Source organism: Tamandua tetradactyla, chromosome 12 (assembly GCF_023851605.1).
Source record: "Tamandua tetradactyla isolate mTamTet1 chromosome 12, mTamTet1.pri, whole genome shotgun sequence".
Lineage (NCBI taxonomy): Eukaryota > Metazoa > Chordata > Mammalia > Pilosa > Myrmecophagidae > Tamandua > Tamandua tetradactyla.
Genome location: NC_135338.1, coordinates 90,545,885 through 90,617,973, shown reverse-complemented (window position 1 = coordinate 90,617,973; position 72,089 = coordinate 90,545,885). Strand labels below are relative to the sequence as shown.

Genomic DNA, 72,089 nt, shown 5'->3' with positions numbered 1-72,089 from the left:
TAAAGTAATTTAGTTAGTCTATTTATTGTTCTGGAGAAGACATCTAATGCCAACAAAATTAAAACCAATTTCTGTCTTTGCTCAGAGGGAAATTTAAGCAAATGAGCCTTTTTGAGAGAGAAGCAAGGTTCTCTACAACCTCACCATTATAGTGGGGCTGCATTGCCAGGTCCTGGTTTAAATTTGAAGGTCAAATAGTTAACTTATGATAAATGATACTATACTGAGGTTTGAGCCAAGGCAAAGAGTGTGGGAAAGCTTATAAGAAAAGCATTAAGCCTCCAAATGTGCTGACCTGTGAGAACTCGATGAAAAAGTATAGATTTTTGCAATAAATACTTGTGAAGAAGCCAGACAAGGTATTATTGGCTTAGCAGAGGTCAGAGGAAAGCATATCATAAGCCCACAATAAACCCATTTGTGTTTGTATTTACAAACCTGTCTCTTGAAATTTCAAATTTGTCTTTTTTTCCTTTGCTTCTCTCATTGGTCAGAAGAATTGGACTATAAATCTCATATTGATTGAGCATTTGGAAAGCACTTTCTAATATTGCTTTTTCTGTATGATACTTTCTTTGATAGGGATTGGCAGCTAAGCCTATTCTGGTAGAGTCTACAACTGGCCTCCAATGCAACCAGTCTCAGCTCTAATATTATTACTGTGGTTTTGCTTTAAAAATTTTGGGGCTCATGAATAAGCACAGTTTATGCTAGAGATAACTGTGGGTAATTTAAGATGGATCCATTGTAAATTTGAGCAATTTGCATGACTCCTCAAGATCTCAGATTCCTAGCCTGTAAATTGAAGGTATAGCAACCCATTCCCCTAATTTTTTTTTCTAATGACAGCTACTTACTAAATAGTAAATGCTTGCCATGTGCCTGGAGTGACCATTATACTCTATATCCATCAAGACATTGTCTCATTCAATCTCAGAATCATCTCATGATCCTGTTCCTAAAATTATTCCTACATTTTTAGAAGAGAATGCCAATGATCAGAGATGATAATGAGAATTCAGAGCCCTTTCTGCATCATGCTATAATTTTAAGTACCTTCTAACTTTAATGTTCTATGACTCCATTGTCAATATAAAATTCTAATTAGCTTAGCCATGCTAAAATATTAACTGATATGAAATTATCTGGATGACATGTGAATATCTAATTTCTTCTGAAAGTTAATGTGGCTCATATGTTGATGATGGCTGCCAAATATATTGCCCTATATATTAAGAGCTTCTGTCAAAGAGAAAGGCTGAGTAGAGACATCTCAAGTAGCCTGAGATTCCTTTCCAAGAAAGATACTCAGTGGTAATAGTGGAGGTCATTTTATAGCTTCCTCACATAAGCCCAGAAGGAGCAGGGACAGGAAATAAAAAAGAACATTTAAAAGTGCACCCAGCTTGTTTTGAATCTTAATCCACCAATGGTTTCTTCTTACTTCTATACAACCAACAAGTAACATTTTTTGCCAAGGAGAAGATTGCTGCTTTCAGTCTGTATAGATTTTATTTGGGGGTGAGGGGACAAATTCTTTGCGCCTCTTAACTAAGGTATGATGGGTGGAGGTGAAGCTGGGAAGGATATCAGTCACATTTTATAAAGAACATCATGAAAAATGAGTAAGGAGGTGACTGGCTTGGAAAGAGATATTGTCACTTTGCTATCATCCATCCTCCACTAATTTAGTCCTTTAATAAATATTTGTTGAGTATCTGGTATGTGCTGGGCCTAAGGCAAGCTTCAGTAATGCCAAGATGAATTAACAAAGGCTTGACCATTGGTCTAGTTAGGCAGACAGATAAGTGAAAAGGAAAAAAAAAATGACTGTAAAGTGTAAACAGAATAATGAAAAAAGGTAGTACCAAATCAGGGATAAATCTAATCCTTGAGGACTAGGACATGCTATCCGTGCCAGAGCCTTCAAAGATGGGAAGTCGTTTCTCAGTGATGAAGTGGACAAAGTGTTGCAAGCATAAGTGAAGAGATGAGGATTCACCTAATAGCAACAAATTGACTCTGATGAGGCCACAGCATAGGGCGTGCAGGAGATAATAGTGAGAGATGAGATGGATGAACTCTTAAGATCTGAGTCAAGACTGCCAAAGGGCTAGAAGCTTTTTTTAAAACTAGTAAAGAATATTTAGGCAATGGGTGGCATGATCATATATATATATATATATATTCACACACACACACACACATATATATTTTTTTGCATGGGCAGGCACCGGGAATTGAACCTGGGTCTCTGGTGTGGCAGGTGAGAACTCTGCAACTGAGTCATCACCACACGGCCCATGATCATATTTTTAAAAAGACAACACTGGTGGGTAGAACGGAGCAAGAATTGCCTTATTATCCAGCTCAAATCACTGGACTCTTGCCCATCAGCAGGCCTTTTGAGGGACTTCTAGAAACTGTTGCCCCTCAATTGTGAGGCTAGCCCTAGCCAATCTGGAGTAATGCAGGAGGCAGAAAATGAGCAACTGGCTCTCACACATCTGTTTGTCTAATTTTCATATGAAATATATAAGACACAGGACCATAATAGAAGTAAGATAAATCAATTTGCGGGCAATAAAAAATCGGTGGGAACCAGGATTTGGCTTAACTTTGCTAATGTTCATCCTGCACTTATCACATTAATTACGGGTGCTTTTTAAACCGGTAGCATAAGATGGAAGAACCAAGAAGCTAAGGTGTTCATCACCAACAGCACCTAAATGACCCTTATTTTCATCCATGTTTTGAACTGGGGAATAGGGGAAAGGCATCTGATAAATTGCTTTAATTTAGAATGTAGTGTTAAAAATGGAAATAAATCTGCTAATGCTTTATTATTTATGAAACGTAGCTATTTGTACAGTTACTGGTGTTAATTATATGTTTGTCTACACTGTTGATTCAGTTTAGACTGTTATCCTAAAGGAAGGGAGCAGGATAAATTCAACTTCTCTTTAGCCTAATAATGGATGGATGCAAATAGATACTATTTAAATAAGTACTAACGGATGTTGACATATATTAATAGGTTTATTTTCCAAACATATTAAATACTAATGATTGAATAGTAAGCTAAACAATGAGTAAATATTTTAAACCATCGCATGAAATTAAAACCCTTTTGAATTATTTAGTGAGTCATTATTTACGAAATATTCATACATCCATTGCTTTATGTGATTCTCTGAAAACTCTGCTATATCTGTTGAACGGGTATGAGCTCTATATTTGATGTAGCAAAACATGGGGTAAGTCCTCTGTGGAGCTCTCCTGGCTCAACCTCTGCTTCAAAGTACTTTGTGCATTTTATTTTTTTTTTTTTATTTTTATTTATTTATTTTTTTTTTTTTAAGGAAAGACAGAGAGAAGGAAGGAAGGATAGAAGGAAGGAAGGGAAACATCTTTAAACATTTTCTTGTTTTATTGTATTTTGTTTTTTTGTTTTTGTTACATGGGCTGGGGCCGGGAATCGAACCGAGGTCCTCCGGCATAGCAGGCAAGCACTTTGCCCGCTGAGCCACCGCGGCCCGCCCTGTGCATTTTATTTTTTCTGTCATAGTGAAAAAATGATGTATGCTTATTTTGAGAACATTGGTTCTGTAGCCATAAAAACTGCACTTGCAAACCTATCTTTTATTCTTTGACTTGTAGATTACTCTACTCATGCATGAAATGCCATCTTGAATTTTTTCAGATGCCGGGAGAAATCTGGCCAATTAGAATCCTTACATCAGTTCTTTTCAACTTGCTTGAGTGGTACTAGGCAATATTCTCCTACTGATCTGTTGCATATGAGCTAATACTTCCCATCATTTGCCCTTCCTGGTCCCAAGTTCTCCATTCCCATTAAAAAAAAATCTCATTTATGATTAGAGTTGATTTATCCCAAAGTAGTACAGTGGTCATAATTTAAAATGGAAGAGAGAGAGAGAGAAAAAAAAATAAAGCCAATGTTAGCAAGTTTCTCAGTTTTTTTCCTATGGTGGTGGAGATGGAAGAGAAAACTAAGTTAATCTGGAATCAATTATCTGGCATGATAGATGACAAGCAAGGAACTGAACAGATGGAAAGAGGGATGAATAAAGAGACAACCCACCTGATCCTAATTACACACACCTACACTTGGAAATCTTTTTTCCAAACATCTTGAATAGCTTAGGTGGAAGAAAGGTCCCAAGGACTCAATGTAAAAATGCGAACTTCAGTGATGAACAAGGGGTTGTGTGGAAAGAACTGGGGAAATCATTGTTTGACAAAGACACCTGGAATGGAACTTTTAAATCTTTGCCTTTTATGCTCATATATTAATCTATAGCCTTGGCACCTTTTAAGGGCTTAATATATTTTAGGTACCAAATTAGAAAGTGAATGTTGGAATGCTTTAAAAGCAAGTTTCCATTATTTAAAAAAGAAATTCATACGACATAATGTATTTAAGAATTATTCTATTAGAGCATTTAGCCAGATTCTCTATTTCCAGTAGGGTCGCTGGTAGAGACTGCAGTTGGTGATACATGGCCAAAGACTGAGTATCAGCTTCCAAAGCAAAAAATGTGGAGGAGAAGAAAGTGAGGAAAAAAGGTGGGGCAATATTTGTTGAATATCATCTGTGTACCAGGAACTTTTGCTCCTGATTTCTCATGTGACCTTTGTCATTCTTTGAGACACAATCTATTATTCTGCATTTTCTAGAATGTACCCAAGGAAACTGAGTGTCATCAAGGTTAAATAACTTACCCAGATGTCAAAGATTCAGTCTCAGCATCTGTTTGCCTCTAGAGCCATCAGAATCCACTAGAGTAGCATGTTTTGATACAGATGAGAAGCATCTTCATGTAGAGGCCATGAGTTTCCCCTTGGTTTTCCCCAAACATGGCTCCTCAGCTCCTTCTTGTCTCCCTCATTTTTCCTGCTATTGTGTGTTATCTGTACCTCTGTGCTAGCACTCCCTCTATCTGGTTGTGTTGCATTTTTTATTGTCAATTTAGTTACAGTGGGATCTGCATTTCCCAGAAGGTCCTTCTCTGTTTTGTTCCAAGGTACAGTTGGCCAACAGAAGAACTTATATGGATTTAGGAGGAAGAAAGCAGGTACTATTATTCTCTATACATCTTTATGTATTAAAAATGATGACTAGAATGATTTTGAGACCCACAGTTTCCAGCTCACACCTTGTTCCAGTCACCCAGTTAGTTGACTGCTAACCTTGCTGGCCAACAGGGTCCCAGACTCACCACCAGATGCCTGATAGTGGATCCACAGAGGCAGTGGCTACTCAGAGCTTCCCAAAAAACTCCAAGGAGCTCTCCCTTCATCATCCTACATATGCCACTGCACATTCTGATTTGTCAGTCACACTGGAGTGTCAGGACTTTTTGTCTGATCCTTCAACTCCCCCTTCCACACCTCCATTTCCCCAGCCAAGCTCTCACAACTGTAAACACCAATTTCTATAACAAATCCCTTATCCCCTAATACTCATAGTGGCTCCACTTCCCTGCCTGAATCCTGGCAGGTGCACTTATATTGGAGTGAACTTGCATTTCTTTATCTCTTGTACTTCCTTGTGGGGGAAGGAACTGCTGCTATTCCACACAATGTCCAGCATCATCCTTTACGTGTAACTCAATAAACATGTGTTCAGCTTTCGGAATGTCCTCTTCTAAGAGCTATTTAACATGCATCCACAGAACCTAGGGCTTTGGTTCCCATATTTCCTAAGGCAGTGTGACCTTAAGCAAGGCAGTCTCAGCCTTGGCATATTCAAATTTAATTTGGGGATTAAAATACCTAGTTTAAAATGAGTGTAGGGACATGAATGGACATTTGCACACTGATGTTTGTGATGGCAGTGTTTGGTGATCCATAATGGATGGAGATAGCCTAAGGGTACAACGACTGAGGAATGGAAGGGGGAACTATGGTATATACATAGCAAGAAGGAATGAAAATTGTGAGGCGTGCAACTTGGTGTATGAACCTTAAGGATGGTGTGTTGAATGAAAGATAAAGAACAAAAAGATAAATATTATCATGCTCAATCATATGGACTACCTGTATTATAAAAACTGGTGAACTGAAGTCCAAAACATGGCTTATCAGGTTGGGGCCTACCGTAAAAGACCCTAGATTGTAAACTCTTACAGCAGTCACATATATTCAGGAGATGTAATTGCTTTTTCTAAATTCTGAGACACTGAGCTATTTGTTTATAACCTGTTCATTCCCAGAAACTTTGGGTATCTATGTCACACCTGAGACTCAGAGTCAGAGCTCTGAAGTTGTGAAAGTGAGCAGCACCCCATACAGGAGCTATTGAAAAAGTAATCAGACTTCGAGTAGAGATTTGAATGAGGCTATCTGGATGGGATGAAGGTAAATCAGAATACAGGGTGCAGGATGATAATGCCCGTATTTTAAAATTTCAACTTCTGCATGAGATCAAAGGGTGAGATGTTTATTTGGTGCAAAATTTACATTTTGGGTAGTGCATTTCTAAATTTAAATTGTAAGGTCAGTTTAATTGAATACCATACATGGAATCTTGAATATGGTGTGAGTTTTATTGGTTTTTCCAGGTTGGTGTGATGCCCTCATATATCCCAGAGTAATCTGGGCAGTGAATAAAGAAATATTTGCAAAGTCCCCTTGGAGGGCTGGGGAGAAAGCCCCACTTGGAGAATTTCTGATATTTTCGCAAGTAGTAAAGACAACCAAATCAATATGCCAAGCACTCGATCTTGGGGTTCATACCTATGAAATTATTCCTGCAAAGGATAAGCTATGATTACTTAAAATTAGGCTTAAGAGTCACCCCCAGGGAACCTCTTTTGTTGCTCAGATGTTGTGGCAGTTAGATTCAGTTGTCAACTTGGCCAGGTGAAGGCACCTAGTTCTGTTGCTGTAGACTTGAGTTAATGGTACATGAACCTCATCTGTTGCTAATTATATCTGCAGTCAGTTGGGAGGTATGTCTGCTGCAATGAATGACGTTTGACTTAATTGGCTGGTGCATAAATGAGAGAGCACAACGTAGCACACCTAAGCAGCTCAGCATTCCTCATCTCAGCACTCACAGGTCAGCCCAGGCCTTTGGAGATGCAGAAAGAAGTCACCCCAGGGAAAGTTGTTGGAACCCAGGGGCCTGGAGAGAAGGCTGGCAGAGACCATCCTGTGCCTTCCCACGTAAGAAAGAACCTCAATGGAAAGTTAGCTGCCTTTCCTCTGAAGAACTAACAAAATAAATCCCCTTTATTAAAAGCCAATCCGTTTCTGGTGTGTTGTATTCCAGCAGCTAGCAAACTAGAACAGATGTGGTCTCTCTCTCTAAGCTGACTAGGCAGGTGAACTCACTGACCTCCCCACTATGTGGGACATGACTCCCAGGGATGTAAATCTCCCTGACAACATGGGACCAAAATCCTGAAATGAGCTGGGCCCCAGCATCAAGTGGTTGAGAAAGCCTTCTTGACCAGAAGGAGGAAGAGAGAAATGAGACCAAATAAAGTTATTGTGGCTGAGAGATTTCAAACAGAGTTGAGGAGTTATCCTGGAGGTTATTCTTATGCATTATATAGATATCCCTTTTTAGTTTATCACATATTGGAGTGGCTGGAGGGAAGTACCTGAAATTGTTGAGCTGGGTTCTAGTAGCCTTGATTCTTGAAGATGATTGTATAATGATAAGACTTTTACAATGTTACTATATGATTGTGAAAATCTTCTGTCTGATGCTCCTTTTATCCAGGGTATGGACGGATGAGTAAAAAAAATATGGAGAAAAATAAATAAATAAATAACAGGATGGATAAAGTGTAAAATAAATTGAGTAGGTGGAAATACTAGTGGTCAATGAGAGGGAGGGGTAAGGCATATGGTATGTATGGAGTTTTTTTTTTCCTTTTATTTCTTTTTCTGGAGTGATGCAAATGTTACAAAAAATGATTATGGTGATGAATCCACAACTATGTGATGATATTATGAACCATTGATTGTACACCATGTATGGAAAGTATATGTGTGAAGATTTTTCAATAAAAATATTAAGGAAAAAAATACCTAGCTTGTAGTTTTGATGTGAGGCTCAAAAAAGGAAACATAGGAAAGGATTATACGCTTATACATGTTTATAAATATTAGTATCTGATTTACCTATATAAATGCTGGGTAAGTATGCAAACCACTAGGAAGTTAGTGAGTGGACTGTATAAAGTCAATTACTTAGATACTATTTATATAACCAAAATACAGTTATTAACAATTAATAACGTGATACCTATCCATAGGTTTTCACAAAGTAGGCTATATCACCATAATCCCATCTAATTCCCTCCTCCCTTTCCCTGCTGAGTTGACCTGACATGCAATTATTTTGTCACCAAGTTTTTGCTCAGGATCTTCTGTTCAGTTCATTAGTTTCACAATCCACTTCTTCTTTTGGGAAATTGGAATAGTGGCTCCCAGTGTCAGGCTTCCACTGTCAGGCTTCAGATAGTCCCAGCTCTCCAAGGTAAACCCAGACATCACTGGCAGTAATTAAGGGCTGATACTTGCAATTTCCTTATGTCGAACTGAAGTAGAAACATCACTTATCAACTTTTTCATGCTATACAGGAGCACCAAATTCAAATTTACATTCACTACCACCTCAATTAATTATTAAAATTAAGCTCCGTATTTGCATTATAATAGTATTCTTCCATGGACTCTTGGTAGAAGACCCATTTGTAAATTTATAGATAACTTTGAAGGATGACCTCATCTCTTACAATTAGGGGTTTATCAGTATGAATTGCTTCATATATTAGAAATATTCTGTAAAAAATAACAAGTTTTTTTTTTATTAAAATGACTTTTCAATTAGCAGATATGAAAAAGACTGATAATGTCCAATGTTGGCACAGGTGAGGACAGGCATAAATATATACTAGTGACAAGAAGGTAAATTAGTAAACTTTCTGAAAGGTAATTCAGCAATGGGCAGTAACAAAACTATGCTATTTTGAAGCAGAAATTCCACCCTTTAGGGGAAAAAGTGTTCAACAATATTTCTAAAAAGATATCCACTACAATGTTTCATTTTCATGTACAGCTGGGAATGGACCTACATATCAACAAATAAGACTATTGGCTAATTCATTGTCTACGTGTTCCACAAATGTCTGCTACTTTGAAAATCTTGCAAGCTTTCTTTGAGAAGACTTAATGACTTTCTCATCATGTTTTTGTATCCATGATTTTGTGTGTGATGAAAGATCTTCTAATTATGTGGTTTCACAACAAAAGCTAACTAATATAGAAATCTCTCATTTACCTACTGATGAACCTGTTATTTGAGTTAGATAACTGTTCATGTCTGATATTTATTTTGAAATATAGATAAACATTGTAGATATAATTTGAAGTGAAATTTTTTGTTTTATGTTTTAAAATTATATAATTCCATGCAAATATGTTTATTTGCATATTTATTATTGAAAATATAAAATATTGAAATAATGATATTTGTAAATCTATTACTTTATAAAGACTAATTATTAAGAACATTCCACTTTCAATGTGTTTAAATAGTTTGAGAGATAATATGAATAATGAGAGTACTTCTTTAATGAGAAAAGCATAGTAACTTAACATAGTAACCTTATATAGTAATTTTAGATACATAGATAATTTTAGTAAAAAACTTTCTGAATCAAGAAGTGGCTACAGAAATTTTAAAAATACAAAATTGAGTAATAGAGAATAGTTTATAATGATTCTAGCCTTTGAACATTTGTCATGTTGCTATTCATTCTGTTAAACAAAGTAATAGTTTATCAAAATGATTATTATATACCCTGACCATATTAATAATTGAATAAAGAACTTTGAGATGTGTCCAAGAAATTAATCCTAGTTATGAAGTTTTTAGAACATAGATTATTGAAAATATTTTTTCCAAATTATGTTCTCTGAGCATAAAGAGGAAAATGATATTAATTGTCCCATTTGAAATTGAGCATTTATTTAGTTTCATGTATATGTAATATAGTAAGCACAGGACTTATTTAACAGTTGAGAAATAATTTCTCCTGTACTATGATATCAAATTATAAGAATAAACAATAAATATAATTAATAATTAGTAAAGAAGCTATCGTCATAAATATTTTTACATAACATCAGATTTATTCTTATATTCAGTCAGTTCATTCTATGATAGTGATATTTAGCTTTGACTGTTGATTTTAACATTTGGCCATTCTGCATTTATATTCCCTTCAGCAATGTATTTGTCTGTTTTTGGTGCCTGGGTAACAGTGGTCTCATAGAATGAGTTGGGAAGTGATCCCTTCCCTTTTATTGTCTAGAAGAGATTGTGCAAGATTGGCCTTTAAATGTTTGCTAAAAGTCTCCAGTGAAAACATCCGGGCTTGGAGATTTCTTTTTTTGGCAGGGTTTTCATTGCAAATTCAAGTTCTTTAATGGTTATGGGGCTATTTAAGTTATTTATTTGACTTTGGCCTTTGACGGTTTTCAAGAAATTAGTCTGTTTCTTCTAAGTTGATGAAATCACGAGCATAAAATTGTTCATAGATTCCCCTCATTACCCTTTTAACAGCTCAAGGATCAATTGGAATACCCACTGTTTCATTTATGATATTGGTGATGTGTGTTTTCTCTCTTCTTCCCCTTGCAAATCTTGCTAGGATTTCTCAGTTATACTGATTTTTTTTCAAAGAATCAGTTTTTGTTGCATTAATTTTCTCTATGGTTATCCTGTTTGCAATTTTGTTGGTTTTTGCTCTTATCCTTATTACTTTCTTCCTTCTCTAGTGTTGGGTTTATTTTGCTCTAATTTTTAAAAATATTTTTAGGCAGGAACTTAGATTTTTCATATATCTTTCTTTTTGTTAATGTAAATAGTGAATTTCCCTCTCACACTCCTTTTGCAGCATTCCACATATTCTGATATATTGTATTTTCAGTTTCTTTCACATTTACATATTTCTCATTTCCTTTGAGACTCTGACTTATGGGTGATTCAGTAGTATGTGGCTTAATTTCTAGGTGTTTGAAAATCTTCATGTTATCTTTTCATTCTTGATTTTTAGTTGGATTCCATTGTGATCTGCATGATTTCATCCTTTTAAATGTGTTAATATTGATCTATCTTGAGTGCTTGAAAAGAATGCATATTCTGTTCATGGTTTGTTTGTTGGGGTGCACAGTACGGAATTTATTTTATTATTCTGTCTGGAGCTCCCTAGACACCACATTTTCTGGATGGAAGTGAGCCTGACCCACCTTCCCACATTGTGGTCGCGTGGTCCTGCTTAGATTGTTTCCCAGTTTCAAAGTGCACTGAGAAAGCTTCACAGATGTTAAACCGAGGCAAAGTGACACAAGGTCCCCAAACCCTGCCTGCCAAAAACAGAAATCCCCAATTCCTGGTAGCCGCTGCTGTAGCTGTATGAAAAGATACTACAAATTATTTAAAAAAAGGAAAAAAAGATTACACACAAAGAACTTAGAGGAGGGAGCAGGGTGAGGAAGGGGCTTCTCCAGACCGGAGTGGGGCCTCCAGGAGAGGCCAGAGGGGGGCTGAGGGGTTGGGGCACCTCCTCCCACCGGGCAGGTCACAGATACAGCCTAGCGGCCATCTCCCGGCCCTCCTTTTCTATCCTGTGCAGGTATTTCAATATGTTTCCATTCCTCACCCTCGAGGAGACCTTAGGTCTTATGGAACCTTAACCCTGACCTGAAACCAGGAGCAAGTAGTTCCGGCTGCTTTCCCGGGCTGGAACGCTGCGCACAGGCTGCTTGAAGCCTCCATGGGAGGGTGCCCTGCCCTGGGGTCTTTGTAGCACACATTCGCCTCTCATTCCCCATGCAGACCCACCCTCCACCCAGCCCACCCAGCAGCTGGCCCGCCAGGGAGACCGGCCAGGATGGGATCTCTTCTCCTTCTCTTTTGGACCCTCTGTGCTGTGTAAGTAAAAAGCAGTCATTTCCTGAAAGTTTCTTTTGGGCCGGAGACTGTTTCCAGGGCAGGACACACCCTGTAGCAACTCGCTCCAAACCTCCCCAACATTCTGGCCCAGGGAACATAGCCCCCTCTCCCTTAAGGGACTCTGTCTGCCCCCTAAGATCTGGAACCTGCTTCTCAAGGCTGAAGCAGGAGAAGGGTGACCTCTTGGCCCATGGCGACTTGTAATCCTCAGGGGCAAACCCTTCTGTGCTTTGGGAGTTTGGAGAATTATCAATACCTGCTGCTACCTGGGCAGCCCCCGGGGAGTAACGGGCCCCAGAGGCCCCGTGTGGGTCCTGGGATTGGACTGGCCCCTGACACACCCCTCCTAGGTCCCAGCCTTCAGAGGGCACGCTTTGGACTGCCTTCCAGCCCAGCCTCCCCTGCTCAGATTGAGTGAGTCAATTCTCCCTGCCCTTCTTCAAATGCAGCGACTCTCTGTCATCTTCGCTCCTATGGAGTCCACCCAGCGTGATTTTAACTTTTGCTTTTTTGTTTTTTAGTTCTATAATTTCCATTTAGTTCTTTATTTCTTATAATGCCTATTCTTTGCTTGGACTCCTCTATTTTTGCATTTGTTCCATGAGAATTTGTAACTGACTGTTGAAAAACTTTTATGCCAGCTGTTTTAAAACCTTCAATAGATAATCCCACATCTAATTCATCGCTGCCATAGTGTCAGTTGTTCGTCTTTTTCTAATTTAAATTATGGTTTTCCTGGTTTTGGGTATGATGGGTGATTTTTTTCCCTTTATATCCTGAACATTTTGGTTATTGTGCTAGGAGATGCTTGGTTCTACTGAAATCTTCCATTTTATCTGGTTTGGGTTCCTTTGTTTTGTTTAATTGTGGAAGGTCCGGCCTGCCTTTGTGAACTTGAACTCCAATGATACCATGGTTTTCAGAGTCCTGACAAGGCTAATCCAGCCCGTTTCATTTTTTGGGTCTTCTGCTCCATCCCTGCGGGTGTCACTGCCTACACAATAGGGCCACTTTCTGTGGGGCTGAGCGGAGGGACAGACGCCCCTGAGTCTGCATCTCCTTCTGTCCCCGCACGGCCTGGCGCTAGTGCTGCGGTCAGGGGGGCTGCCCTGCCACCGATGTTGGGGTGCAGCGCGGCAGCCGGGGGTCCGTCCGCCCGCGAGTGGTGGGGCAGGGCCTCCGCTCCCCTTCTGCGTTCCTGTGGCCAGAGGCAGCAGGCTTTTCTTGTTGAATTTTTAAAAATTTTATTTTCCTCTGTGTCCGCGGACGGTTCTGAGTCTTGAGGCTTTCTGGCTCCCAGTATGTGAGAGACAAAAAAGAAAACCCAGATGGGGTGCATGGGGGGCACGGTGGGAGAATGCCCACCTGCCGTGCCGGAGCCTGGGCTCGATTCTGGGTGCATGCACCCCGCCCCCCGTCCCCCCCAAAAAGGGATGCGTAAATGGAAAAAGAAAACCCAGGGAACTCAAGATGCTGTTCCCAAACCGTGCCCTCTCATGTTCCTTCCAGCTCTCAGAGTACTTTTGTCCGTCTGTCGAATTTGGTAGTGTTTACAGTGGAGGAGAAACAATGTGAGTCTGGAGCATTTTTTCTGGGATTGGAATTCTATTCGATGTAGCACTTTGATGAGGAAGAATATTCATTATAAATTAAGTAGATATCTACGTTTTAGAATAGTATGTGTAATATGGTCACATTTAAAATGTATAATTACATTTATATATGCATAGAAAATAGTTCAAAGAAATATACATAAGAATATTCACAATGTTTTTCTTTTTTCCTGATGACTTTTGTTTGTCTTCATTTTGTCTGGATTTTAAAATTATTTTTACAGTGAACACATTGATTTGATAATGTAAAAATAAAGGTTCTGCCTTGTTATTTAACTGATCTTTTAGAAATGGATAATGCAATGGAAAATTAAATGTAATCACAGGGGATAAAGACCTAATTTTGATAAGGAAAGGCTTGGACGTGTGTAATATGCTCATGGTTTTAAAACCTTTTAAGCGGTATCAAAGTAAAGAGGGATTAGACTTGTTATTTGCTTCTCCCCATGGCAAAATTTAGAATTAGGACAAAATTTGTAGGGAGGGATATTTTAGCTTAATTGAATGAAGAATCTATGTGAAACAAATTTTGTTCACTAGTGAGTTGATTATTGTCACGTATATTATAGAGAGTTTAGTGTGTTGTAAAGCCCCCCTTATGGCTTTCCTATTTATCTTTACTTTGAAAGGGACTGGTGCTTCTTTGATTCTCTCCTGATGCCATTGATGGGGATCTAGTCTCCATCTGAGAGGGGAAGGAGGGTAGAAAAAATGACTCGTATTTTACTTTCTACCTATAAAAAAGGGGAAAAATATCCGTCACCATGTCATCTGGCTTACTTGTGTCAAATCTTTATCCTCTCGGCAACTAGACAAGGATCCTTTCCCTGAACCTTTCTTCTGTACTTAACCAATTTCAGAATTATATAGGGGAAGAAGTATGTGAGGCTGGAAACAGTGATTAATGTACTGGAGGGCCTAAGCTCCGAGTTCAAATCTTAACTCTGTAGCCAGTGCATTGCATGGCACTGATTTACCCAAATGTCTTTCTTCAGCTATATGCCAGTAAATACCACTGTCTAATGCATTCAGTAAATGTTTACTGTAGTAGCAAAGAAGTGCCTGGATCTGTAAAAGACCACAGTTGGTTGATCTTTGTCGGTGCTTTTTAAGCTGTGCCTGGAGTGAGCCTAGGGGTCCAGTGGATTGCTTCAGGGCCTTTTGTAGTGAAGACTTTGAAGTTGGTGCTTTGCATAAACCAACATACAGGCAAAACCATGCTGCACAGGTGCAGCTTTGGAGAAGAACTCAGTGTGGAATAGAGAATCAGCTCCTTTGGTTCATTCCAAATAGAGATTTAACAGCTCACCTGTAGAGCTTCCCATTTTGTGTCCCAGCAATTTAAAACATCTCCTTCCAGAGGGAGACAAAGCCAAGGTCACATTTCCATATCATTGAATGTAGCCAAGTCTAAGTCATTAAAATACATGAGAGGAGGTTTGACTGTATAGACCTTGTGGCATCCAATAAAAATAGTGAGTTTCTTTAAGAACTCATGGACTTTAAAATCTTTTAGGTCTCAAGATGAGCTTAAAGCCTTTCTGTCTGCTGGGAGTGCGGAGGGAACAGGCCAGCATGCAAGGGTGCATACGAGGTCTGCAGGAGAAATGTGCAAGGGCCCTGGGCTTCCTCCCTGCACCACTGGCCCTTTCTCTTTGCTTCAGTTCTTACCAGAGGCAGATTGTATCTTTACCTTTGGTTCTATGGGTTTTATCCTTTGCTTTGTTTTTCTGAAGGTTTTCAACTTTTTATTGACATATAATAGGCTTAAAAATTTTTCACGAAGTGAGCTCATCTGTGTAATCCACACCCAGGCCAGGAGAAAGAGCACTGCCAGACCCCAACGAGCATCCTATGGGCACCCGCCTGCCTCCCACCAATTGTGAACACTTCCCCCAAGGTATGGAGCTGCCTGCTAGCAGTACAGGTTGGTTTTGCTTCTTTTTGAACTTTATGGAATAGTAATCATATATTAGATAAGGTTTTGCATCCTACTTCTTTTGCTTATCATTGATTGTGAGATGCACCTAACTAGTTCTGTGTAGCAATAGTTGGTTCTTGCTCATTGCCGTATAGAACTCCATTGTATGACTACACTATACTTTACTGATGCACATTTGGGTTGTTTCCAGTCTTTGGCTATTATGAATAAAGAAATGAACATATCTGTGTGTTTCTGTTACGTATATAACTAGGAGTGGAATTGCTGGGTTCTAGGTTATATTCAGCTTTTAATAGATCCTGCTAAATAGTTTTCAAAGTGGTTGGACTTTATAGTTCCATCAGTAGCGTATATGTGTTTCTGCTGCCACACATCTCTGGCAACACTTGGTATAGTCTGTTTTCCATTTTAGCCATTCTGACATGTATGACATAATATCACATTATGGTTTTAACTTGGGTTGGCCTGATTAACAAATTTAAGCCCTTTCTATATATTTATCAGCGACTTGAACTGTTTTGTGAGTTCAAGTCTAGTGTCCATTTTTTTTCCTTTATAGACTCTCTGTCTTTTTTTTATTGTCTCATTGAAGTTCTTTACATTTTCTGGATGTGTCCTTTGCCAGATACATGCATTTTAATTATCATCTCTGTTTTTTTGGCTTGGCTTTTCACCTTTTCACTCTCTAAACCATGTCTTTCTTCCCCCATATACACTGTATATACACACACATGTTACAATATATGTGGTTAAATGGTGTCTTTTGATGAAAATAAATTCTTAATCCAATTTACTTTTTTATATGACTGAAGGTTTTTTTTTGTTTCAAGTGTAGATACTCTATGTTATAAATATGTCCTCCTATGCCTTCCTCTTAAATATTGATTGTTCTTGTTCTCATATTAGAACCCACACTCTATCTGGAATTGATTTCTGTTTCCAGTATTAGGGAGAATACTTTGGCTATCCAGTCCACCCAGCACCACACAGAGAAATGGCAGCCCTTTCCCATAGCACTGCAGTGTCTCTTTTGTACCAAACTATGTGCCTATGTGTTGTGTGTAAGTGTGTGTGTGTATGTGTGTGTTGGTTTCTGGGACCTCTGTACTGTTCCATTATTCTGTTTCTCTTCCTCCAATTTTCTATAGACACATACTATCACAGATACAGTTGAAATCTCACGTTCCCATTTGAACCTGTTCCTTACCCAACCTTTTCAAAGGTGTTCATGATTCTGAATTTCATCCCCACGGATGTTTTTATTTTTACCAAACACGTATATATCCATAAACAACATATAAAATTGTTTCATGTATTTTTATATTCTTTTAAGTTTGACTCATATGCATACTGCAGCGAATGAATATAGCACTTTATTTTTTATTTATTTTTATTCCACTTAATGACCAATCAGTGGGCCTTAACAATGCTTTATTGAAAATGCTCTTATGCATTTCCTCATACTCATTGGGAACTTTGGTCTAGGATTAATATAGAAACGTGGAGATGGCTGGGTGAGGGGTATCTGTATCTGTACCTTTACTAGATATTGCAAAATGCAATAGAGATAGTGCGATATTCCAAGCTAGATGTACCAATTTAGATTTCATCAGCATGGCATGGTACTTCCCGTGGCCCATCTTCATCAACACTGCTGTTGTATGATGCTTTAATTTGTTCTCACCTGATGTGCTTGAAATGAACTGTATTAATTGCTTTAAATTCATTCCCTTGTTGAATAGTCAGTTTAAGGAAATTTTCATATATTTTCTGAGGATTTCTCTTTGAATTATCAGTGCATATATGTTTCCTACTTTCTTGTTAGGTTGTCTGTTTCCTATTCCTGTGGAAGTGCTGAAGAATAAACATAAGCTTGTGTTGAGTTGTCGATTTAAAAATTTTCAGAAGCACTTTTGTTTAAAACGGTAAAGTGGAGAAAACAGGAAAGGCTCCTCTTTCAGACCTGATTATGTTCACTATAGTAGTTATCTTGTCTATCAAGTTTTGCTTTTTTAGTATAATTACTATATCTTATATATTAATTACTGTATTAACTCCACATGCATGCCTTCTTTACCAATGTCAACGCATGTTGGATGATTCTATTAATTTCTCTAGGTATTCTCATCTCAAAAAGTGGGAATAATTGCTAATGACATTTGTCTGTCAAGGTACATGAAATTACCAAGGCTGTGGATGTACTGTGCAAACCAAAAAATGCTTCAAATATAAAAGAAACGTTCCCTTATGAAAGCATGAGTGTTACTCTATGCTCCCACTCTCCATTATTTTTTCATAGTATATTTCACTACTGAAATTGCATTATATATTCTTTTATTGTCTTTCTCCAGCAGGGAAGAAGCTTTTGTTTATTTACTGCTGTATCCCCAGAGTCTCTTGGCGCATAGTTGGTATTCAACAAAAATTTACAGAATAATTGAATGGTAAGTGGTCTTGTTGTTATTGTTGTTATTTTACAAACCAAATTATTTCCACTATTTTGCTTTTTAACTGATGACTTCAAATCTAATTAACTCCTTCATAAATTTAATAGGCATTGAGGGTATGTTTGAAGAGTCTTCTCAGTTCTCCATAACTCTCATGATGTTGGCATTTTGGGGATATTTTCTTAGCATTAAGCAGTCACAAAGGCATGGAAACTCAGACTTCTCATCATGGCTGACGACACCCCTGCAAGATGAACTTGACTGGAGAATTAACTATGGCAACTTGATTATTTAACTGCACAAGAAAGGCACCGTTATCTACTTATTTGAATTGATATATTTACTCTTTAATCTGTTCCAAATACTTTAGTTATCAGTTCCAAGCCATTTCCAATTCTAGTCTTTTAATTATTTGCAGTGCCTTCTGTTGGCTCAGTAACTGTTGTGATAATTATATCAAATGTTATTAAGCATTGCAACCAACGAGCTTTTCAATCACCATTATAATTCTAATACTGAATATTACTTAAACCAAATTTTATCTTTTGTCTACTTAAAATGCAACCTCGTAAATATTTGACTCCTTGGGAAAGTTACCCATGTTAAACAAGATAATGCGGAAATGCTTACTGTGGAATCTGCGTTCAGTTTTTCCTTGAGAAGGAAAAAAAAAAAAACAAAAGTTTCCATTAAAATCAAGATTACTTTCTGCTCTCCAAGCACCGTATGACATTTCCTACTTCTATAATGATGCCTGGGTTTCTTATTTGTTCAAGCTATTTATCTTAATGCTCTTTTTCTTTATCTTACTGTAGATTGTCTTCTGGTCATTCATAGTTCAATTCAAATGTCACCTCTGCCATAAAATTTTCTTCAGTGCCTCAACTAAAATAACTCTTTCCTGCTTTTACGATTCTATAAAACGTGTAGGAAATTCATGCTTGCTAAACATATCACACATTTCAACTGTAGCATTATGTGTTTCCAAGGCAACCATGATGGCACTATGTGGAAGACGAACCCTTGTCAGCAGCATGGCTGATGGCAGTGGGACTTTGTCTTTGAAGCACTTTGCTAATCATGGGGTGACCAGATGTTCCTGTTGATTTCCTTTCACTCTCAAAAGTGTCCTGCATTGGAATTGTACCATCTTGCCACCTTTCTGATACATGAGCTATAAGAATTATGGCCCTTGTTTAATTATGGGTCGTCTCATTGGATAGCTGATTATCTCAGGGAGTTAAATCATTCTATATGTTCAGTGTAAGATTTTCCTAACTAACCTATTGTAGATTATTTATATGCCTAGAGACTATAAGCAGAGGAAAATCAGATGTGGTCAGTGAGCAAATGCCTGCAGTCAGAGGAAGCCAGAGAATGTTCTAGTTTGCCATGGAACAGAAGCAGAGAAGCAAGCCAAGGAACTCCAAGGATAACCATCAAGCTACAGGCTAGCTACAGGCTCCAGGGGAAAGCATGGCATGTCGAAAATCTTGATTTGTACGACTAGTCTCTAAAACCCTTTAGACAATAAAGTCCTGTTTGTTGAACTAACCCATTCTGTGGTTTTTGTCATGGCAACCCTGGCAAATTAAGATCTAACCACTCTGAACTGTCCAGCCGAACCCCTTATTCAGTTTTGTCAGTGACAGAGTCCACAACTATTCAGCTGAATATGTCAGCACCCTTGGGGTGAAGTTTGACACTTGCTTCTCTCCAGTCTTTGAACACCCATCCTGACCTCCTGTAATAGTTCCTCTACCCCACAGAGAGAGAAGAGCATTTTGAATTGTTAATCATGTTCCCCACCTATTGTCGACTGGACCACTGTTCCCAATTTTTTAAATCCCCTTCTATTACAGAATGACACAGTCATATGTTTTGCTTTGAAGAACCTTCTACTAGAGTAGGCAGATCCATTTCTCTGTCCCATGGATGCTGTGTTTCTCTTTCTAACTTCCTCTGGCTTATGCAAACTTAGTAGCCTGATGCAAGTAAGGGTTTTTGATGTGCTTATGTGACTTGGCTTGCCCTGTGTGCTCCTGTGAAACACCATGAGAAACATCTATCCACCCCTTCAGCCCGAACCCAGAAAGAAAACACAGGAGCTGACCTGACCCAACTGCAACCTTAAGTCCAGGCTGGCCCAGCCTGGCCAAAGTCAACTGTAGCCAACGTGAAGGCTTGTGAGCATGAAAATCCATAGTTTAAAACTCAGTGAGATTTGGAGGTCTTTGTTACATGCACAAAATATCAATGAATGCATTTCTCCACCGTGCACCCTGCTTAAAATTGTTCATTAGCTTCTCCTCACTTGAGGGGTTGAGGAAACTCTTTAATGGGACTGTAGTGCATGCAGGGTCTGGCCCAACCTCTCTCTTTACTTGTGAACTCCTGGTCTCCTTCTAATCCCTATACCTTCACCCCACCTCCCATCCTCTGACTTTTGAATTTGTGCCACCAGGCCTTTGCATATCCATCCCCTCTACTGAGAGCATTATCCCTGCCCATATTTTCCCAATTTATTCTTTTTTTATCCTCTTGTTATTAGGTTCAGAGTCATTTACTTGAGAATCTTTTCTGGACCCACAAAAAAGTAAAATTCTCCTCTTGTTGGTGCTCCTGGTTCCAAACATCCTTCTTTTGTAGACTTGTTATGGGTGCCACAATCTTTGCCAGTGTCCCACTAGTCTGTAGCTCACTGAGGGCAGGGGTCTGGGTGGATTTTTGCTTCTTCATGCTGAGCACAGGACCTGACGTAGACAAAGAGTTCAGTTAATGTTTGCTGAATGAATCAAATCAATGGGCACCATGTCTTATCTATGTTTGCAAACAACCTCTTGGCAGAAAGCTAAGACAGGATGAATTTGTCACTGCTCATTCTGAATAGTCATAAAATCTTTCCACTAGCTGATTTCAGATGTCCAATTTTCTACTGTTCATCAAATTGCTACTATATCCTGTAGATCTATTCTACCCTAAATAACCAGTTATTCCGTAGAACTTTTGAAAAGTAAAGATCTTAGATTAAAAATATATGGTTTTTAAAGCCCAGCCCTTTCATTTGTTTGCAAGGACACCTTTAGACAAGTCACTTAACACCCCCATCCCCACCCTCAGTTTCTTCATCTGTAAAAAGAAAACAATGAAACCTGTTTCTCAAGGCTATTGGGAGTATTTAATGGTACAAAATGTCAGTGAGGCAACACACTGAACTGTGAAATTCTCTCCAAGCTAAGCTCCCTGGAGTTGTAGAGGGAGTCCAAGGGAGAGTGTGCCTCTTCCTAACCTCAGTTAAGCTTTCAGTTCACTTTGCAGGTTTTAAACAATTCAGCCTTACTTTTTTTTTTTTTTTTTTTGCATGGGGGTGCACTGGGAACTGAACCCAGGTCTCCGGCATGGCAAGTTAGAACTTTGCCAGCTGAGCCACTATGGCCCCCTGAGCCTCACTTTCGGTACCTGTCCCTTGAAAGAAAAATGAGCAGCTTCAGCACAGCCATCTGAGAAAAGATGGTTTGGGATGAAGAAAATATTTGAGGGAAATGAGAAGGTTCTGGAACAAAGCCAGTTCTGTGTTGCCACCTTACCTGGAGGGAGAGAGCCTGAGTGTCTGTGTGATGCCAAACAGCTCAGTCACCTTGTCTGACTCCGGCTCCCCTGACCAGGTGGAGGTGCAGGTGGGCTGCTATTGTTCGTGTGCATTGGTACCACAGGGTGGCTAAAACTTGGTTACAGCTTAAACTGTTCCCTCCCCCGCCACACACACACACCAGTTTGCTGTTTAAGAAATCCTGACTTGGTACCTAGGATAGACTTGGTACCTAGGACAAAAGTTGCAGCTAAGCCTTTAATTCCTGATGGTTTTTTCCTCTCTGATGGAAATAAAGCCCAGAACACCAAGTTTAATCATCTCTTTGACATTGTAGTACCCAAGCTTCCCTGTTAATTAATCTTTAATGCTATTAATTCGCTGTCTGTAAGATAACAGGAAAGGAGGCAAATATGATCTCAAATCAATTGAATTCTCATCTGAACCAGCATTGAGTTTTCAGGGTGGATAAAAACAATTACAGTCCTTTCTCTGTCTGAATGTCCAGTGCCTGGCTGATAAGATTATTGTATCAAGAAATATCCAGGCTAGGGTCTCAGGTTGCAGGTGTGCTAACTCAGGGTTCTCTTGCCACCAGTATTCCCTCTGAAATTGACTCATTTGTTTGGGATGGATTAGGAATGAGATCAGAAAGCCAATATCACAGGGTCATGTTTCCAAACCCTGCCCCTCTCCATTTATTTCTATTCATATTGATTTTTGCCCCCACAGTCCATTGACTCAAAGCCTCTAAGATGATGTCTGGTCTTAAATCTGATCCAGAGCTTGTCTCTCTCTAAACTCACACCCCAAGCCAATTTAATGATGACCCATTCAGTTGGTGTCACCTGCTCTGCTTCCGCCCACGGTGGGGACTAAGAGAGTAGCTGTCCACAGTATCTCTGAGACCAGTGGCATCAGCTTCACCAGGGAGCTAATTAGAAATGCAAAATCTTAGGCCCAGCCCCAAATTACTAAATCAGAAACCCAGGAGGTGCGGCTCAGGCAGTGTGTTTTAACCAGCTTTGCAAGGGATTCTAATATAGGCTCAAGTTTGGGAACCACTGGAGTAGAACATGGTTGTTTAATGTGAAGAGGGAAACATTGCCCCTACTCACTGAGATTGATTCAATGAGGAAGTGTGAGGGGTGACTTGTTTTAATGGGTTGAATCTGGTTGCTTCTCTGATTAAATGTTGTGAGAAGTAAATTGCTTTTTCTAGGCTACAAAAGCCCCTCTAACATTTGGCCTTGAGCAGCTTCTGACCTCGCGTAGTGAAAATGGTCACTTCAATCTCTTCAATTTCTGATGTCATGTCTCGTTTGCTGAGGAAAATAATTAGGGCTAGGGAGCTAGTCTTTAATGAAGAAGCAGTGGGCAAGTGGAACCCTTTGGAGGAGAAAATTCTCCCAGATTAAAAATGGTACTCTGCAGAAGAAAGAGGAAAGAGTCAGTACTGATCTTGGAGAAAATGGGAAACTTACTGGTCCATGTGAGAAGCCTCAAAGATGCCGTCAATGTGGGTTTTTTGTGGTTCATGGTAGAAAATGGGAGGGAACAGACTATGCATCTCTATGGGGGAGCTGTGGACACCTTGGCTTCCTCTATCTGCAGCAGTACCAGGGAACTCTGGGGAGGTCCTTCTGGAAGTTGGCCAACAGAAAGTTCAGGAGAACCAACCCTTCTTTCAGATGAGGAAGCGAAGGCCCAGAGTGTATCTCCATGCTCTGATAATTTTCCTTCAAATCTTTTTCTAGGTTTGCTGAACTGAATTAATGTTAAAGACTTTGCAAATGTCCCAGGATTTAAAGTCAGAGTTGCAGTTGCGATTGAGAGCAGCGATCCTTAACCAACTAGGACTTGCATTTCAGGCTCCCATCAGGCAGAACAGTCCCACATAGCTCTTTATTGCAGGTTGATGATGGAGATGCTTGGGCATAGGGATCCATGTCAGCATTTACCTAATCCTGGTTATTTATTAGAAAGTCAAGGAGTGTTGGGGATTGCACGACAAGTTGTTGGAATGGGAGAAGTTAATTTGTACATAGGCCATACTATGCTACTGAATTTGGAATCTTGAAATTGATCTGATTCTTACCCCCCTCCTCCTCTCCTTATTCTACCTTGTCTCCCTTCTCTTTCCTCCCCTTCGTATTCCTTCTCTTTCTTCTTCCTTCAATTCCAAAAGCAATGCATGGATGCAAATGCATAAGGATGATGCTTTTACGTAATCACCTTCCACAAAAAATATCATTTTTGCCCTACATTTGTATAACTTATAAATATTTCTTCATAGAACATGAAAGCCTGTTCAAAGGCATGAATCCAAAGGCAGATTCTTTCATTAAAAATAAAGGAGAAACCAATTAACTTTATGATAGTCCAGGATACTCTTCCTTTGCACAGTAGCATGTTAACTGCAATTTGCATATATAAGAATGTGTCTTGTTTTACACGGTTCTATAAGTAAGTGGTCAATGGCAGCTCTGAAGCTGGAATGGTCCTTCATACTTATCCAGAACTGAAGCAGAAAAGTGAGGTCTTTGCACTCCTGTATTGACCAATTGTTGGATATAAGCTACAGTCAATAAGGGGCATAATTTTTCTTCGGCTGAGAGACATTCCTCGAGAATGCATACATGACCTCTCAGCAGGGAAAATACCTACCTCAGTCAGCATGGAGTAACTCAGTTGTAACTGGGGAATCTGAGTGCTGCACCCTAGAATCCATTTCTCTCTCCTCAACTCCAGCCTGCAAAAGCCACTGACAATTCCTCTCATCCTTTGCTCACACCACTTCTGGCATGGCTCACCTGAGAAGATGACCCAAACTCTTTTCCTTGAGAGCTTTGGATCCATGGTCACGAAGTCCTTCTGAGGTTCACAGGTTAAGGGCACAGTCTTCTACCAGACTCAGGTTGGGGGTGTTCCCAGGGCAACCTTCGATTCTGATAAACTGTCTACAACTTGGGGGTTCTCACTATCCCTTCAGGTTTGATAACTTGCCAAGATGACACAACGAACATGGGAAAGCTCTTTATTATATGATTACAGATGTATTATAGCAAAAGGATGTAAGTCAGAACCAGCTAAAAGCAGAGTTTATGGGAGAGGTCTGGGAGGGTCCCCAGTAGGAACCTCAGGGATGTGCTACTCTTAGGACACATCTTTATTTGACAATATTGCCAACCAGGATAACTCATTCAAGCTTCAGTGTCCAGAATTGTTGTTGGGGTTTCATTAGATAGGCATGACTGAATCAGTCACCATCTGGTTGGATGGCTGAACTCATTCTCTAATACCCTCCCATCCTCACAGGTCAGACTGATATGGCCTGGCTCAAAACACACCCTTCTAATCACCTAGTCAGTCTTTGTGGCATCTCTATCCCCATTCTGAGTCATCTTATTTGCCTAAACTATTTAGGTGTCCACCATGAGTTACCTGGTTAGCATAAACTATCTAGTGTGATAAAGACCCACCTTGAATGGCAAAGACACTTTAATCACAAGTATTTGGAGGTTATCTCCATGAAGCTAGAAACAAGGACTAGCTAAATCCTTTTTACACACTTATTTACTATCAAAATTGGGCAGGAGAGTGTCACAAAATACATTGTAAAACCCCAGTGGTCACCTAGGTTCCTGGCACATTCCTCCTACCCCCATTGTGTGATAGCCCTGTGACCTCTAGATGATCAGAGTCAATTATGCCTTCCAGCATGGTGACACTTCCCTTGCCATCTGGTCTCTTGGTACAAGGAAGACAAAGTGAATAGAATGGAAGCCACTGCTCATAGTTTAATGGGATTCTTGATAGATCCCCTGGTAGAAGCATCCTTTCCAACAACTACAGTCTCTAGACCCAAAAGCCTATAATTGTGTGGATGGAAGGAAAATCTCCACAAGTGGCTCACTGGGAATGATGGTAAGCAGGTCACTCCTATTTCTACTCCCTTATTCCCAGACAGATGTATTCTTCCTGTAGGTACATACTAGGTCCTGGAAGGCTGTGCTCCATCTTTGCCAGTATAATCTTTAAGCTAGTATATCAGCTGTGCCTTCAAAAGGCTGTTCTTTGGATCTGGCATGCCATAAGTTTCCAGGTGGAGTGGTATCTGAGAAGATGGGTAGATCCTGTTATTATTTGTACACTGCCTCACCTCCTTTGCTATAAAGTAAGGCCCTTGTCCAATGAAATGTTGAGAAGGATCCTGTGTCAGTAGATCAAACACTTGATATGTTCTTACATATTGGTGTTGCTGAGACCTTGAAGTCAAGAAGGGTAAATCCATGCTTATAGCATGTATCAATTGCATGCATTGTTGCCTTTTCCAGAGTGAAAGTGGTCCAATGTAATCATCTTGCCACTAAGTGGCCAGTTAATCTCATTGAGTGATGGTGCCCTGAGGTGGTTTGAAGCTGTACGTACCCATGTTCTTAAATTTAATCCACCCCTCTGGGTGTGAACCTGTTGTAAGTAAGACCTTTTGATGAGGTTACTTCAGTTAAGGTATGAACCCCCCTCCCAATCAGTGTGAGTCTTAATCCTATTACTGGGGTCCTTTATAAATAGAATGAAACTTAGACATAGAGAGAAAAAGACACAGGGAACAGTTAGAAGCTGAAATTCAGTGGAACCCCAAAAGAGAACAGAGAGGCCAGGAGAGACTGCCATCTCATTGCCATGTGACAGGTTGTCCAGGACCAAGGATCACCTGTAGCAAGCCTTGGGACACCAGCCTTCATGAAGAAAGCATCTTTGCCTTTATGACAACTTGATTTGGACTTTTTTTTAGCCATAAAAGCATAAACAAAAAATGCCCATTGTTTAACTCATCTCATTTCATGGTATTTGCTTGAGCATCCCAGGAACTAAAACAGAGCTCCACAGTGCCAGTTCTAGGGTGGCCAATGACTGAGGATGGATGACATCAAGCGGTCAAGTCATGTTGTCTGCGGGGTTGTTTGGTGCCTCCTCCATGATGGATTGTTTCTGTTGAGCATTATCCTACCTTACACAAACCTCACTTTGCGCTCAATCCATTGTCTTTCAAAGATCTTATTCCAAGGGCTTCTAAATAACCAGTCAAGTCATTTCCCACTGCCATCTTTATTTAAATCAGGTGCCATAGCCTTTAAGAGGTAAGCTCAAATCTCAGGGTCTCACTCCTTCCCAGGTAGGGTCCTGAATCTAGCTTAATGGATTTGTAAGGCTTGGAATCCAACCTTCTCTGGAGCTCTACTACAATTAAAATTAATTCCTGGGCCTGATCCTCAGCCTTTTTCTGCTCTCTTACTTCAGGAGATGAACACTTCTTTGTCTGCTGCCCAGGAGGCTCTCCAGTGTCTACCTTTGTCTTATGTTAGTAACAAGTCACATTTGACCTTTCATTTCCTTTCTATAAGAGCCCCAGCAGTATTCATCAAATTCCATTGCCCTTATAATCGTTATTTTCTCTGAAATTCCTAAACAATCTTGAGATATTTCATTCACTACATTTCCTTCCACTTGCACTCTGTCCTGATTCACCATTAGTGAAAGGCTTAGCAATTATACTGCCACAAAATACCACAGGCTATCAGTTCCTGTGATGGGATCCTCATTATCAACCAATCGGCATGAAATATAGCTCCTAAATCCTGTTTTAGATTCTGCTTCCTAGAATCATTCCTGGTATCAATGCCATATGTTGTCTTTCCTGGGAAAGAGACTCTGAGTTGGACATTTGTGAGTAGCTGGTTTATTGGAGAGTTCTCCTGGTAACATTTACCTGTCAAGGAGTTACAGAAGTAGGATTGGGCAGAAAAAGAGGTTGAGCTAACATGCAGGTACAACAGGTAATTTCCCAGATGGAAGTTTAGGGTAATGTGACAAAAAGAAAGAGGGTTGGTTCTTGGGCAGCCCAAGTATGTAATAAGCATATCATCCCTTGGAAATATTTTCTTTTCATCTTCTTCAGAAGGCTATTTTAAACAGATTAGAAATTGTGGATATGTTTCTGCAGTTAGCACTTCTATACATCTTGTAAATTTTTAAGATAGCCATGTTTAACAACTATTGCTGTGTTGTTGTTGTAGTAATGTTTTTGTTGTGTTTTATTTGCTCTTATTTCACAAGTGTTAAGCCACCCTTTGGATTTCAATAGAAGTACACTGCTTTGTATTGGAATTTTTCTATTTACTTGTTTTTGCTTGTGGGGGAAGTCTCTCTAAGTTAATTATACTTGCTTTTCCAAGAGAATAATATACTCTCAGCCTGGGATAATTAGGCAGTCTAATTAACCTTAAAAAAAGCAAAACATAGCTTTATAGTAACTATATCTCCCTTCATTAGGTGAGTTCAGCTCATCTTAACAGGCATAGTTAATATTGCTGATTTGCACATCCTTTCCCATGGTATTTAGCGCCATAGGTTGTAATGAAAACACATTGTAGACTACACTAGAGAATGATTTAATGGAAATTGCCTATATCACTTGCAGAGATTCTTCCAATGGGCTGTGGTGCTATCTTCATATTTACTGCAAGGCACTTGATGGTACAATGGGAAGTGGGAAAAGCTTTTTGAGTAATCATTTTTTAATAATTAGCTTAGGAATAATTTGGAAACTATCACTCACAGCACTTTAATAATGTAATGTAAGCTATTTCTGGAAATGTTAATGGAAAGCAAGCTCCTTGGAGATTGCAGATAGTTAAAAGATCGGTAAGGATGGCTATTAATTGTGGCCCAGAGTCTTCTTTCTGTTATTAGGCAATGCTACTATAAAGCAAGAGAATGCCGCATTCAGATTTCATAGCACTTCTCCTGTTAGACACAGGGATCATCGCAGCCAGCATGGAATTCAGGCTGGTAAAAGTAGGGCATGCCACAAATGGAAGGATCCGTTACCTCTACTCCTGCTGCATTCGCATGCAATTTCCTCTGATTTTACAAGGGGAGTACGCAACAGATACTTAGAATTCAATGATCAAATGTACCATATTCAAATATTCCAATATTAAAGCAATTGAAATAAATATATTGTTCAATAACTACCTTTCTTATAGTACTATATCAAAGAAAACATATTTCAGGGTATCAGTGCAGAAATGGGGTCCACGTGAACACTTTTGGAAGTGCCCCTGCTCCCTCGGGACAGGACAGAAGTGTTCTCTGCCTCAGCCCTTTCCTCTCCCAACCCATCATTCTCTCACTGAATGGAGTTCTGAGAACTACACCTGAGGATTTTACCTACACCCAGTGTTTTCTTCCCTGGGTACCCAATACATTCCAAACTTGTGAAAGGACACCAGTTGTTGGGAATATGACAGATTCACTAGTCCTGGCCTTATCTTGGGGGTGGGGATATTGGGGGGGGGGCATAGGAGGTATATAGTCTGCTTGTAACCAGGTGTTTCTGACCTTGAGCTCTCTGCATCTTGGTTCTGATACACCATCAGCAGCCCAGGAGGGCTCCAGTCGGGTTATTTTAATGTTAGCTTCTTGTCCTAAGTGGGGCTTGGTCTGTCTCTTCAGAGAAACACTCCAAGTAATCAGCTGAAGGTATAACATTGTAAAGGAAATAGAGCTGATGTTTAAACAAGAGAACCTGTGACAACCTTATGCTTCTCCTTTCACTGTGAAGGTAGAAAAGAGAAAGGGTTTGACAGCAGTTTTCAGACTGTTCTGCTTTTCTATACTTCATACTATTTTAAAACAGAAGAACGTGAAGCCTTCTCTAAGTGCTTCTATCTGATATTTGCCTTTAATGGGTAAGCTTTTTAAACAAGAAGGATCCTTTGAAATCATTTACTATTTGCTCTTCCCTTCTGCTTAGTTGCACCAAAGCCACAGGATAAACTAATTAGAGATATGTTATCTGAAAAACGTAACAATATGTTTGTTAGCAAGGGCATTGTCTGATCTCATTGCAGCCTGGTCAGTGGTACCTCTGTGAAATTAATAGGACTGATTCTCTCTCTCTTTTTTTAGGTCCGCCTGCCTTTTAAAAAAAATCTTTTCACAGCATTCACTATCACACAATGCATTAATGGCTGTTATCAAGGATTTACTGTCATATAGGTGACACTGGTAGTGGCCCTTTGATAGTTTGTCAGATGCTGTTAACAGGGATCAGAAAGTAGATTTAATAGGCTGCCTGGCTTGTCTAGTACAAGTAAAATCTGTCTTAAATATTGGAATCTTAACTATAGAACATGGATGTGTTCCTGCTGGGTCCAGACTTTGGTGAAATAAAGACCCTCCAGAGTCCTACTGTGGGGCTGCTACAGCAGCCACTGCCGAAACTAGTCTGTGAGCCCTGTCTAATATACATGCGTACATATATGTATATAATGTATCATAACATATAAAAATATATTTATATATGTATTAAGAGCAGATTGATTTTATCCTAGTGTTGTTTGAGTAAAGATGAAAGCACTAGGGGGAGGGAAAAATACATGAGAATCTCAGTTATTGAGATTCTAGATATATTCATCCATTAGGTACACAGGTATTTAGTACCTATTACAGGTGCTGGGGGCAGAGGTAAGACAAAAGGTCTCTCCTTTCCTGGAATTTATATTCTGTTGAGGAAGGAAAATATTAAAGAACCAGTAATGACCTGAACACACAGATGACTATTTAAATAAGATAATTCAGAACAACTAGTAAATGCTAAATAAATATTTAGCTAAAGAAATAATGATGATCACATGTTATGAAAAAAGAAAACCTTGATAGGGTAAAGAAAAAGTAGGGTGGGGGTGGGGAACAAATGTCCCTGTAAGTTTCTGATGTAGCCCTATTTCTAGAGGGCAGGGGTCTCTCTGTGCATTTATGGAAAGCCAACTATAAAGTGAAAAAAAGGCGAAATAAATGTACTAACTCACAGTTCTGGAGGCTAGAAGTCGAAATCTACAGGGGAGAATCCTTCCTTGTCTCCTCTTAGCTTTTGATGGTTTCCTGGCAATCCTTGGACTTCAATTTCTACCTGAGTCATCAAATGGTGCTCTCCCCATCTCTCTTTCTATCTGATTCTCTCTTTTATAAGAACAAAAATCATTTTGGATCAAGGTCCACTGTTTAGCCCCATTTTGACTAGTAACATCTTCAAAGACCCTGTTTCCAAAGAAGTTAGCGTTCACAAGTCTGAGATTAGACATGTCTTTTTTGGAGACACAATTCAACCCATGACAGCATGATATGATATCTGGATATCGAGGTACAGGCTTGCCTCAAATATTTGGGATAAAATTATAAGTGGAGTTCCACAATCTATGTCTAATTGCTCAAAAGTTTTATAGCACATTAACAGACTTGACAAACGTATGTAAACCTGTGGTTTTTATTTGACTTAAAGTCAACAAATGAGACTAAGCTTAATTATTATTTCATATGTCTGGATATGGTTTTGATGGACCAGGGATGTTTGAATATGAGGCTGTTTTATTTTGTAAAAATAAGGAGTTGAGAGATTACTCTGGAAGTCACTCTTATGCAAACTTCAGTTAGATTGCTACCTATCATAATTTGTCGAACCCCAAACAAAACAATTTCAGCCAATCTTAAAGAACACCTAGCCAATATAAAAGATTCTACAAAGGTCCCATGTAATAGGGTAACTTTCCAGAAACCTACAATGTACAGTTGGGTCCATGGACCAGGTAAGTCCTGAAACCCAGAGGGCCCAGCTTCTCCAGAACATCAGATAGTTCTATCTCCCTACCCCACATTATTGACAGCCTCTCCCAACATGAAAAGTTAGAATGGCCGTAGCCCAAATACCCCTAAAGAGAGGGATAGAAAGATCAAAGGTGATGGTAGAGTTATACAGAGAAGGTAGGGCTTAACGTACAATTATGATTGCTGAATCATTAAATTGATATTTCATTTAGTCTCCAGTATCTTAACGTAACTAGAAGTAAAAACCTAAAATTAAGGAATTGTAACCCATACCAAACTATGAAATCTGTTCTACAACTAATTGTTGTGTTGTGCTTTGAAATTTATTGCTTTTCTGTATATAAGTTATTTTTCACAAAAAAAGACAAAAAAAGTCAAGTGCGATGATGAAAAATATTTATTCCTTCTAGCCTCCTATATTCTGGAGCAGCTAGAAGGAAAAATCTGGGAGGATGGGCTGGTAGCTCATGATAAACTCTGGGATCTGTCCTGTAACTACTTGTAGAAGAGTGCTGTGAAAATTTTTGTTTTTTTCTTTCTTTGCTTTGTATATACGTTATGTTATACAATAAAAAAGTTTAAAAAAAGTACCTCAATCAACATATACAACTTTTGTGAATATCACATTACTTTGTAAGAACCTCTGGAATAAAGAACTGAAACCAAAGAGAAGCAAGAAATTGACTGCTCAGCATTATTTAGAAATAACTCATTATTCAAGAGTCCCTTGCATTTATATCTGAGGAGACAGATGAGACAAAAAAATTATTTTGTCTTTTCTCTTACCTACGTGCTCCTGTCAAATCTTTTCCGAGCTCCAAAGTAGTCCATCTCCAACTTCAGAAGTGACAGTAGGTCCAAAAACTGTCACAGCACTCGTATGCCATACATTTAGTGGAGGGCCTAGGGCAAGAGATGTGGAAAAGTTTTTTCCTGGGACCTAAATGGTGGTAGTGGTGTGAGCAGATGTTTAGGATTAGGAGTCAATCCATATAAATCTTGAGTACCAGATCTAAATTGACAGAGGTGTCCATGTATCTTTATTAATTATATGTTTGGGTATGTTGGTACTATATGGATCCCCGTAAAGAATACACAATAGAGCAAGGACCCCTCTTGCTTGATCTAATGGGGTTACTGTATCGTTGGCCACTATTTCCTTAAGAAAATTGAAAAATATCAAGGTGTTGGGGATTGAGTCATGTCCCCCACAAAAGGCAAGTTTAGGTCCCAACTCCTGATCCTGTGAGTATGAATACATTTGTAAATATGACCTTTGAAGATGAAGGCTAATTATCATTGTCCAAGTGAGAGATAGAAATTCAGAGGTGGAGACAGCTTGAGAAGTTTTACATCAAGGGGATTCCCAGATTCCAACTGGAGGGTTTTTGTACGGCACCATGTTTTGGGCTCTGGGGAAACCAGTACAGGGTTAGCAGTATTGTAGTGAACAGATATTTAGGTGCTTGCAGGTCTGACCTTACACTAATCCCTTTATCATGAAGTTCAATGAAATTGGATGCTTAAATCAGGGAAAGGTATAATCCATTCGCGGTACAGACCCAAGGCATGAATGGAATTTTCCAAAAGCAGCAGAACTTCATACTATGTAGCCGTAGTGCTCATTCTGGAATGAAAAATTAATAAGCTCCTGGAATCATTCATTATGAGATTTGAGTACAGAAAAGAAAATTAAATCTCCAAGTGATGGACTTGCTGATTCCTCTGATTCAGAGTGATAAAGATCAGCCAGTCAAGGGCATGTAAAGGGCTCCCATCTCCCCTGCCCTCTTGCTCTGAGAAGGATGTCTTCAGGGCTACTTGGAGGGCATGGCCACAGCTTCCTGCTCACTCTGACGTGATTATACCTGGGGTGCTGATTGTGGGGGTGCTTTGTGGATCGTGAGGTTGCTCTAATGCCCAGCAGCACAGATGGTTTCAGGTTCTGAATAACCTGCTCGCTCTTTCATTTCTCATTCACCATGCCTTGCTTGACTGCTTTTCTGTGTCTCTGTAATCTCAACGTATGGCCAAAGCAAGTTGAGAATTATATTAACTACAGGGACTGCGATTCTGAATCTCAAAAAAAAAAAGGGGGGGGGGGGAAGAGCAGGATGGCAGGGATAAGACTATTAAACAAATCATGCTTTAAATCTTGATTTCCTTCTTTTAGATCCTTCCCCGTTTGTACCAAAGATTTTTGTAAAGAATTGAATAATCTGCCTCCTTTATTTCCTAAATTCCAATGAGGTGGTCTGCTTTGAAGGGTGGGCTTGTCTTTTGGTGTAGTTGAAGGAAGAGGAGAGAGCATTCTTCATTGGGAGGGATAGAAAGGGGGTAGTATCCCTTTCCTTATGTCCCATAAACTTCCTTTCTTGTCTCCATACAAATGTGTCTGCTAAAGGTCTCCACCAACAAATCTCACCCTCATCACTTTTCCATTCAATGTTGTCAGGATTGGATGTATGTTAATAATACTTTCCCCCAGTTTGAGTTTATAGAAAAACGTGGAAGTATGTATTAGTTCTCTTATTCCCTCCCTCTTTCCCAAGTCTCCATTGATATGAGGCATTTGGACTTGGTGCCACTGGGAGAATTCCCAGGTTTTCCCATTATCCTTGGATCATAACCTTTGCTGCTTTACTCTCCATATGAGGTTGGCTCTTTTAGGGGTCCAGGACCAAAGTCTCTGCTTTTGAGACCCCGGCTTTTTGGCACCCCAGCCCTTTTGGTGAGTCTCTGATACCCAATTAGTGCTCCCTGTTTCCTTTTCTGGGCTTTCCCCTACATCCACAGCCTTCTTGGGTACTTGCCTACCACCTCCCACAGTCAAGCTTTCTAGTAGCAGCCAGTACCCATGACGCCCACACAGGTGGCCCTGGCTTCCTGAATGCTGCACCAAGCCTACCCACCTCACTGAACTCTTTGGGTTGAATCAGGACTGGGACTCTAGGCTTCCAGCAGTCTTCAAGATTTAGCATCTGTCGAGGGACAAATCCCCCCTCCATGACGTACTCTCCCTATGCCCCAGCGAGCACATACTGGTTCACTATTTGGCTTCCAGGACCCCAGTTCTAAGGTGTAGTCTGAGAACTCAGAGCATTCTCAGGGGGATTTGGACCAAAGGATCTTTGCCTTCATATGGGAACTTGCTCTGTACCCTTCTGGTTCAATTATCCTTTTCCTCCTCTCCTTTGATGGAGAAGCAAAGTGATTCTTATATATATCATTGTGGGCTAAATATTCTCCCCCAAATAGATATCTTGAAGTCCTGTGAAGATGACATTATTTGGAAATTAGATCCTTGCAGGTATCATCAGTTTGAGACATAGAGTGGGCCTTAAATCCAGAGGGAGGTGTCCTTGAAGGCCATTTGAAGACAGAGAGAGACGCACAGGAAAACCCCATGTAACGATGGAGGCAGGCATTGGAGTGATGCATCTACAATCCAAGGAAGACCAAGGATGGCCTATGCCCACCAAAAGCAAGGAGAGGCAAGACAAGATTGTTCCCTAGGGTCTTTGGAAGAAGCATGGTGCTGGACACCCATTGATTTCAGCCTTTGGCTTCCAGAACTGTGAAAGAATAAATTTCTGCTGTTTTAAACCATCTAGTTTCTGGCAATTCATTACAGCAGCCACCGGAAATGCACACCTGCATTTACCTGCTGTGGAAAAGAATACAGGGCTGCCACCCTGAGGGGTTTCAACCTCCTTGAGCTCTCTGGCAACTTGAAGAAGAGAATGGACCACAGTAAGAAGACCTGTGCTCCCACCCCAACTTTTCCACTTATAGGATGCGTGGCTTAAGACAGTTGACTTCATCTTGAAGATCCTGAGCTCCTCATCTAAAATAGAATCTGTGATGCTTGCCTCCCCCAAGTTGTTTTAAGTCTCTGATTACTGTAAGTGAAAATTATTTCCAAACTGTAAGAGGCTAATACAACTGTAAGGTTTTTAAAATATATATATGCAATATATTTATTACTAAAATAATCATCACATTACAGAATGGAAAGAGGGGAAAAGGCAAACACTGAGTTATTATCCTGAAATATTCTTGCATGCAAGCAACAAGCTGTAAGAATCACAAGGACAGCCAGATTTAATCAGGAGTCCCTACAAAAGCAATCAAGATCAAATGAACTGTAATTATGGTAATCAGTTCATGAACTTTAATACTGTGTTCCTAATTTCAAATATTATGAAGTCCTGTATAGTGAATCAATCTGTCATTGCAAAGATAATAAAATTTTCATGTCTGATGGGATGTATTCTATTTGACTAAAAATTTGTCATTCTTTTTCATCAGCTGCCTCATTAGGGTCACCATTTTCTCTTTGATTAAAGTGAATGAATCCCAACATTTATTATTTTAGGTAATAGATTTCGTAAAACTGGTTATACTTACACAAGTCTCCGTCAGGTTTCTCTTTAAAGGTGACTCAGAGAAGCCCTTTCCAGCCCCAAATTCAATCAGGTTCTCTGGTTATAACCCCCGTGGGAAGCTAGAGGCTTGCCGTAGTGTGTCCTAATCTGGAGTTCTATTTTTATTTTTGTGGCTATTTGTTTAGTGCTTGTGTCCCCCCACCTAGACTGGAACACATAGAGAGTAAGACTGTGTAACTCACATGGCTCAGCAAATGGCATTTAAGACAAAATCCACACCCGCCCCTGTGGCCTATGAGGTACTATGTAAATGGGCCCTGGCTTTCTCCCTCTGAATGCGTTTCCTCCGGATTCTGCCTGGCTGTTTTCCATGCAAAATGTCATCCAAATGTCACTGCCTTAAGGAGGCTTCCTCTGACCTAATTTATCAAAAATAGAACTCCCCTCCCTTGGCCCTCTTAATCCCATTTCCTGCCTTTATTTTCTTTAGTGCACTTGTCACTCTATGAATTATTTTTTTTTATACATAGGTTTGGTCTTAAGGCCTGTATATGTTTATATATTTGTTTATTACTTGTGTTCCCCTTTGACATGCAAGATTTTGAGAACAGGAATGTTTCTTATTTGGCTTGTTTACTTCTTGATCATTAAGGACTAAAAACAGTGCCTGGTATTTGTAGGCATACAGTAAATAGTTGTTGAATAACTAATTATTTGATATCCAGAAGTATAGTTTGAATGAATGAAACCATTAATCAAGAAATGAATTTTATTACAACTGGTTTATTGAGATAATTTTTTTTCTCATTTACAACCAGTTGTTTGGCACTGCACAGAATAAGATTTTTCTAGAAATTGGTTTTCCTCTGGGTGTTAACTTGTCAAAGCAAAGCGGTAGATGTGAGCCCGTTCAGAAATAGGTTAAAGGTACTGACGCCTTGGGCTTGGGTCTCCTTGATCAACTTTTGGTTCCTGGCCATTCATGAGATTGAGGCAACTCCTAAGTTCCTAGTTGGAATTCCATCTCCAGTGATCCATCCTTGTGAGGACTCTACTCCAAGCTGCTCTCCGTAGGATTCTCCTCACGTAGCTTATTCATCATGAGAAACAAAACGCACAATGAATGCGCTGGTGGCCGTTCAGATGAATTTATTGTGAATGGAAGTTCCATGTTTGTACTGTGCCCTCTCCTTGGCAATCCTCTTCTCTTCTGATATCTGGGGCCACTTTGTCCTCAGCTGAAGACACGGTTCTGCTTTCAGACTCTGGGAGAATCCCCTGGTAAGGGCTGGAGATGTAACGAGCTCAAGCTCATCACTTTGGACAATTATACTAAGTCAGATTTTCCTCTTGAGTTTTCTTGATTTTGGGGTCCAGTCTTTTGACATCCTCACCAAGAATTCTATTACTTTGCTGGAATTACTTGTGGACGATTTGCCCCTTCACTCCATGGATATTTCCTGATGCTACTCAGCTTTGCTAGGAGTTCCTACTGAGCCTACTATGCCTGCATCTTTCCTTGATCCATGATTGTTGGTATTTACTTCCATCACAGTACTTCCACAGTGAATGCTTTTACTTTATTTTTTTTTCCTTCATTTTGTTTTTATTATAGCATGTTTGCTTAATTTACAGCAAGCAGAAAATAAGCTGGGTCTTGTTTTGATCCAAACATTGATGTTTTAAAGGTTGTACACAATATTTGTTAAAAAGAACATATAAAAATACCTTTTTAGAAGCTTCTATTAAGAAAGAAAATACAAAGTTTAACCCCACAACTTTCCTCTTTGCTAGAACTGCAAACTACTGCTACAGTTTTAAATAGACTTTTTTGTTGTTTAAACTATACATCCAGGAAAATCTAAAAAAATTAAAGAAACGTGCATATAAATGATTGCATAGCAGAACATGAACATTAACTGCAAACAGTAAAGAAATGAAAGTTAGAAATACTATCAAATATACAAAGGTTCTAGAATCAATCCTTTAAACACATTCCACAAACAGTATTTAAAAACCATCTTTTGTTCTTTACAGGCAGGCCTAGATTACTAAAACCAAAAATGAAAAAGTAATCCTCTAAAAGGAATCGTTTTTCCACAATATTTCTTACTTAAATCTGCAAGCAAGCAATCTTGAGATTTTTAAAGATGCTAGCTTTTATTCTGAAATGAGATTGGACATGTTATCAAGTTACTTTTAGGGCCCCCAAAATGATCTTTCAGAGAAATAACAGAAATGATAAGTGGTTAAAGGTATCATTTCCTTATTTTTAGCCAGGTACTGCCATGTACAATAATGTGCTAATTACCAATGAGCACACTGATAATCAAAAACTCAAGAGACATGACTCTTTCTTAAAATGGACTAATCCTTTCTCCCAAATTATTTAAAATTTCATGGCACCACAAGAGTCCCCTAGTAATGGGAGTGTCTTCTTTCAACTTGCCTCACATAAAATAAACTGAGATGTGAAGAGCAAGCCCCCCTCATAAAGAGGCAGGCAGATTTTGATACAAATGCACAAACCAACTGAGTGCTAGAAGCATCAAAATTCAGTTATTTTACACTATGCACACACACAAACAAAACCTACTTTGAAACAATTTACTTGCTTCTAATAGCAGTAAGAAAACTAAGCACTATCATGGTCAACGATGCTCCTTAAAATTTAGGATAACTAGAAAACAGCATTCGTTCCCCTTAAAATTACTTCTGTCCTCAAAGACCTGCTCAAATTTAAGGTGAGTTCTTCTGATGTTTTGTATGTTTCAAATCTTCACAGAAACCAAAAAAAAGCAGTGAAGGCTCTGTTTCAAAAACTCAAAATCCCTGAAAATGCTACTTAACCCAGTTGGCATCATTCCCCAAGGTAGTGGGGATAACAAAATATCTATTCCACACTGCTTTGTAAATAAACTATTATAATGGGCCTAGACCTCTTGACAAGACATTGAAGGTCCACCCTGAACCTAAATGTGTCTGAGCAGTCAGTGTTGTACTGTGGCTACAACCTCACTTTTGTATCATTCTATCTTATTAACAAGCTACACTTCTAGGTTAACAGTTCTACCAAATATGGATATGAAAGTTTATCTTGAATAAAACAATGTTGCAAATTATGGTCAACCAACATCTTTTCACCAATACTTCAAGCATAAAAAAATGAGAATCTTTACAAAAATATACAGAGACACCACAAATTGGTAGCTGCCCATTAACATTAAACAAACTGGACTCTTAAGAGTGGCTTCTCAACAGCATATCATTTTAATTATAACCATTGCCTGGTACAGGGAAAACTAACAAGTGTCTTTTTTTTTGTTTAAGCATCATTGCAACATTGTATTCCTGATAATTTAAGTAAACCAAACTATGAGTAAATGAATGATACATGCCTAAAAATATCATGGTTTAAGCTATTAGTGGCCACTGGACTTAGGACTAGTCCAAGACCTTGATCTAGATTTTGACCTAGACCTAGACTGTGATCTTGACTGAGATTTGGATCTAGGTGGTTCTTTTTTCCTTGATTCCTTTTCATATCTTGAGCCAGACTTATAATGTGTTTTGGAATCTGTTTTAGAGGTGCCTCTAGTTTTGGTATGAGATGCAGACCTAGAACGTGATTTAGCCTTCATTTCTTTCTTGGGCTGGGACTTGGACCGTAATCTTGAATTGGATTTAGATCTTGAAAAAGATCGATTTCGGTGTTTGAATCTATCATTGTCGGAATGGCTTCTGCTGCGCCATGGTCTTCCAGTCGGTCTACTGTTTCTAGGACTATAAGATCTTCTATAGTTGTAATCAAAAGACCGACTTCTTGACCTCCTCCTTTCGTAACTTCGGCTTCTAGAACGTCTATATCTGTCATAATCATCATAGCGTGAAGAACTGGATACATTCCTCCCCTCCTTGGCTTTCATTTGATTTGGTGTCTTCCGATCCCCCTGTGCAAACTGGATTTCAATTTGACGTCCACAAATCCATTTTCTGTCCAAATTATGTAATGCATCTTCAGCATCACGAACATCCTCAAATTGAACATAAGCAAATCCTCTTGGACGACGAGTGTAGAAATCAAGTGGAACATACACATCAACTATAGGACCATAACGACCAAATTCACGACGTAAATCTTCAGACCTGGTGTCGTCGGCCACGTTCCTCACGAACAGAGACGTGTTGGGGGGGCGCAGATAGCGGGACATGGCGGTGGCGTAGAGTCTAGGCCACGGGAACTAACGGGCTTAACAAACCGTCTGCGGCTCCTACGGCGGATCCTCCAATGCTTTTACTTTAATGTTTATTCCCAGTGACTTAAATGGCCCTTTACTTGGACATTATTTCAAAGTAGTAATAATACTTCTGAAAATCCTGCTAACGTTCTTAGATATAACTTAAATTTCTATATTTATTTTATACCCCTACCAGCTGTATCAGAAATTGGAGTTTAGTGTTCTTTTTTAAGTAATGGATTTATAGAGATATAATGAACATATTATTACAAAATATAATGTCCACTCTTTTAAAGTGCACTATTTAGTGGCTTTTAGTATATTCATTAAGTTGTGAATTAATCATCATATCTAATTCCAGAATCCTCTGACAACCCAAAAGGAAACCTGTTGCCTATTAACATTCACTCTTCAAGTTCCCCTGCCCTCCTCTCATCCCACCCCCAGCCTCTGGCGACACTAATATATTTTCTTTATCTATGGATTTGCCAATTCTGGGGATTTCACATTAATGGACTCATGCTCTGCGTGGTTGTTAATGACCAGTTTCTTTCATGCAGCACGTTTTGAAGGATCATCCACGTTGTGGCAGGTATGAGAGCCTTGCTCCATTTCGTGGCTGAATAATATTCCGTTATGTGGATATACCACATTTTGTTTACCCATTTATCAGCTGATGGACTTTTAGGTTGTTTCAACTTTTGGGCTATTGTGAATAATGCTGCTGCGAACATCCGTGTGCAAGTTTTTGTGTGAGCATGTGTGTTAATGTTCTTAGATATAGACATACCTAGGAGTGGAGTTATTTGATCAAATGGCAATTCTATGTTTCAACTTTTAAGGATCTGTCAGGCTGTTTTCCAAAGTGACTACTATTTTACATTCCCAACCAGCAATTTATGAAGGTTCCAATATTTGTACATCGTCACCAACCCTTGTTATTACATGCCTTTTTATTGTAGCCACCTTAGTGGGTACGCAGTGGTATCATCTTATGGTTTTGATTTGCATTTCCTAATGGCTAATGATGTTGAGCATCTTTTCAAGTGCTTATTGGTTATTTGCATATACTCCTTGGAGAAATGCCTATGTAAGTCATTCTCCCCTATTTAAATTGGGTCATTTAGCTTTTTGTTGTTGGGTTATGAGAGCTATTTATATATTCTGGATATAGTTCTTTATATATTATGTTGTAAGAATCTTCATATATTGTTTATATATTATCAGATACATGATTTGCAAACAATTTCTCAGTGCGGTGTCCACTGAAGCACAAACCCTTTCTATTTTAATGAAATCCAGTTTATCTAGTTTTCTTTTGTTGCTTTTGCTGTTGGTGGCATAGCTAAGAAACCCCTGCCTGACCCAAGGAAATGAGGATGTATTCCTATCTTTTCTCCTAAGATTTTATAGTGTCAGGTCTTACATGTTGTTGTATGATCCATTTGCAGTTAATTTTTGCACATGGTATGAGGTAATAGCCCAAGTTCATTCTTTTATATGTGGTTATCCAGTTGTCCCAACAACTTTTGTTGAAAGGACTATTCTTTTCTCATTAAGTTGTCTTTGGCAGTTTGTCAAAGACAAATTGAACAAAATTGTAAGGGTTTATTTCTGGACTCTCAATTTTATTCAGTGGATCTATGTGTCTATCCTTGTGTCTGTACAGCATTGTCTTGATTAGTGACCAGATTTGTAGTAAGTTTTGAAATGTGGAGGTGTGAGTCCTCCAGCTTTGTTCTTCTTCAAGATTATTTGGCTATTTTGTATTCCTTGGCTATCCATATGGATTTCAGTCCCAGTTTGTAAATTTCTGCAAAGAAACCAGCTATGATAGAACTGAGGCTCAATCTGTAGATGAGTTTGAAGAGCATTGCCATTTTAATAATACCGAGTCTTCTGATCCATCAATATGGAAAGTCTCTCCATTTGGTTAGATCTTCTTTAATTTCTTCTAGCATTGTTTTGTAGTTTTCAGAATAAATGTCTTCCAATACTTTGGTTAAATTTAGTTCTAAATATTTTATTGTTTTTAACGATATTGTCAATGGAATTTTTTTCTTAATTTGATTTTTAGATTGTTTCTTGCTAGTATATAGAAATACAAGTGATTTTTGCATTTTGATGCTACATACACAGTGAATTGTAATTGTGTATTTTATTGCTGGACTCCTTTGTTTGTGATATACATTCAGAACTTTGTGCAGTGACTGAGACATAGTTGACACTCTAAAAAATGATGGATATTAAATGAACAAATCTTTATTGAATCCCTTCCATCTTTGTGCACATTGTAAAATGTGGGAAGTACAAGGAAGTATACGTGTATCCTTCCCCTAAGGAGCTTAATTAAAACTTGTTCAAAATTAAAATTTACTTAGGATAGACGCAGAATAAAATTATGAAGCTTACCCCCACTCCTTTTTATGATTCATGCCTTGGAATGCTGCTCTTCTCTTTCTGGTTCGCATTTGCTATGCTCTAATAATTTCATGCCACTTAGGTTTTCTGGTCCTAAGGCTGCACCAATTGACATTAAAACGCCATTGTCTTGATTTGCTACCAGTCTTGGTATATTTTACATTTTCAAGAAGGAATGCCTATGAAGGGCACTGCTTAACCCAAAAGGCTGAGAAAAACGAGATGACCCCTAGGATCCCTTCAACTCTAACCTTTATGAATATTAAAATGGTGGAACTTCAGGTTTAGATGCATGTAAGCCAAGGATGTATTTCTCTTTAATGAGGCCTTTCAGCATTTTTAGAAACATTTCAGTGCAACAAACCATCTGTTTTACCTATAAACGTGACTATTATTGACCATGCATTTTCTCAGTATGCCTGTGGCCCCATAATACATCCAGTGTTATCACAGTGGGGGATATGCTGGCCCTGCTCTCAGCATCATGTTGAAACTTCTCCATAGGAGTAGAAGATTTGGCCCTATATGTGGGGATTTTCATTTGTTTTTTGTACTACTGGATATGTTGTATAACAGACATTTCTGACCACACAGTTGATTAGTTTATTCTATATAGATAAAATCTCGATACCTTTCAGTGAAAGTAAATTAACATTTGAAGAGATAATTTGAAAGGTAAAGATATCTTTATTACATTTTTTTTTAAGACAAGGCAGATCATTGGCCTGATTACATCTTTCATATTGTCTAGGATTATTGGGACTAATTTTTAATTTTTCTTTTTTAGTGTGAGTATCAAAACATTACACCAGGATGATATAATAATGCCATCAAAATAAAGTCACTACATTGACCCAAACTGAGCAATGCATTATTTCATGGGGCCTATAGAGAGCTGTTCTTGAGAACTTCTAAACAGGAGAGCCTTCTGAGAATTACGCTGGAAAAATCTGCATAAAACTAGTTTGGTGGAGGAGGGTGTGAATGAGTATGTGCTGAAGGGTTTGGGAATAACTAAAACTTAAATCAAAGTTTTCTGGAAATCATCTCAGAGAAGCAGCATGGAATGGATGTAAATGTAATTCAGACATCTGAAATCTCATTACATGTGCATACTCTGTTTGGAGAAAGCCTGTGGCAGCTAATGGTTCAGTCAGGAAAGTATCAAACAGGAAGAAGGCCAGGTGAGGTGCAGCACCCTATATCTATCCCCAGTGGGGAGCTGGTCCTGGCCACGTGGGTGTGAGTGTGATCCCCTCTTTGGCCAAGCCGTTCCCACATCAGGTGGGAGTTTCTCAAGGTTTCTTAGCTGAGCACTAATTCATGAGATCTGCTGACACAAATTGTTGGAATTTCATATCTCCCAAGGACAATAGCTTCCTATTTAGTATTTTCACCTCATAATATGGGAAAGAGTTTGCGAGGCTTATCTGCGAATGGCAGAGTTCGCATCTTAAATTAATGCTTGGGAATTCTGTAATTCTGTTTACTGTGACTTTGTTTCAGAGATATGGAGCCTGTCCCAGTGTTCCAATATAGCCCATCTGATTAGATTTTAGACTATGGTGGGTTCACCTTGTGTCCAAGCAGGCGTATGGCCTTCATTAGGTGGCATTTGAATCTCGTATTTCATTCACTTTGGATCTCTATCACCCTGGGAGAAAAAATTGTGCAGCTAGAAAAATTTGTCTCCTGTACTCCCAGTGTATCACTTTTGGGCCCAGTTCCTTACCAGCAGGTCCTCTTCCTCACCTAACAAAGCATCTCTCTCTTGGTTTGCAAAGGACACTTAGGTGGTTCGTGTGGAAGTGTAATGGCGGATAATATCTCACAGTGCCATCTTCATATTGTCATGCTCTGGCCTGGAGGGAAGGATGTTGGAAATTTAGACATGTTCAAGCTATGCACACTGTGCTAGACACTTTGGGTGCACCTCCATGTTTGCTTTTCCTCTTCGTCTGAAGCCTGGGAGGGTCTCACTTCTCTGCCTTCTTTTGCAGGTGGGGCCGGGCACTGAGTTCGGACCACGCACTGTGGGTGGAAGTGATTCACGTCCCTCCTGAGCCAGTTCCCCCAGCACTCTCTGCCCTTTTGCAGCCACAGATGAAACTCCGTGTGCCATGTGATGAAAATGACAGTCTCTCCAACAGCCAGGGGCCCAGAGAGACTGTGTGGAGCCGAGCCTCCACCTGGCTCACTTTGGAAACATGTCATGAATAAGAAATAGGCCATTTTTGTATTAAACTACTGAGAGTTCTTCATCTGTTACTACAGCCTAATCTAGACAAGCTCAAGTCTAAAAGAAATATAATGTAAATTGCATAGATAGTTATAAATTTCCTAGTAGCCATGTTAAAAGAGCAAACAGAAATAGGTGAAATTAATTTTAATAGTATATTTTACTTAACCTAATATAACCAAAGTATTATCACATAATCAATATGAAATGGATAAATGTGGTATTTAATATTCTTTTATCATTCTAAATCTCTGAAATCAGGTGTGTATTTTACACTTCCAGCACATCACATTTTGAACCAACCTCATTTCAAGTGCTTAGAATCTACATGTGGATTGGTTGGATGGTCTTGTGTTAGATAGCGTGGATAATATGCACATTATATAAACATAAACTTATAAGTTGAATTATGACTCAGGAACATGGGATGGCCATATTTACAAACTCAAAGGGTGTTTTCTTTCATGATCTTTAACTTGAAGATGGTTCTCCTTGCTTTGCTTTTCTCCCTACCTCTTTAGAAGCTCTAAGGCTGCTTTTGCTGTGTTAATCACAGCCTGTGTGTCTTCAGAGGGCCCTGTGGAATTGCATAGCAAGCTGTGACGTGAAAATATATGGAACACTTTGCCCGGTGTACAAGGCAAACAGAGGCTTATGAAGTTTTACTCACTGGCATGTTGAATGGTTTACCTGCAGGGAATATAGGTAAGAAATAAAATCCAATTCACGCAGGCACATTCCAGGGTATTGATTCTTCATCGCTTGTCAGGAGGTTAAAAGAAGAAAAAAAAAGACTATAAATACTTGAAACAATATTTTTGATTTATTTTAGTATATATGCCTGTCTGAGTTTAGATTCCCCTAGAAGCAGACTCTGAGATGAGGATTTAAGGATGCAATGTCTACTGGACAGGTGCGGAGAGTGTCGTGATAAGGGGGGGAGGCAGAAACTGGAGGGTGCCTCATTAGGCCAGCTGACACAGTGGGCGGCCGATATTTGATCCTGACAAGGAAGGTCTGGGAAATGGTGTCAGATGCAATGACCAAATTTAACCCAGCTGAGCTACACAGAGTGCAGACAATGTATCGTCTCTTGAGAGGCATTGGTCATGGGCTTTTCCCAAGTCATGCCAGCTTCCCGACACTTCTCTCCAGTAGCACACTCAGCCACAGAGAATTCGACACCGCCATTCAGATTAAGAGAGAATAATGTGAGAATGTATCTTTAAAGAAAGATCAGTGTGTGAGACGGCCATGGAGAGTCATTGCTAGTGTCCAGAGTAGGGTCCCTGATTGCGTCCTTGTTGTCGCTATACCTGAGGATTAGGCTGACCTGGCAGGCCCAAAGCAACTGAAATGGTAGGTCTGACGGATACAGGTGAGGCATTGGCAGGGGCTGCTTGGATAAGACCTTCATCTCAATATTGGATGAAATCACAGAATTAAGGGAGTTGAATTTTCCTTATTTAGCTGAGGGAGAGAATTTCAAAGGGAGGGTTTGATGGGATGTTACAAATCTAAATTGAAGGGAGAGCATTTGCAGTGTAATTGTTATTCTGCAATGTGGCCATCGTGGCTTTCGAGGCACTTGGCCTGAGGTCCTAAGACTTGAGAAAAAGAAAAGCAGGAGATCACTACTTAAAGCCTACAGCTTTGCAGCCACCACGATATGTGGAGGGACAGACTGCTGCTTCCGGGCGGCATGGTGTCATGCCATGTACTTTAATGGATGGTCCTACATGCCCTGCAGAGGCTGTGCAGAGATTTGACTCCAGGGGCTGATTGATGCTGCAAATAGAACATCTATCTGGCAGGATAGCCAGCCTGTTAATTTGCCAAAGATGCACCCTCCCAGATGAAGTTTATAGCTTCATCTTGATCAGAGTCATCTTTTCCTTAAATGGGCTCCATGAGTAGATTAGTGCGACATCTTTACCTCCTAGATAAAGATTTGGGAAACATCATAATCCTAGTTTAACACATTCAGCTGCCTTCTTTCTGGTGGAAACCCCTCCCTCTTCTGATTATGCCCAAATCTACCCATTTTATGTTTCATACTTTATATTAAACATTGAGAGCATGGTAATTAACCTCCTTGTTCCCAAATTCTAAGGTATATTCTGTTTTAAACTACCTGTGTAAGATATATGGAGAGCTTTGTATTGCCAATCCAGTATAATAGTTAGCTGATTTTTCGAGTGTGTCTTAACTTGTGGTACAACTGGGGAAATCAACTGAATTCTGTTATCAAGTATCTGTTTAATTCCCACTGTGTATAAGTTGCTGATAGGAGGAAGACGCTAGAGGTAAAACAAAAATGGCTAATATCCTTGTACTCAAATTTCATAAGATGTTAAAGTTAGTCATTCAAAAATATTTATTGTGCACTTTATTTGTGTTGGATCCCAGGTCAGCTGCTGATGATGCCACAAGTGACCCCTCAGCTGGTGGGGTACAGAGAGGAATAAAGCAGACATTACGATAGAGTGTAACGTATGCGGTGATCACGCAAATAGAATATGTCCTACGAGCCCAGGGCTTTTCTCTCCTTGCTGTTAGCCATCTCAGGGACTGATTGGATAGGGGTTTTCATTTTATCACTCTGAAGAATAAGAGAAATATCCATCAGCATTAGAAGGATTCCTGAAGATGTGACTAGAGCTGCATTTTGATGCTAATTGATTTCTTGCCTTGGCAGTGGATTCTACTTGTGCAGGTGTCCAGAAACATTCTAGAACCACCAGGGGAGAGCGTTCCAGAGGTGAAAACTCTGCCATGGGACACCTGAGTACAGGCTTCAGAAAGATTAATGTAAAACAATTTCTTTAAAGAAAAATGAGCTAGACATGGAGAGGTGTGACTAGTGTCCATAGTGGGTTCGCTGGTTGGGTCTACATTGTCCCTACACCTGAAGGTCAGGCTGGCCTGCAGATCTGGACACTGTTTACATGAGGAGTCTCCAGATAAAAACTCCTTTTAAGGATAAAGGGAGTCAGCACAGCACACCTTACAGCTAGAGGAGGAGAGCAGAGTGATGCAAATGCTGAGTAGCAGATAACACATGAGACTCCAGCTAAGATACCAAGGTCTCCTGGGTAATAGGAGATAAAAGACTTAAAGTAAAAAATGGCAGGTCTGTTCCACCAAAAATCAAATAAACCAGGGAAAATTGATTCTTGGAGTGTAGAGGAATGAGAAGGACTTTCTCCTAGACCACTACCCAGTTTGGAATCTGTGATGGTTGATTTTGTGTGTCAGCTTGGCTAGATTGTGGGGTCCAGTTGTTTGGACTAAATACTTGGCATTGGAGTATTTAGTTGCTGGGCTTAGCAACTGCAACCAGTTGACATGAAGTAAAGAATATTGTTCTCCATATGTGCGTGGGCTTCTTCCAATCATTTGGAGTTTTAAACAGCAAGAACTGAAGGTTCCAGAGATCAGAAAGAATTCTGCCTCAAGTCTACACCCTGCAGTTATTCCTGAGTTTCCAGTCTAAGGAATCAGACTCAGGACTTTGACATCACCTTTACCAGAATATCTAGCCTCCAACCTGCCCTACAGAATTTGGACTTGCCAGCCCCCACCAGTGCCTGAACCAATTTCTCATAATAAAACTCTTATCCTATATACATATATCCTGTTGGTTCTGTTTTTCTGGAGACCCCTGAGTGATAAGGCAGAATAGGGCTCTGATGTGCTTGGAAAGTACTTGGTAGGAAGTGGCAGCTTCTATTGGAATTTTGCAGAAAGTGGAGGGATATGGCAGTGATGGCTGGCCCAGTGGCAGCCTGAAAGTTCTTAGTGCTAGTGGCCCAAGCTCAAAGCCTTAACAGTGGGTGGCAAGTCCAGCAGACATGAGGCTGGTCATGTTTGAAGAATAAGAGTAACAGAAATAGGACTTCACAGGGGAGCTGGCAGTGATTTTCCATGACAGTGATGCTGACTGTCATTCCCATGAGCATGTGGGAGACACCCCCTAAGGCCTCCTAGAAACAGTCATGGTGGAAGTGACGCTCACAGCGAACAGAGTTCCCTGTATGAGCTGGAGGAAGTGTGAGCCAGAAAGTATGGATTAACAACCAAGTGCCATTTGTACTCTGTTTGATGGATTTAGAGGTAACTCAAGGCAGTTTCCCTCCTTTTCCTTGGCCCCCTCTTTTTACAATTATTATGATTTTTTAACATTATTCTTTTTAACATGCCAGGATTTTTCTACTTGCTGCTATATGTAGTTCCGTAGGGAAGGGTTCTTATTTTTATTCATTTGTAATGTCAAGATAGTGGGTATACAAACATTACAAACAAATGATATTCACTTTCAAAAGAAACCTTTGCCTCCTCTGTTTGTCCCCATTTTTTTCTTGCCTTTTATATTCAGATTCTAGGGAGACCCAGACCATATGATAGTTGTTAGGTACCTTTGGAGAATCTTGGGTAAAATTGCTGGTCAACTTGTTTCTCTTTCCCTGTAATCAAAGTGCCATCAGCCCTTTGGGGAGGTAATCTCTCGGCCTTGCAGGGGAGAAGTTCTGGGATGTTCTGAGATGCTCTGGGATGCTCTTTATGTAGTCATAGTCTCCTCCCTCCTCAGTGCTGTCACACTGCATCTCCACTTAGCCCTTGCCACCAGGGTTCATTATTAACGTTGCTATTTTCTGCCTCTTTCTTTCTTTACAATACTCTGATGTATTGTTTGATTCCCTGTCTGTTCCATGGAGGGTTCTAGTTAGTTGTTCTTTCATCTTTGAATTGGGAAATTTCTCTTTCATTCCTTCATTACAGTGTCTAACTCCTTCTTTTGATTATATTTACATAAAACAATTGATAGAAGAGTAAAATAAATGGTGATGCAATTTAGCCATCTGTACTAGAAAGTGAGAATAATCACATCTGGCCATTGGATTCAAGTCTGGCTCCATGGGCAAGAGTGTAAGGGGCGCTCCATATATGAGCATCTGAATCCTGTGGTTGGCGACTTCTCCAGTCCTTGTGCTTGAAACAGCTATAAAATACGATTCTTGGGACTGTGTGGGAAGTTTAGAAATTTTGTAGTGAAAAGAATGAATTTGTGTAGCTTGACAATTATTAGCAATTCATTTCAGTAGGTCTGATTATAATGGTGAGTGAAAATTTACGAAGTAAACAACTCTTTTAAATCCCTGGCAGTGAGCCATGAGAATTTCTTTCCTTTCTGCAGAGTGACTGATATTAGACATTCAAATCACTGTTCTCCACATCCATTATGTGCAGTTTGAATAGATTTGTATAATCCTAACCTGCCGTGTTCTTCACTTGCTAATCTACTCCAACACCAGCAGAATATTAATGATGGTGAAACCATAACGCTTTCCATAACCTCTGCTGTTTGCTCTGTGACAAAATTAAGTACAATCTGCATTTGATTACTCAACATTGGGCTTGGGCAGGAAAGAACTGAATTTTGTAAAATAACAAACTTTGGGATAATTGCATGCATAATCAAACCATATTTTGTGTATTCAATGTTGGTCTTAAAAACCAACCATTATTTCTACCCCTTTGTCTGAGGGAATTTTACAGTTTTCAAGCCACTGATCTCACAGTCATAATTAACAGCAGTAAAAATGAGTTGAACTTTAGAAATTTCCTTTTTGGTTTCAAGGTCACCTTTTTACATTTAGCGTTAAGGTAACAGATTTTTGAGGCCAAAGCAGGGTTTACTCGTGAAATTTTTCTTGAATCACTTCTCTGGATGAGCTCTGCATTCTGGAGCAAGGTGCCATATTTTTGTGTGTGTGTCAGACACACACACACACACACAACAAAATCTTTTTTATTATCCAGGGGTGAGAGCAAAATACGAGTCCAGAAAATGAAGGGCATCTCCTTGAGACTTAGATTCACTTTATTTTTAAATTTTTACATATTTATTTTAGATTCACTTTTATAGTAAAAAGTTCCCATTAGCCATAGGGTGCCATCTGGTTCCTCACACACATCTGTTTGGTAAGGAAAGGAAGGCTAGAGAAACCCTGCTTCAGGCTTTCAGATGTTGGTGGAATCTGCGCTGACTGGTTTTTCCTCCAAGCTAAGAAGTTAGTTTTAGTTGTGGCCCTTTAGGCTCAGTACTATACCACTAGTCCAAGAATGTTTGCTTCTGCTTATTTGTCACCATTCTTTATTCTGTCCTTCTCTTACTGTCCTCACAGACAGAGTTCATGCCTAGTGCTCCTGTGAGGTCAGGAGGAAAGCCATGAAAACAATGTCTTTTCAATGTGGTCCAACTTGGGTCTCCTTTTAAGACAACCCCACAGCCTGTGTTCCAGCTGAGGAATCCGCAAGACCTAAAGATGGTAAATAGTGAGAGGAAGGACAAGGGGCAGCGGGAAGGAGTGGCAACCAGGGAATTAGAAGAGCCGGCTCCTGTTCCTTCTGACTTCCCAGGCTTGGTATTTTGAGGATGGGGCCAGGGAAAATGCCTAGACTCAGAGCTGCGGCCAGTTACCAAGTTATGATAAGAAGAGATTCAGCATCCCCTTCCTGCCCCTGTAAATACCCCTGAACCCCAACTTCAGTCCAAGTTGCTTTGCTTTCATCTGTTCTGTGTGCAGGCACACATTGACGATATTGCCAGTTCGGCTCCAGATCACTTCAATAAGGTGAATATCAGAATAAATTTTCACATGGAATTTTGGTTTCCCCATGCATATAACAGTTATGTTTACACTAAATTGTAGTCTACAAAGAGTTTATCATCATGTCTAATTTATGTACATACCTTAATTGCAATGTGTCACAGAGACACGAAATGAGCTCATGCTGATAGACTTGCTTGACGCAGGATTGCCACAAACCTTCAATTTGTGAATAAAACACAGTATCTGCAAAGCACACTAAAGTGAAGCATGGTAAAATGAAGTATGCCTGTATATGGCTTGCAAAGATTTTTTTCCTTGAAGAAGGTGTTCTGTAGATTAAGAAAAAGAAGAAAAGAAAGCTACTGAAGAGGCCTAAAGTACTTTGTTTTATCGAAAAAGAAACTGTGGTTCAGAAATGGCAGATGACAAATTTGAAGTCACAGACTTGAAAGGCAGGTAAGCCAGGAATGGAATTCAGTTCTCTCAAGTCTGTCTCCATATTCCAGTTGCACCCTCACCCATGCACACCTACAGATTGTCAGCCTGCTGTAGAGCTGATAGAGAGGAGCTCAAAACACCCAATATCTACTATCAGGACATAGCTGTTGGTTTTATGGTCTCTTACTTGTATTTAAAGAGTACACAGCTTGTCACAAATATGCCATAGAAAACATAAAATGTAGGTATCCTCAGCTGTTGGTCAGTTGTTTGGTTTCAAGGTTTATTGATTCAAATTCCTGTAAAATTGGATCCAGCCCCCACCCCTGTCCATCCTCACGCTCGTCTAACTGCTGACCTTGCTCAAGAAGGCAGGGTACATTTGCAGCTGGCTGCCTTCTCCTCTTGTCCCCACCTTCCACGAGTGTTAAGCAAGAAACACAAAACACATGGTTGTTCATGAATAATTCAAGCCCCCAAGAGAAGGCCATTTGATACTGACCCAACACAAACCTTTCCCATCAATCTGCATTTTTAAAGCTAACCCTGGGAAAGACAGCCTCCTTCAGAACGTGGGAATACAGAGCAGTTTTGATTTGCAAGCCTGAGAGGTCCCCAAGTAAGAAAATCAATTCAAAGCCAAAGTGACATTCTGGTTTTATTAAGTCAGCGTTGTCTGGCCTGCATTATTTAATAGGGTGTGTCTAGTGTGACCTCTGAAGAGTTAAATCTCATGAACAGTGGGGCAGAATGCTAATATAATTGCAACTTTAATGATTGGAAACACAGAATTCATTATTCTGCTGAAAGTAGGCTCTGAAATGGTTTTTCCCTTTGGCTCATCCATCAGAACGGAGAACGCCTCAGAAGATACTACTGACTTCATTCCAGTCTCATGACCCATTTACTTAAGCATTTAGAATTGATACCTGAAAGGGACAATGCTCCAGAGCATTCTGAGTAGCCCTGGTTTCCGGGTAGAAGGCAGCACCCTCAGAAAGGCAAGGTGGAGCAGTACCCAAAGACAGTGAGCTGAAAGCCTCAGTCAACATACAAAGCATCACAAACAAAGACTCCTTTTCTAGACTGATGGGCTGAAGAGTCAACAAGAAATACAGGTGCAAGAAGTTCCTTGCTTGACAGCTGTTTGTAGTTTGATATACACCAGTTCACTAAATGTCTCTAGAATAAAATTTAAGGCCACTGCAGTGACTGGAAAAAATTCAAAATTCCGGTTCAGTTTTGGGGTTTAACTTATGTCTGCTAATTTGACCAATGACATAGTTGATTGATTGGGTTAACCAAATGAATAGTTTATTTTGATATACAAGAGAAGGGTTATATTTTCTCTCATTTGTAAAGTAGATATAATAGAAAAAAAATCTTCTGCACAAATATTTATGAACTTGAGTTGGGGCATCTAAGGTCAAATTAGATCACAGTTTGAAAACTATGACGCCTACCCAAATCCAGACCATCTCCTGTTTTTTCAAAAGTTTTATTGAAACATCTGTATTAGTTAGGGTTCTCTAGAAAAACAGAATCAACAGGAAACACTCACAAATATAAAATTTATAAAAGTGTCTCACATAACTGTGGGAACACGGAGTCCAAAATTCACAGGGCAGGCTATGAAGCCAATGATTCTGATGGAGGGTCAAACGTCACAGGAGAGGCTCGCTGGCCGAAGAAGGAAGAGAGCCTGTTTCTTCTGAATCCTCCTTAAAAGGCTTCCAGTGATTAGATTAAGCATCAGTCATTACAGAAGACACTCCCCTTGGCTGATTACAAATGGAATCAGCTATGGATGTAGCTGATGTGATCATGATTTAATTCTATGAAATGTCCTCATCACAATAGACAGGCCAGCACTTGCCCAACCAGACAAACAGGTCTTGCCAACCACCACTTGGCCAAGTTGACACATGAACATGACCATGACAATCCACTCCTTGTCAGCTTGGCAGCTATACATATCACCTTAAACCATACGTAATTTCTAAATAAAAAAACAGTAAAACACACATTTTTCTTTCACCCAACAATGGTCAACTGTCCTGCATATAACTGGAAACACATTAAATCTCTCCAGAATAGGGTGCAAGTTCTTGGGTAATAGGAATTCATTCTTAAACTTGATATCTTACAACTTAAATGGTATAACAGAAACAAAACAGCATCACAGTCCTCATTTCTGTAACTGATCACATGGTCATAGTTCATATTTATCACAATCTTCTTCCACTACCCATTCCATGTTTCCTTTACCCTCAGCAAGCACTTCAGTTGGCCATGATTCTTTGCCTGGCGGGGTGACCCAAACCTTCATTCCTGAAGTTTCAGATCCATTGGGAGTCCTGCCTGGATTGGGTTGTTGCAATTTTCCATTGATTTTAATCACAGGGCATGGTAGTACTAAAAGATGCCCTAGGGGATCTCCTATATTCCAAGAAAACTCTTCTTTACCTCCATTGTGTAGTTGCAGTCCTATTTCCCCCTGATAGTCAGGGTCAATCACCCCAGCCAGTAATGTAATCACCTTCTTGGCTTGTTGATCCAAGGGCATGAGTAGCCCAAAGAGACCAGGTGTCAGTCTTAGATTCCAGTTTGATGGAATCATTGTTGTTTCTCCTGGTGGAAGCACTCTGACTTTTGGAACTAAAATCTGTAGACCAGCAGAGCTCAGGGTCACAGGAACAGGAAGCAAAAATTTTCCTAGTGGATCACTAGGGGTAATAGTGAGTGGTACCACTCCCATTTCCACCTTTTGGTTCCTGGACCCATGGATCCTGGCTATGGGAGAAACAGTACTATACAGCGGACGCTGATTCAGAGCATATACAGCTTCTAGGATAACATTACCCCAGCCCTTCAAGGTATTGCCACCTAGTTGGCACTGTAATTGAGTTTTCAAAAGGCCATTCCACCATTCTATCAATCCTACTGCTTCTGGATGATGAGGAACATGGTAAGACCAGAGAATTCCATGAGCATGTGCCCATTCCTGGACTTCATTTGCTGCCAAGTGTGTTCCTTGATCAGAAGCAATGCTGTGTGGAATACCATGACAATGGATAAAGCATTCTGTAAGCCTACGGATGGTAGTTTTGGCAGAAACACTTGGTGCAGGGAAAGCAAATATGTATCCAGAGTATGTGTCTATTCCAGTTAGAACAAATCACTGCCCCTTCCATGAAGGGAGTCATCCAATGTAATTAACCTGCTGCCATGTGGCTGGCTAGCCAACTCGGGGAATGGTGTCATATCGGGGGCTGAGTGTGGGTCTTTGCTGCTGGCAGATTGGGCACTCAACATGGAATTCCATGTTGCTGAGCCCATGCATAACCTCCATCCCTACCACCATGACCACTTTGTTCATTAGCCCATTGAGTAATGACAGGAGTTGCTGGGGAAAGAGGCTGACTGGGATCCATAGAATGGGTCATCTTATCCACTTGATTATTAAAACCTTCCTCTGCTGAAGTCACCCTCTGGTGCGCATTCACATGGTACACAAATATGTTCATGTTTTTAGTCCACTCAGAAAGGTCTATCCACATACTTCTTCCCCAGACCTCTTTGTCACCAATTTTCCAATTATGGTCTTTTTAAGTCCCTGACCATCCAGCCAAACCATTAGCAACAGCCCATGAGTCAATATACAACCGCACCTCTGGCCAGTTCTCCTTCTGAGCAAAATGAACAACCAGGTGCACTGCTCGAAGTTCTGCCCACTGGGAGGATTTCCTCTCACCACTGTCCTTCAAGGACACCCCAGAAGGGGTTTGGAGTGCTGCAGCTGTCCACTTTTGGGTGGTACCTGCATATCGTGCTGAACCATCTGTAAAACAGGCCCGAGTTTTCCCTTCCACAGTCAATTCACCGTAAGGAACTCCCCAAGAGGACATAGCTCTGGTCTGGGAAAAAGAAGGTAATGTGGCAGGAGTGGAGACCATGGGCATTTGGGCCACTTCCACATGTAATTTATTTGTGCCTTCAGGACCTGCTCTGGCCCTATATCATATATACCATTTGCACTTTACAATAGAGTGCTGTTGCACATGCCCAACTTTATGGCTTTGTGGGTCAGATAACACCCAGCTCATGTAGGCAGCTAAGGTCTCATGGCAACTGGGTGGCCCATGGATAAGCATTCAGTCTCTACTAAGGCCCAGTAGCAGGCCAAAAGCTGTTTCTCAAATGGAGAGTAGTTATCTGCAGCAGATGGTAAGGCTTTGCTCCAGAATCCTAAGGGTCTGCATTGTGATTCTCGTATAGGGGCCTGCCGAAGGCTCCAAACAGCATCTTTATTTGCCACTGACACTTCCAGCACCATTGGTTCTGCTGGATCGTATGGCCCAAGTGGCAGAGCTGCTTTTACAGCAGCCTGGACCTGTCGCAGAGCCTCCTCTTGTTCAGGTCCCCACTCAAAATTAGCAACTTTCCTGGTTACTCGATAAATGGGTTGGAGTAGCACACCCAAATGAGGAATGTGTTGTCACCAAAATCCAAAGAGACCAACTAGGCATTGTGCCTCTTTTTTTGGTCTTAGGAGGGGCCAGATGCAGCAACCTATCCTTCACCTTAGAAAGGATATTTTGACATGCCCCATACCACTGGGCACCTAGAAATTTCATTGAGGTGGAAGGCCCCTGTATTTTTGTTGGATTTATCTCCCATCCTCTGGCATGCAGATGCCTTACCAGTAAGTATAGAGTAGTTGCTACTTCTTGCTCACTAGGTCCAATCAACATGAGATCATCAATATAATGGACCAGAGTGATTCTTGTGGAGGGAGAAATGATCATGGTCTCTGCAGACAAGATTATGACATAGGAGATTTGGAGAGTTCATATGCCCCTGAGGTAGGACAGTGAAAGTATATTGCTGACCTTGCCAGCTAAAATCAAACTGTTTCTGGGGGTCCTTACTAACAGCTATTGAGAAAAAAGCATTTTCCAGATCAATAGCTACAAATCAGGTACCAGGGGATGTATTGATTTGCTCAAGCAATGATACCACATCTGGAACAGCAGCTGCAATTGGAGTTACCACCTGGTTGAGTTTACGATAATCCACTGTTATCCTCCAAGACCCATCCATTTTCTTCACAGGCCAAATAGGAGAATTGAATGTGGGTGTGGTGGAAATCACCACCCCTGCATTCTTTAAGTCCTTAAGAGTGGCAGTAATCTCTGCAATCTCTGCAGGAATCCCGTATTGCTTCTGATTTACTATTTTGCTAGGTAGTGGCAGTTCTAGTGGCTTCCACTTGGCCTTTCCCACCATAATAGCCCTCACTGCAGGAGTTAGAGAGCCAATGTGGGGATTCTGCCAGTTGCTCAATATGTCTATTCCAATTATACATTCTGGAACAGGGGAAATAACTACAGAATGGGTCCAGGGGCCCACTGGACCCACTGTGAGACGAACCTGAGCTAAAACTCCGTTGATCACCTGGACTCCATAAGCCCCTACTCTGACTAGTGGACAAGAGTGACGTTTTGGGTCCCCTGGAATTCATGTCACTTCTGAACCAGTGTCTAATAATCCCCCAAATATCTGGTCATTTCCTTTTCCCCAGTGCACAGTTACCTGGTAAAAGACCGTCAGTCTCCTTGGGGAAGGCTTGGAGGAAGATTAACAGTATAAATTTGTGGCAGTATAACAGGGTTCTTCCCCAAAGGGACCTGGCCTCCCCTTCATTCAAGGGGCTCTGGGTCTGTAAACTGTCTCAAGTCTGGACGAAGGGGCCATGACTCTGTGTTTCTATAATTGAGATTAGACTTCTGTTCATTTGACCTAGAACTCTTTTGTTTATACAGCTCAAACAAGAATTTAGTAGACTGACCTTCTATTGTATTTCTAGGTACCCCATGATTTACTAGCCAATACCACAAATCTCTGCAAGTCATATAATTTTGACACCTGCTTTGAGTTTGCTGTCTATCATAATAGCCACGTCTACCCTGTCTTTGGCGATCAAATGCTGCCACCTGACTTCTACCAACTTGGGATCTGATCATCCTCATTGTGTTTAAGGATTCCAGCTCAGTAGCAGCAGTTCCTGAAGTAATATCTGACCTACAGAGAAGTGCAACTACAGAGCTCTTCAGGGATGATGGCACTAGTCTCACAAATTTATTTCTCACTGTTCTGATAAAAGGTGCATCCTCTGGACATTCCTGGGGTGTAAGAGCAGGCTTTGCATGATAAATCCACTCTAGCATTCCAGTCTCTCTAGGCCTCTGGATCCCCTCATCTACATTATACCAGGGCAGTTCTGGCATTTCAACCTCAGGTAATGTCAGCCACATTTTGACTCATGGTTCAACCAACCACCCAAACAAACTTTTAATACCTTTTATACCTTTAATACCCCTCAAGCTATAACATTGAATGTAGAATCTCTGCTTACTGGGCCCCTATCAGTAAATTCAGCCTGATCCAGACTTATATTCCTCCCACCATTATCCCACACCCTTAAAATCCATTGTCACACATATTCTCCTGATTTCTGTCTATATGAATTGGAAAACCCACACAGTTCTTTTCAAGTATAACAACACACCTCATCATGTGTGATACTTTGTACCTCACCTTTAGGGGTCTGTTGGGACTTTAGTCTAGTTATAGGTCTGGAAGAAATGAAGGGTGGTGGGGGTGGGTCATTAAAAGAATTAGAAATATCTTCCAAGCCATTTGCTTCAGGGCATTCATTTGCAGTTTCATCTGGTGAAACAGGATTAATCACTCTAGGGCTAATCCCTTCAGAAGGCGGTTGAGTGGCTGACTCCTCAAGGCAGGTTGGAGGTGGGGCAGGTATGTCTTCAGGGCAGACTATTATAGGCTTATCTAGAGAAGACTCAGCACGACCTAGGGTTTCAGTCTCACCCCCGACATCATTATCAATCCATATGTCACCATCCCATTTTTCAGGGTCCCACTCCTTTCTGATCAATGACTTCACTTTAATGGCAGACACCATGCAACATTGAGATTTCAGTTTATGTTTGTAAAATTGCTACTCTAACAATAAGATTCTGAATCTGATTTTTAGAGATCTGAAGTCTACGGCTACAGGAAATAAGATTTTCCTTCAGGATACTCATAGAAACTTCTACAGCTGTCAGACAGCACTTAAGCTTCTTGTTTGAAGCCTTTAGCCCATCCCTTTCACTCCTTAATGTATCCAATGTATCTAACAACAATCAGCCAACATCTCTATACCTCTTATTTTCACAAAACTCCCTAAAGGTATCACAAACATTATTCCCCAGAGCCTGACTTCGTACAATCGAAGCATTAGGAAAATCAAGCGGTAATATTTTGACTACCTCTTTTGCCAACCCACTCCATGGATTGGGAGTGTTACTCTGATTATGGGAATCAGAGTTCTTACTGCCTTTGAGTCCAGTCAGAGTAGAAAACCATTCATAAAAAACCATTTTTAAGATTCTGTTTCTTAAGAACCACTCCTGGTACCAAGTTATAGTAATTAGAGTTCTCTAGAGAAACAGAATCAACAGGAAACACTCACAAATATAAAATTTATAAAAGTGTCTCATGTAACCATGGGAATGCAGAGTCCAAAATCCATAGGGCAGGCTGTGAAGCCGACGATTCCAGTGGAGGGTCTGGATGGACTCCACAGAAGAGGCTTGCCGGCCAAAGCAGGAAGAGAACCTGTTTCTTGTGAATCCTCCTTAAAAGGCTTCCAGTGATTAGATTAAGCATCAGTCATTGCAGAAGACACTCCCCTTGGGCTGACTACAAATGGAATCAGCTGTGGATGTAGTGGACGTGATCATAATTTAATTCTATGAAATGTCCTCATTGCAACAGACAGGTGAGCACATACCCAACCAGGCAAAACAGGTACCACCACTTGGCCAAGTTGACGCATGAACCTGACCATGACAACATATTTTCCATTCATTTCCAAATGCTCTGTTGCTCTTTTTAAGCTGCACTGGCCAAATTGAGTAGTTTCAACAGAAACCATCAGGCCCACAAAGCTCAAAATGTTTACTACTGAGCTGTTTACAGAAAATATTTTGCTAACCCCCGAGTTAGACTAAAATGCACATAATCCATGAGAGGAGGTATCTACAGAGCCCTTTGAAAGGACAGGATGTTTCTTAAGTGAAAAAATTAGAGCTAGCTTGGAAATCTAATCAAGGCTAGACTGCCAAAGGAAACTACTTGACAATGGCATTCTTATGACTGAAGAATAGCTATATAACAAAACAAGTATGAATTTGCTCCTGGTGCTCTGGGAAAGAAAAGCACCAAATTCAGAGTCTGTTGACACCACGTATGCAGTCTTGTCCAACTTCAGAAGGAAACTAGAGAATACAAAACAGAGATGTTTTGTCAGCTTTTGCTGTTTTAGAGGGGGGTCGGCAACATTTTTCTGTTAAAGTCCAGAAAGGAAATATCTTAGTCCTTGCACACCAAGAGACAAAATCAAGCAACTGTTGTTGGAATACCAGTAGTTTCTTTTATGTTTTAGATTTAGCACACTGGCTGTACAAAAACGGTTGGCAGACTGCGATTGGCCTATGGGCCATACTTTGCTGACACTGGGAGCTTAGCTTCCATGCTCACTAGCCAGCCTTCTAATCACTGAATGCTAATTTGGTATGACTTATTGAGAAACCTAGAAGGGATTGGAAATATTGAGTCTCCAAAACTGCAAGCCAAAATAAGTACTGCCATCAATCCCCACCTGAGGGTAAACACACTTGGATCCCGGCTCCCTAACCACTCTCTAGCATACGTCAGATGCCTAGTAATATTGCTGAAAGGATGGCAATGCCACCAAGCAATTGTGCCCTTTGTGGGTCCTTCTGGATAAACAGCTGGTTTCCCTAGACAACGCTTCTGCTTATATATCTCTGACTCTAAAAAACACTTGTAAATCTAATTTAGCAAATACGTGAAATGGACACATTAGTTTCAGGATGTCACATTTATTATGTTGTATTATTGCTGATGTTTCTGGTGACCTGGTTGGTTACTATAAGTGAAGAGGTTTTTGCAGTTGTCCCTAATGCCAGCATGTTCTTAAAGCAGGCCCTTTCCATCTTCTGGTTGTTGAAGGAACTATTTCTAATCAGGCAGGATTTCTTCCACGACAGCTGTGCTGGAGCATCATCAGGATTCCTAGTCCTCATATACCTCTGTTTCTTCCAATTCTTCATCTTTCCCATTTCTTCCTTTATTCCTTTTGCAGCTATTTTAATTTTTTTAAATTTCTTCAACTCCTCTAATATCAAACAATTTATTAAAATGCCTTTGATCTTCAAGACCCACTAGCTCCTATTTGTCAATTATGTTCATATTATAACTCTTAAATGAATTGATTTTAGACATCTGGAACATTATTTCCTACAGTAGTACAAAATGATGAAATAAATGATTTTTGAACAATTCTCATTTTTGATCTGTTTACTTTCTTTACCTAGAGAGACCTGCTAAGTTTTGAGCATTTCAGAATATTTCCAAATAAAGCTAGTAAGGTTGAATTTTCTACAAATAGGAAACTTTGTAAACTCTGGCTCATAAAACACTTGACTGTTTTTCGCAGAGATAATCACATAAATTGAATTGACCTCTTGCTGTTGAAAACCTGAGCTAAATGACCTAAGCCATGAAGGAAAATAAATACAGTAAAATTCCTCCTAATCCCTTGAGCATGTTTATGCATATTATTGGACTGTTCTGCTGTTAATATAATAACAACAAGTCATTTGGCATGACTCAGAGTAAAAATGGTTTAGACTAGAATTTCATGCCTCTTTTAGTAACAAACAAACAAACAAACAAACCAGAAACCATAGCTATTGAATCACTGGTACCCACACCCAAATATATGGAAAACAGCTTAATTTAGAATAAATAATTACTCTTTACTTGAAATTTATTGTTTTCAGTAACAGTGGTTTTGTGGTTTTATTAATTGAAATAAAGCCTTTATCACAAAATAAGAGAAATAATTTAATGATATGTAATGATTCTTATTTTTAATGCCAAGGCACACTGGAAGAAGAGAAATAAATAGGGAACATGCTTTACCAGACATCAAGGATTATTGTAAATATATGGTAATTAAGAAAATGACATATAGGTGCAATGATAGAGGGATAGATGACTAAACCAATGGTATAGTGAACACAGCCCAGAAATCAATCCCTTTGTATATGGGCAAATAACTCATGATAAGCAGTAATACTTCAGAACAAGGAGAAGGGATGGTCTTTTCCATAATTGGGTTGAAGTGACTGGATATCCATATGGAATGGAATGAAATGATCCTTAATTTAGACTATATACAAAAGTTAAATCTGGTGCATTGTAGACATCCAAATGCGCAAAAGATATGTTAAAAGTTTCTTAACTTCAATGGTCATTAGGAAAATGTGAATTAAAAGCATAGGATCTCACTATATAGCCTCCAGAATTGTAAGCCAGCGAAAGACACATAGGATGGAAGGATATGGAGAAAGTAGAACTCTTATACACTGCTGATAGGAAGTAAAGTGATACAATTATTTTGGAAAACTATTTGGCAGAGCCTATTAAGTTGAAAGATAGGCAAATCCTATGATCCAGCAATTCTACTCCCAGATATATACCCAGAATATAAATACATGCACGGGTGCACAAGAGACATGTACGAGAAGGTTCGTTGCAATGTTATTTGTAAAATCTGATTGGCAAAACTCCAATGTTCTTGTACAGTGATAAATTGTGGTATATTTATAATATGATCTATAGGTACCCACCTAATTATACATAGCATCAAAAAAAGCCTTATTCAACTTGGGTAAATATCACAACTATAATCAAATACAGAAGAATATATGCTATTTGAGCTCATTTATATAAAGCTCATAGAACAAGCAACAGCATGCTTTGGGTAGTGAACTATAAAGAAGCACAAGCAAGCATTACATTCAAATCAATATATTAATTATCCTTGGTAGTAAATGAGGGAAAATGTATTGGAATCGCTCTATGTGGGGTTTCTGTGGTTCTGGCAATGCTCTATCTCTTAATCTGCATTGTGATTTTACAAATTGTTGATCTGAAAATTTCTACTTTGTGAACTTTTCTTTGTGTTATGTTTCACCATAATATGATTATAAGAAATAAAGAAAGAACTTGGATATTATTTGTTGCTGCTGCTGTTTTCACATAAGCAGACAAATGCCCCTGTGTAAGGATAGGTTCCATTCCTTTTTCACCAAGGAATGGAAATTTCCTCCCTTTTTCACCAAGGGAGGAAAATGTATTGTTTGAATTATATCCTTGAAAGAGTAATTACTGAAAAACTCTATTTTTTTATATCTCTAAAATTTGAAGGAAATAGTTTCTATATTAGCAAGACTTATAATTTCATTAGATATTAATTCAAATTTTAATAGACTATTTAGAAACAATTAGGAAACTCTTCACTGGGAATATAGACAAAACTCTCCACTCTCCAATTCTCAATTTATTTATGATCACATTTCTCATTGAACAAATTGCTTCAGAAATATTGATTTAACCTAGAGTTGGTGGACTCCATTGATGGCCTTATGAGGTTCAGGTTTTGGACCCACATTTGTTCCTTTGTGCAGAGAAACACATTATATTTCTCTTCTCCCTTTAGGTTAAAGTATAACAAGTTTGTTCCAATTCAGTTTTTCTCATTCTTTTCTTTAGAACAGATCAAAATACACCCTATTCTCTGAACACTGAGTGAGAGGAAGGGATGGCTGCAATGGCGGTTGACAATGAGATAACAAGAACTAGTCTAGGATATATGAGTTGGTAGGTGATCTATGTATGAACTTCACCTACTTCCAAAACTTTTTTTCACAAGTCTTGTGGTCTGTAAAGAGTCCAGATTAGCTACATTGGGGAAGTGTGTGGATGGGTTTTGGAGTCAGAAAGATTTAGATTCATATCCTCTTCTTCATTGTCTGGCCTTGGGTGAATCATTTGTCTTTTCTGAAGTCTGATGTTTCTGTGTGCATCCATTTTGCAGAGTTTTTGTGAGGGTGTTTGGCATGCAGTTAGGTAATTCAGTAAATGAAAAGGTGCCATCCACACCAAGGGGTCCAAACCATTCATTTTATAGTCAAGAGAGAGGAGGAGGAGGAGGAGGAGAGGAAACTTGTTCAAGTTCACATAACAGAATTGGAATAAAACTTGTCTTCTGATGGTTACTCTTTCCACCAACTTCTTTGCTTCCCAAATCTTAATCAGTCCTGGTTCAACAACTTACAATAGGAAAAAACAGAAAAACAGTTATATTGCAGTCCACTGCTCTAAAATCTCTAGGCTAATTTTATAAATTTAATTGGATTGGCATGGGCAAGATTTGTCTTAATAAGAAAATGCATTCATTAGGTTGTAAAGTACAACCCTGAGAAGGAGACAGCATGTGAAAAATTACAGAAATAACAAGGCTCCCAATGGCTGAACAAGTGCACCTGCAGTCGTCCCACCTGGGGCTGTGATTTCATTACCCTCATAAACCAAGGCAAGGTCAGACTTAGTCAGACTTCAATTAAGAGGCCCCCAAGGAGATCCCAGGTGCAAAACAAACTAGCGTCAGATGCAATGAGAGAGATGTTAGGGCTTCTCTTTCCTGTCCTGAAGTCAGCCTTGTTGGGACAGCTAAGCCATGAGGTTATTGGACTAAGTGCAAAGAGCTGTCACATGGGGCAGTGGGCCAAAGGCCAGAAAACCTGGGTTAGATTTGTCTTCAGCCTTTGTTAGGAGTGGGAGTCAGGGAAGGTTTTCATAAACTGCCCACGAACCTAGCCTTGCAAGTTTGTTCAGGTGCAGCTGTTCCTCTGAGGGGGAGGAAGAGTAAATCTGTTTCTTTATTTGCTGGTAAGTGGCCTGTGTTCTATGAGCTGGTGCCAGTTGGATGAGAATGAAGCCAAAGTTCTTGAGCCTGGGGATGGCATATGAAGCCAGGTCTCCCCATTAGATTCTGCTTCTCTAAGTGGCTCCTGAACTTTCAAATTTTCCTTCTTAGAGTTGACCATGCAAAATGATCCCGGCCTGTGGAATAAGTCTTCAAACACCACCTAGCAAAATACCTTAGGCTAGATTTCCAGCAGAGGTGGCATGCAGTAGTTAATGGCCATGCTTTTAAAATGTGTAGGATGTAAGGTGGTCTTAGGGATTTCTTAAGAGACAATGTGGTTAATTCAGTCATGGTTGATTTGTGGGTAAACATTCTGTGGTCTTCAAACTGTCTGTATTATCTAGCAAAGCCTGAGTTTTCCAAAATGTCAGGAAATTACAATGGGCATTTAGTAGGAATGAATGGAGGTACGTCTTGACCTAGTAATAGAATCTGAAGAGTAGATTTGAATATGCCATGATCTCATGGTGGCCCCTAGATAATCTACATAGCTCCAGGTACCTAAGATTTGGAATGTTTTGAGCACTTTATCCACTCCATGTCATGGGTGAATTGTGAATCCACATGCTGGAATGTGGATGTGGTGTGATTAGTGCTCTGCAGGGGAATCAGGGCACACTGATGAGGTGCTGGTGTCCATGGGATTCCTGGGATCTGTAGGCACTGGGTCACATAAGGTAGTTACTGAAGATAATACGAACTGGAAAATCCAGAGAGTTACCTGTAGAAAGCACCAAGGACCAAAGCTAGGAAGACGAAAATGTTGACTTTAGTTAGAAGGACCAAAGGCATAGCAGGAAATAAGAAGCAAGGTCTGAAGGGTTCAGAAACAATTTCCTCACTAAAGCAAATGAGAAAGACAGGGTAGAAACATACCTAGGCCTGAGATCTGTGCCCTTTGTTGGGGCTGGAATTTTTGTGCCTTAATTTTATTTTGTTTTAGATTTTGCTTTGGTTGGCTCCATAGTGTGTGAATATGCCTACTCTAAGTTCTTTATTAACTTCTCTACAGTCTGTTTGGATTTTGGTTTTGCTTTGTTTTGGTTCAAATTACCAACTATTGGAATCCAAAGTATACCTTGAGACTTATTTGATGATTGATTTGGCAAGATTCAAAGACTGTTTTTTAAACCTCAATTATCTAGTTGATTTATGCCCTTAAGAGCAGCTGCAGATATTTTTTTTTGTCAGAGCAGAATATTGTGAAAGTAAAATAAAATGTGCTGAAAAAAATAAAAAGAGAGGGCAGTTGTCTTAGTTTGCCAGGGCTGCTATGACAAATACCATAGAACAGTTTGGTTTAAACATAGGAATTTATCATCTCACAGCTTTGGGAGCTAGAAATAAAATCAGGATCTCAGCAGGTCTTGTTTCCTCTGAAGTCTCTAGGTTCTGGTAGTGGCTTAATTTGTGCCTCTGACATATAACAATCTGCCTCCTCTTCTTGCGTCTTTTAACAGAGTCTGAATTTCCCCTGCCTGTGAGGTCTCCAGTCAAATTGGATTAAAGCCCCGCCCCCCCCCCATTCAATTTGGTCCAATAATAGCATGATGGAAGATCCCATTTACAAATGAAGTCACACCTACAGGACCAGGTCTAGGATTTGAATGCTTTTCTGTGGGGAACATTATTTAATCTACCATCCTGATCATGCTATATATCTTTTATGTGCATAGTTTGTTAACATCTAATGCTGTATAAACTTTCATAATGTGCATGTGTTGACTTAAAGGGGAAAAGACTTGTTTTAGCTCCCCCGTGTTGAGTGAATGCCTTCCCAATGCCCCAGAAGCAGAGGTCCTCACTCAAACAAAAGTCTAGCAAAGAAACCTAGTGAACTGTGTCTTCCTTCCTCTTAACTTTTCCTCTTCTCCCCCCTTCACCTCTTCCTCCAACTCTTCTTCCTCTCCCAATTCCTTCAATTCTCCCTCCTCTCCCTCCTCTTCCTCCTTGTTTTCATCTTTTTCCTCTTACTCCTTTTCATCCTTCTCCTGCTCCTCCTTCTTCTCCTTCCTGTCTCCCCTTTCCTCAGGTAGAAAATGGGTAGTAATTTGGCTAGAATATTTATAGAGGATGGGAAATTATTGATCTCAACAGAAACCTGAAGATTCCATTACTCTAAAGCTTCCTATCACATGGCTTTATTTTTTGCCACTGCTACATCTTCAGGGGCAGTAAACAAAAGCTGGGAATCTACCACAGATCAGCTCCAATACTCAAGCTCTATATATGAGCCAATGCCAAGCACTCTCATGTTATAGGCATCTAGGAGTGTTCCTGGAGAAAGATGCCCGACTTCTGAAAAGCCACCGTGAGAAAGTCCTCAGTAGGAGGAAGAAGAGTTCCAGGCAAATGGCAAAAAGGCAGGGTGGTCTTTGTGGTGATCCTGGGTCCCTGGGCACTTGGATTGGGCCATATGAGGTGCTGGGGTCTGGCTGGAATCTTGGCCCTCTGAATGATCAGGTGGTGGGAGCGAGGTCAGAGCTTGCTGAGATCTTGAGGCTGGATAGCACAGACATTCAGGGAGAGTGGGAGTTGCTAATGGCTTAGTGGGAGGAACATGGATGTGTCAACCTTATTTAAGCTTTTGAAGTCAGAGACTTCTATTGCCACCTAAGTGATATTGAACAAGTCTTTCAATATCTGTATAGGTTTTGGCAGGTATTAAAGGAGAAAACTAATACCTAGAACACAGGCTTGTATACAGATGAGATAAACTAGTGAATGCAAATTTCTGAGCATATCTCCTGGCACTACCACATGCTCAATGAGGTTATAAGGAAAGGATAGTTCCCATTATTTCATTTATACATCAGCATCCTGAGCTATGCTCTATTTGTTGCATTATTGCAGGTGAAAGCAGGATACAATTTTGCATTTTTTCAGCCTTCAAGACTTCATAAGTATATATATATATATATATATGTATATATATATATATATATACTTTTATATTTAACAATTTGATATTTTTAAGTAATTCACACAATACAAATAACTTCTGTGGCTTGTGTTTTTCTTCTCATCTGTAAATATATTATGACATTTTCTTAATTGTCTTAAAAACATAGCTTTTAATGTCAAGATAGTATTTCTTTGAATCAGCATACTATAATTTATCCAGAAATTTAGACGGCTTTTAATTAAAGAAGAGAGTCAAGGGACTAACCATTTGTTTGGAATTGTTTAACTTTAAGTATTAAAACTCCCTGTAAGCTCCCAGGCAAACTTAAAAATTCTATATATGGTCTCCGAGTTTGTCAATCTTGAGATAGAAGCACCAGAAGTAATGGATGATCTTGTCTTAGTGAGGTACACTTGATTATACAAGTGCCTATATATGTGTGTGACTGTGTGTTTGTGTGCATGTGTGTGTGTGTATGTGAGGGGGGAGAGGGAGGGAGGGGAAGAGGGGATGAGAGAGGGAGAGATGGAGAGGGGGACGATGGAAGAAGGGGAAGAGAGAAGGAGAGGTGGCGGGGAGAGAGAATGAATAGTGGGAAAGAGGAAGAGGAAAAGTTGTGAATTGACTGTCTTGAGTGCCAAATGGCCAAGTACAGGATACAAGTCATTAAAAACATACTAGGGGTGGGGGCACTCTCCTTGCCTAACTGTCCTGAATCTAGCACAAACAAGTCTAGTTTGTGCTTCGGCAAGTTTTTGTGTTAGTTCCTTCCTCTGTAAGTGGGACTAATAGTAATAATATTTGCTTTTAGCATTATTGTGAGGATTAAATGAATGAATGTTTGTAAAGTTCTTAGGACAGTGACTGACATGTGGTAATTTTATGGCACTGTTTTCAATTTTTATCTAAGAAGCTTATGAGAGCTCTGAAAACTCAGCCCACAGAAGCATGTGTATTATATCTGCCTTTAATGTACTGCATGCAGCACGCACCAGGAATTCTGGCAGCAGGTAAGCTTCTTGTCTTTGTCAGGAGACAGGAAGGAGCTGAGACTGTTGGAAAGAACATCAGTAAGCAGAAGCAAACACAAGCCAGGGAAGCAGAGAGACAGGGATGAAAAACAACCAGACCTTCGATTTTGATTGTGTTGGTGCTTTTCCCATGGGTCATTGACTTTCCAGAGGAAAAATGTCTTCTACCTTTTTCCGCCTTATGTAGCTTCAAAGATAATGTAAATTTTATGTGGGATGCAAGTGCTGGAAATCTCTAGAAGGAGATAATGAAGGAATGTCTCATCGGTCATTTATCAAATGATGCATACAAATGGCTCCATTTAAAAATAGTCACACTTTTACTCATTGTGATGTTGGTTGACTCACATCTAATTTTTTTTTCTCATTTTTCATCTTGTCCAATTCTAATATTTCCTCATAGGTAATAATGTAACCAAATTCTGGAGAAGAAATACACTGGCACAAAAATTATAAGGAAACTCGTTGTCATTAATGAGCTCTGTTGTTCAACTGTTTCCTGGGGAGAGAATTACTACTCTTAATTATATTAAAATATAAATTACCACAATAGCTCCTGTCCTATTGTTAAAACATAAGGAAACCATCACTTAATTCTCAATTTAATTTGGCTCAGCTCCATCAATGACCTGTGAGAAGGTCCTGTGACAATCGAGTGGCAGATACCCATTGCTATCGGGTCCTGCCAATGGTGGATGGTGGGCAGCTACCTAAAAACATGCCTCCTGAAGTTGTGTCCAAAAGGCAAGATGGAGATTTGGTCCTGTCCTACCTTCACAGAGATAAACCATCCAATTCCAGATATTGGAACATTCACCTCATTTTTAAGAAACTGAACTGCCATAAAGTTTCCTTGATGTGTTTCTCCAGGGAGACAGCCTCAGGGCTTGGCCTGTTTTTTCCTTTTTTCCCTTTTCTTTTGTATTTTTGAGGGGGATGCGTGAGTGAGAAGATGCCTTTAAGAACAAGGTAAGATGGTCAGGGCAGAAAGCAGACTGCAGTGCAAAAGGGACTATTCCTAGGGTTAACAGTCAACATCCTTAAAAGAGAAGTGAGAGTAAGAAGTTTAGGAGAAATTTCTGTTTTCATCATCACTTGTGCTGCCAACTCTCAAAATTGGGGGCTGTACATTGGTTGTTCCAGAGACAGCAGTAGTTGGTTGGGTGTTACATGGAGGAGGCTAAATCAGGGGCTCTGAATGCACACAGGGAATTCCAGTGCAGTGAGCTCCCTGCTGAAGGCAAATGGACCTGGCCAGTGCACATGTTGAATTTTGAAGACCAAGTCTTGCAAGAAGGATATAAAGAGCAATTTTTGTAACAAGAGAGGCACTTGACTGTAACTCTAAGAATAATTTAGAACATTATCTGTATTGATGCTGAATGTTTCTGATACCTTAGAGATGCATCTTTTTTAGAGCTTCCTGTATTAGGTCACAACTCGCACATATTTTTAAAACCTATGTCAATCACTGTGAGGCATCTCTAGGATAACGAATGTCCCTTAATTTTGTGATCCCTGTTTCATCTCCAGAACTTTGTCTAACCCCCAGTTCGGGTCTTTCCGGCTCTCTGATAGATCTGTTTCTCTCTATTTCTTTTGGCTTGAAGTTTAGCTTCCCTGATTCCCACTGGCCACTCAAAGCAGTTTGTATTTTTTAATTTGAATTCAAAATTTCTACATTCTAACCCTGCTTTTAAAGAGAATAATTCTACAATTCGGAGTGTCTAGCAATCTAGAACCAATAGCAGGTTTTCAGTGTCATGAGAAGTTTTTCCCTCTGACATCAGAGATTTCATTTATCTAGACCTCATCCCCTACAATTTTGAAATGAGAACATGAAATTTGAGTGCATCTAAGAATCAGGTTAACCTTAAACCCCACAAATCAACCTTAACTTCTGTCTTCTAAATTCTTGGTAGCCTGTCTTTCTCTCCAGCAGTCTCATCACTCTCCTAGTTCTTATTTTTCCTTCTGCAGAACATTGGGGCTGTACTTGCTTTGTGCCTTTTTGTTGGCTATTTTCTTTTACGTCTAAACTAACCCCCTCAGATAGTGCTGTTTATACTTCCTGTAAATCAAGCTCTCTTTTCTCAGCTGGAATTAAAAGTTACATAGCACATGCCTTGGGCAGCCATGGGGGATAGCAAAAGAACCCATCAGGTTTGCAGGTGACCCTCTCAGAAAATTCCCTGTTCAATCAGGGAAATTAAAATACATCTTCTTATGGAACTAAGTATCTATCCACTTACTAAGGAGTTTGTGACCAAATGGATTCTGTGATTACTTTCTCCATCAAAACAAAAATGTAGTGATAAAAACATTGATTGACTCTGCAGCCAGAAGACCTGGGTTCAGTTCTAGTCCTTTCACTTCGCCTTTTGGAAAGTTATTCATCCGTTCATTGATTGATTGATTCATTCATTTAATAAAATCTAAGTTAAAACTGTTTCAGTTTCTTTGCCAGAGAGGAAGGAGAATAGTTGTTGGACAGGAAGATTGTGTTGATAATGACATTGGATAATGTCAGTGGACATGCATTCTAGGTCGAAACACCACAGGGCATTTTGGGAGCGGTGGGGGAGGGCATGAGTTTAGAATTACGTAGACCTGGATTCAGGACTCAGCTCCACTGCTTTCTAAGGCAACAATACTTAACCTTTCTTAGTTTCTTAGTCATGCTCTAAGGCAATGACATTTAACCTTTCTTCGTTTCCTCACTAGCAAACCAGGCAAAGTAATATTTCACTCCTGTGGCAGAAGTGAGGATTGAATGAAATGATTGTCTACAGCAGGCTCTATGCATGTTAGTTCCTCACTCTCTTCCCAGCCCCTCTCTGAACTGCAGCCATTGTCGTCTGGGGAAGAGCCAGCAATGAGGAGTGCTGATTTCTGCTGGATTGTGATGAAGATGTGCTCATCAGCTCCGTAGAGAACAGACAATAAATCCTCGAGAACCTACCCACATGGAAGGGCCAGATGTGTAAAGGTCCCATCCGTGGAGAATTCTGTACCTCCCATCTTGCCGTTCTGTTTCCCCCTCTTCCTGTAACTCCCTCCGTTCTAGAAATGGACTTAAGCAGGTCTGACTGTCTTGCTTAATAGGAGTAATAACCACTGATGTCTGCATGGAATTTTATGCTTGTTTTTCTTTTGTAAAAAGAGATTCCATAGACATTCAAGATCACAACAATCCTATCATATTTATCTCTTATCACATGGACCAGGTGCTCTGATAGATGCTGGGGATGTAGTGAATAACCAGATATTTGGAAGAAAAACATATAAAACACATGCACATGTACGAGTGCATGCATGTGTAAATATAATTACTATTCTAAGTGCCATGAATCCAAAGAATAAGGTTTTCTAGAAAATATCATAAGGGTCAAGTTGGGGAGACATCATTTTATGTCAAGGAGATGGTGAGGACTCTACAAGAAGCTGACACTGAAACTAAAACTTGAGGCATGCAGAGGAATTGGCAATAAGAAGAGTGTGGGGAGCACATCTCAGGCTCAGGCAGGCCCATGAGTGATGGCATCAAGGCAAGGCACAGCCCAGGTTGTTCAAGCAAATTGCGGAAGGCCCGTGTAGCTGGACTGTAATGAGCA

At 39.8% G+C, this 72,089-nt stretch overlaps 1 long non-coding RNA gene and 1 pseudogene across 10 annotated transcripts; both read right to left on the bottom strand.

Moving 5' to 3' along the window:
• Positions 1-17,848: 17,848 nt before the first annotated feature.
• Positions 17,849-49,095, bottom strand: LOC143651659 (uncharacterized). Of its 10 annotated transcripts, none has more exons than XR_013160105.1 (8): positions 48,969-49,095; positions 45,241-45,311; positions 32,051-32,167; positions 30,472-30,612; positions 29,000-29,214; positions 20,571-20,756; positions 18,634-18,657; positions 17,849-18,247 (listed from the first exon to the last, which is right to left on the bottom strand). It is a non-coding gene; the product is annotated as an uncharacterized LOC143651659 (long non-coding RNA). The 10 variants fall into 10 exon arrangements; XR_013160106.1 differs by having other exon boundaries at positions 30,472-30,608; XR_013160107.1 differs by lacking the exon at positions 30,472-30,612.
• LOC143652467 (serine/arginine-rich splicing factor 10 pseudogene) lies at positions 37,902-39,932 on the bottom strand (annotated as a pseudogene).
• Positions 49,096-72,089: the final 22,994 nt, after the last annotated feature.